The sequence below is a fragment of the Pinus tabuliformis genome, chromosome 7, assembly GCF_031772625.1.
Source record: "Pinus tabuliformis cultivar Carrire ecotype Pingquan chromosome 7, CPIR1, whole genome shotgun sequence".
In the NCBI taxonomy this organism is placed as follows: Eukaryota; Viridiplantae; Streptophyta; class Pinopsida; order Pinales; family Pinaceae; genus Pinus; species Pinus tabuliformis.
Genome location: NC_142293.1, coordinates 134,319,668 through 134,391,756, shown reverse-complemented (window position 1 = coordinate 134,391,756; position 72,089 = coordinate 134,319,668).

Sequence of the window (72,089 nt, the reverse complement as noted above, 5' to 3'; positions counted from 1 at the left end):
CTACATAGAGATGTCTAATATTGTATCACTGGAATCTGAAAAAGAAAGGAATTAAATATTGGTTGGACAGAAAGATTCACGAGTTCGCGGTGCAGGAAAACAGGAATCCGTGACTATAAAAGGAAGAGTTTCTAGATTGCTACTTATGTATGGAGAGCCACGAAATTTTCTTTGCATCCTTCCCCACTGAGTTGTATGAGTGGATCACGAAGCTAACAAATAGCCAAGGAAGGTGTAAACTTGACAAACCTTTTGTGTCGACTCCAGAATTGGTGCGCAGACTGGAAGCATCTGAAGATAAGATCGTGCGTGTTGTCGATAACTGGCTTGATCGAATCATAGGAGGATTCATCATCGAATTCGCGGTAGATACTTTAGTCAGCTATAGCGAGGTAGAACAATGCTTCCTCAAGGGACCGCGAGGTAAGTACGTTAAATCTTTGAACACTTGGATTAAAATGCTACTGTGTGAAAAGCGGGTTATATGAATAAATTGATGTTTTGGGCTACGTGGAGTGGGAGAATCTACAGAAACGAAGGTAGCACAGAACTAGAAACTAGCCTCTTGATTTCACCTCCACGAGGGGGAAAAGAAGAGCTCGTGAAGGTCTCACCAAGAAGTGCAATCAATCTGATAAGACAGAGAATTCCGTGCATACCACCCCCACCCACACCATCACCAGTTTCACCGTCTTCACCCTTGTCTTTGCCCATACCACCTTCGCCACCACCACGAAGCAGTATATCAAGTGCGATAAAGCTACCAATGTTCAAGGGAGTAGGGAATGAAGATCCAGACCAGTTTTGTTTCATGATAAAATTTGTATGGGAAGCACAGGGTGTCATGGACGACAATATAAAGAAGGAAACATTGGTCATCACTCTGCAGGATAGCGCACTGACTTGGTACATTAAGCATTCCAATGAAAATCCTAATGTGGGGATCACGGATATCTAAGCTACACTAAACAAATAATTTAGCAGACCAAAGTCTGAGGCAGAGCCGATCATTGGATTCAAGGAGATCATAATGCTACCAAGAAAAACCTCGTGGGAGTTGGATCAAAGACTGAAGTGCACAATTTGCGAAGCGAACATTACATTAATAGATGGGAAACACCGCGAATGGTTTGTGGCATCATTAACGCCGCATCTACAAAACACGTTGTCGCAAAAAAGGCTAACCACTCAGGTCGAGGCTTTGGAGGTCGCGATGAGATTGCATGAGACTCCAATACAAGATCCTAACTTGGGAGTTCAGCAGATTCATGCGCTATTGAAAAATTTGTGCCTAGAGATGCAAATTTTGAAACAAGACAAGACAACCCACCCAGAGATGCACGATGAGGTGTGGTGTGTAAAATGCAAGGGTCGGGGGCACGACAAGGATCACTTCCCGGTTTTCGCGAATTACCTTGTGGGAGGAGGGCCAATGCCACTAAGACCAGAGGCACAAGTAGGACCAAGCGTGGCACTTGCACTATGGTGCGTGATTTGTCAGATAAGAGGAAAGCATGCTACAGATAACTGCCATCTATTACAGAAGTATATGCATAATTCACAGCAATTGTTCTGTAATTTCTGCAGGTCAGTAGGACACGATGAGCGCACCTGTAGAAGTTATGAGCTGATGATGGATCAAACTCCTACCTACAGAGTTTAGGCCAAAACATGGCCCCTTGATCAAAACGAAGGAATGGTGCGCACCAGATTTCAGGGGCCCGGACAAGGCTGAGGTGGAGGGGGACCAGGAAGAGGTCGCAGACAGCCGATATGTTACAATTGCGGAGGGCTAGGGCATTATGCCTGCAATTTTATGAATCCAATGCGACCATCATGCTTGTATTGTATGTTGTTTGACCATGAGACAGAGGATTTTCCCACACTGATAGTGAGGTTGCATGATAAAGGAGCACTCCAACCTCCCCTGACTCAGAACCTACAAATGATGAGGTCTGAGCCGCGCGAGGAAGACCCTAATGTAAATATCATGCTCCAGAGTGGTATTATGATAGGGGATCACAAAGGCAAGCAACTTGAAGAAAGTACTTGAGTTCGCAAGGCTCCAACGAAGGAACCAAAATTCAATTTGGAGCACACTAAGGAGATCTTCATGGAAGCTAAGAGGAACTTCACTGATGCCTCCACTTCAGGAAGTAAAGACAGACTAGAGTCAGAAATGGACCCATTGATGCTCACTACGTTCTTGGAGACATGTATGAAGCTGTTGCGTGACAGCAAGGCTGTAAAGGGGATACAATAACTCATAACTAGATGTGCTAGGACCGCACTAGGAGAGCCACGTGTGGTCCGGAAGCTCGGGAAGCAGACGACGTGAACAAGAAGGGAAATGAGATTGACCACACAGATCGACGAATATGATATGGACCAAGAGATTCTAGATCTAGGATCGAACGCGAACGTCCTGCCAAAGTAGACATGGGAGCACATGGGTAGGCCTGCACTGCAATCGTCTCCTATCCAACTGTGGGTGGCGAACCAACAAAAGATCCTACCTATGGGGAGATTGCAGGGAATCACAGTAGATATTGAAGGAGCAAGAACACTAGCAGATTTCGAAGTGATAGAGATTGTTGATGACAAAAATCCCTACCCCGCGCTATTGGTAATAGATTGGGCCACTGACATGAATGGAGTGATAAATCTAAAGAAGTGCAAGATGATCTTTGAGAAAAAATCACTGCGCGTAGTGGTACCTTTAGAACCTGCAGAAGAATCATGCTACACGGAGCCAGTGCGCGACTACGACAATGATGACGATCTAGACTCCATCTACAAGGTAACCACGCAGGAACATGATTGGGTAAATCCAAACGCAGATGGCCGAATCTCATGGGAGCGCGAAATCTCCTCCACATCAGATTCCGCCGAGGAGATAGAATGGTGGCAGAACGGATTACACGAGGTAACCATGCTCAACTGTAACATGATGATGAGATCGTTGCAATGTGTGGTGATAGAGGTAAGAGATCTGCCTACGTATGACGGGTTAAGCAAGGTGGATGACTTCTTGAACAAATTTGAAAGCGAAGTACCAGAACAGTAGCGTTTTGATGCTCTGAAATGGGTACTACGCGCTACGCCCACAAGGTGGTGGGGTACGCACCAAAGAAGTTTTAAGAATTGGTGTGAATGTAGAAGGATGATGCGCATGCGGTTTGGGAAGCCTTAGATGCAATTGAAAGACAAGTATGACGAAGGAACTGACCCGCACACCCACCTATCCAGGTGGATACAGGCATATGGTGCAAAACCTGTACGAGTGCACACTGTCCTCGTGGTAGGGGGCATGATCAGTAAGCAGGTGTGGGCAAAGCAATGGCGTGAACAACCCCTTTGGTTGGGACCACGAAGTATGGAAAGACCAAGTGCGCAGAATATATCCACGTAGAAGATTTTAACAAAGTACGTGAAGCATTGAACAAGGTCCAGAATGTGAAGCAGACTGACTAGGACCTGCATGTACCAGCGGTTCTTTGGGCTTATAGGACCGCGTGCAAAAACCTGACCACGCAGGCACTGCCAAGGCTGGAGTATGAAGCAACCGCAGTAAGCCCTATAGTACTTGGAGAGCTTAGACTGCACATGATAGCACTAGTAGATACGACGGTTCGTGGAACCTTGGAAGCAGAAATCCAATAGGGAAATTTTAGACTCCAAGAACTTGAAGAAGAAAGGGTACGATTAAGGAAGAAAAGCACTCTAGTGGACGTGGAAGTCAAGAAGCTGGAGGATGAGATAAAAGAATATTTTCTTGGCAAAAAGATCATGGTGATAAGGCAGGATGCATACAATTGCAATGACGGGTTTAAGGCCTATCGCCACGAATTTATTAGTCTGATGCCCTGGCTTGGATTGCATATTACTAAGCGTATTGACCAGGGTAGCGCGTTGCAGATGTTAAAGTGCACGATGTTGACCATAACAATAAAAGGTGGGTACTCTCTAGGAAACATGATGAATGACAGGATGAAACTTTACACGGGTGGTGCGACCACCTGACTAGATGAGGGAAGAATAGTCTTAGTGCCCCAGGTAGTTGAAAGGGAGCACATGACTATAAACTATTATGCCTGGGAGTTGTGCAATGTTAGGGCTGCACACAAAAGCAAAGAGTCACAAGGTCCACGACTGCGCACGGGGGGCTACGTTGTCGTGCGGGTTGGCCAGAAAGTGACCATTCTAGTCACTATTCATGATGGGATGCTCGACTTGAGACCAAATGGAGCAGGCAGCAGGAATTTAAGACGCGATTTATGGGCAAGATTTGGGAAAATATGCCACCAAGGAAGCATTAATGAACCGGATTTGGGGGGAACGGTCGAATTCAAATTCAAAAAGCGTTATAAATTACAAAGGGCTGCCCAACAAACAACACTTGGTCATTTGCGAATTGAACTATTGAGCAGAGCCCTGATTGTTGTGTGTCGAGCATTGATTGAGCCCCTGAGTTCACAAGTGCTAGATTTCTGGATGGACACGATGGCAACAACTGAGGATGTTATGGAGATAACAAAACTGACTGTTGAAGAGGCCGTGCAGGCGCTGATTGTGGGGGATGCTCGAGAAGGTGTTGGGATTGTGGCAGAAATCTCGAAGTCACTGCGCACGCCAAGACCCAAGAAGGACAAACAAGCGATGGTTCCTGTACGTGTGTCCCGGCGAAACCTGCTGCCTACCAAGCTATCAATGGAGGAGAAGGGGAAAGCCGTCACCATAGAGACTGATGAAGAAGAGGAAGACCTGGACGACCTAATCATCACAGAATATGAGGACGAAGGCATGGAGGAGGAAACTGAGCCTGTGCAGCCCCTAACAAAACTGCCCACCTATGTCCCCCCACAGAATGGAAAGGCTAGAGTGCCCAAGGACCTTGATGAGACCAAGAGCTCGTTCCAGACCCTACTCCTCCCATACAATATTATTTTTGAGGGTACACACCTGGGATGGGTGCCGAGCGTAAAATTCGAATATTGGGACCTCACTGACCATGAGAAGTTCCCTCACCTTGAGACCTCGCACCTCATGAAGCCCAAGAAAAACACCACGGCGGGGGTTGCATAATTAGAGCCACAAAAGTGGTTGCACGAAGTGGAAAAGGATGGGCTATTGAACCTACTCTGGGTGCCGCATTTCCACCACACCCCAATGACCATTTTTGTCATCAGGTAGCTACTCTGCCTGGTGCATGATGGGTGTTCATGGCTGGAAGAGCCCATCCCCATCACGACAGAATTGATTCACTGCATTTCCTGGCTTCCATGCAAAGGAGAGGACCCCGTGGACATCTCGGAGGGGAAGAGAAGTGACTTGGCCATTGTGGAGGGAATGAAGAAAAAATACAAGCTGGTGAAGAAGAAAAGGGGCTACGCATATCCAGCATCAGTGACAAAGCAATGAAAGTGGCAACCCAAATACTGGCCGGTAAGGTTATGCGCAAGTGCCGTGCAGATGAGGTACCCATGCCAGTGGTAGCACTGGCTAAGTAGTGCACGGAGGGGGTCCAGTTTAACTGGTCCGAGATCCTCTACAAGGAGTTTTTAGAGAATTTCGGCAAAGCTCAGGAATAGGGCAAAACGTTCCACTATGCATGGCTTCTGCTGTCCATAGTGCTCATGGCAAGGGAATTACCGAAGGATAGTCAATTCCCCACGATTGACAGAGATCTACCAGAGACCGCGAAGTACGCTTCGCTCTGGGCCACAAAGGATGCCACTAGAATCCACGACAGTAAAATATTCTGGGTGTTCATGGAGATGAACCTCAGAATGGGGATCAACCACAAGCCGCGGTTGTCGCCCACTGTCTACAATAGCCTTCATAGTTTTGTGGAATTTAAAGCGGACATCCATAGTATTTACATTAGAGCGCGCAAGGACTTGACCAAACAATGGAGGAATCTACCCTTTGTAGCCACAGACGATGTCATCTTTAACGTCCTCGTGACATGGCCACTGGAGTGGTGCACTCTAGACATCACGGAGATAAAGAAGTCGGCAGTACAAAGGATGAGGCAAGGCCAAGATGCACATTGCATAGTTGGTAGAAAAGAGAAGGAAGGAGGCAGTGGCAACAGAAGTGCAAGCGGCGCAGGATGCTGCGCAGATGGCAACTAAGCAGGAAAAGGCTGCAGTAGCAGCAACAGGACAGGAGGCAGTCACGAAGGTGTGCGAGGGCCAAATGTTTCCTTCGCATGGGCAGGAAGCAAAGGAAGAAGAGGGAGGTGCGGACCCACAAACCGCATCAACATAGTTGAAGCACCAACACCCAACCGAGCGGACAAGGTTGCGCAAGAAGGTCAAGGCATCGAAGTTGTCTATTGACCTGATCACCCTAACCGAGGGTGATCTGCACGACATCAGCAAGAAAGTGCATGATGTCACCTCTGAGGCCCTCCAAACTTTCATGCAGGGGAACTAGATTGTGTTAGGGGCCCTCAGAGCGCAGTTGCAGGAATTATAGGTGCGCCCTTCTCAGGCTGGTACCATTTTGACTAGCCTTACAGTTAGAACAACGAAAACAGAACACATGTTGCGCGTGTGGATGATGAATACCATAGTGCTACCGTAAGGGGTGCTAGTGAGAAAAAATGAGGCTGACAGGCCTACAGTTAGCACACTGAAGGGTCTCGGTATCAATATGGCTACACTCCCACTAGAAACCTTATATGTTTTGCAGGATGAGATAACTACAGAGCTGCGAGCTAGGGAGAGCCGTGCACTGCAAGTCCTAGCGAGCAGAAAATCAATATGGAACAATTGAGCTTGTAACGTGACAAAGTGGTGTAGCAGAATAAAAAGCTGGTACATGTAATAGATGAAGCTTCCCAAAGCGTCCCGGAGTTGGCCATCCTAGTAGACATACCAATAGAGGCCCGCATCCACAGGTTAGCAGCAGGGGTGTGTGAGGCATGGGAGGAAATGACAAAGGTTCAGCTTGAGTTGAACCTTCAGATCACCGAGCTACGGTTAAAGGCGTATCCGTCCACCCCTCCGAAAGTTAGAGAATAGCGTGCTAGCACTATCACATCGGGAGTGGATGAAATTGGCAGTGTAGTGCCAGACTGCACTAGCATGTTGGAAGAATCATTTGAGGTCCTCACAAATATGCAGGAGGACCCTAACATCCAGTACTTAGAGATAAAGGCGTGAGAACTACAACAACAATATGACAACGTTAAAGGAACTGCGTAGATGGTGGCCCTCACTTAGAGGCTCGCACGGATGCAATAGGCTAAAGCGCTGAAAGAGTAGGTGGATGCGGCACGACACAAGGAAGTAGTCCTAAAGGTGCGCATTTGGCCTTGGATTGACGAGGCCTTCACCATCACAACAGATATTGAAGGTAAGCTCGCACACAGGCAGGGGATGCACGCACTGATGTAGATAAGCACTTCCAACACAGAGGTCTCAGAACAACATATGTAGCAGATTCAGTAGGCAGCAGCTCAGTGCGCTGCTGACCTGGCAGCAGTTCGAGCAGAGTTGGAGGGACTCCGCGTAAAGATTCCCGCACCGATAGAGTGACTCGTGGATGAGTCACGATGTTTGTGTTGGGGGCCTGTTGGTAATGGAATCCCCCCAAAGGCATGTTTTGGGGCTTAAAGCCCAAGTTTTGACTGAATCTTTTTGTAAAAGCTCCGCAAATTGTGGGCGTGGGGCGCGAAAGTATAATAGAGTCATAGGGTTGTCCACCCTAGTTTTTGTAATGTAATGTCGGCTGGATAGACCTACCCATGGTCCACAGACCATGGGATTGTATAAATAGAGTGAGGCTCTAAGTGTAGAAAATAAAAAATAGAAGGGAAGCATAAGAAGTCTAAGCAATTTAGATGAAGTGTAAAGTGTGTTTGTGGGTCGTAGAGTAGGATAAGACTCTGCAGCTAAGTGCGCAGAGGCCTAGTAGTCCGTAGCTGAGTGCGCGGACCCTGCAGCTGAGTGCGTAGGGCAGGTTGAGTCTGTAACCGTTGGGAGAATCAATAAAGAGATGTTTTGCTATAATTCTTTGTATATTTTCTTGGTTTAATGCATAATTGAATATAATTTGCAAGTATACTGTTTATTTACTGCGCGATCGTGTATGAATGTTTTGTATTGCTAATTATAACTTAAGACATTCAAGTAGGCGAAGGCAACTAATTAACACTGGAAGATAAGTAAGATCTTGGGTAATAGTGCAGAGTGCAGCACAGACCTTGGTTAGGTCTGTGCAAAGGCAGCGTATCATGCCGTGAGCAACCGGAAGTGTGTGAAGCAAAAACAAACAAAGGACCAGTCATACCTCTTAGACATCTCAAGGGTGCAGAAACCTGGTTCTAGCACCCTCCCATACTACTTCGGGTGAGACCTCAGTCCGCGCTCCGCGGACTGTTGCCAAAAGTGCTAGTAGTACAGGGATTTGTTTGGCTAATTAACTCCGAACCTGGGTCAGGCCCCAACAAGTGAACACAACCCCACCTTCTGCCCCTTGGTATACATATTTTAAACCATGAAAAGAAGGACACTTATCTGTAGCATGGTTTTCCTCATACACTGAGAAAACCTCTATGACATTTAATGGGTATTCATTTTTGTGGTGCCTTCTAGCGAATTTAGGGAAGAAAATAGCTAGGGCTCTCTCTTCTTCCTCTTGTCTTCTCTTGATCTGCATGGTATCCATTTGCAACGAAAAGGTATGCAGAATTTCAGTCTTAAATTCCTCCAACATGTTCCCAATATCATTCTTGATGGATGTTGTGGAAGGAGATGAACTGACCAAGCCTTGACTATCCATACCCTTCTTCCTAGCATCCCTATAGTAATTTTTGAACATTGTTTTGATGTCATCGTAGGATAACTGATAGATGTATTCCCCATAAAACATGTTGAGGGCTTCAAGCATGTCCTCCCTTAGCCCTCGGGGAAGGACTAACTTGAGTGAGTTAGGATCAAGGGTGTATTTGGCCCTCCTATAACTGAGTTGAATTCTCTCCTAATAGTCCTCTAGGGATTAGTTAGGTCCAAGATTCATTCTAAATATTTCTTCCTTTGTTTCTTTGGATCTACAGTAGTCCATATAACTTGCTGTTGGAATTATGATGCATGTGTTGTCCTTGATGGAAACTCACTTGTAATAGAACAAGTATATGGTAAGTAGATGAATCCAGTGGTAAGTTGAAAGGTGACAAAGTGATGGAATAGAATAACCGAATGATGGGACAAAGGTTTACAGTTCATAATAAGAAGTTTGATAGAGGTGAATAGTTGAATATCTATATGCGAGTTAGTCAAGGCCAAGTCGTGTATACACATAGGTACAAAGAAGTAAAGTTGCGTACATGTTAGCACACTAATTTAAGAATACCAAGGGTCCTTACCATTGTATTAGCCAACAATATTGAGTGCAGTAACAGTTATTTGATCTCGTCCAAGATTACCACCAGCACTAGTGTAGTTTCGACTCATGTTATTGGCTAAGGCTCTAACTATATAAGGAGGTGAAGATCAAAGTGCTAAGTGTGCATGTGAAAGTGTTTTTGATGAATACTTCAATTTGAAGTATATTTGCATTGTAAGGGCCATAGTTGACACATAGATCTGAAATAAATATGCATCGATCAATACAGTGATGGATCAGGATCATGAGACCTGAAATGACTTTCCATTGTATGATATTCTCATGGATAGACTAGATCTAAGTATTATCGCATGTTTTTATCTCTGAATATCATGATTTGGGTCTTTCTGAAGTTTTGAAGAGCAATGTGATTTTAGGTCAAAATTTGCAGATCTGTATGCAGTTTCATCTCGATTTTGTCACGTATAAACGTGGGTTCATTTATTCAAAGGCGCGTACATAAAGGAAGGGTTTATGTTCATAAATGACTGATCAACCTGATCAGTGCTGTTGTATCTCTGTTGTTTGTCGACGATGTCCTCATGTTGATCTGGGTTGAGTGATAATGTCTGAAGTAGAACTGATTGAATGATGAAGTTGAATTTGGTTACATGTTGATTGGTTGAAAATATTATTGATGCTTCTAACTGTATGAGGGTTTTGTAAGCTAACAAAATATTTCAGAACCAATCTAGTCAAATTTGTGTCTGATTTAGAATTACAATTTTTTAGTATATTGAGATCTGTACATAGGTTTCTCTACAGAAAAGAATGTATACATGCAGGTTGCCTTAAGTGAAGTAGCATATACATGTTTGCATATGAATGATTAGGGTTGCGGTTGATTCTATGTGTTGATGCAGTATTTTAAGTTCAGTTATTTTTTCTAGTTACAATGATATTATTGTTCTGTTTGAATTAAGTTGGTGTTTGGTTTAGTTTATCTACAAGTTGTGATGTATTAAAGCATGTGGATCCAGTGTGAAAATTTATGAAATGTGGTCCGCGGATGTTGCTGAGGGTTGGAGCCTTCAGTGTGGAAGTCGAAGCTTCCTACCAGTAGTAGCTGGTAATTAGATCAGGGGGTTGAAGCTCCCTTCCAATAGGAGAATATCCATAAATAGAGCATGTTCCACCCAACCATGAGCAGCCTTTATCAGTTCCCTCCAAGATAAGATCTTCTTTCCATCAGAGTCAATAACCCCCATTGGTTCCTTGGTGGTTTATTTGATAAGTTTTCTTCCCAATTTTTTTTTACCAGCATCCTGCTTTTAGGCTTGGCAACCCTTTTTCCTAGGCAATTTCTTTTTTATTTTTTTTGAAAAAGGTTCCTTTGATTTTTTTTTAAATCGTGCATTTTTCTCCGGCAATGCTTTATTCCACCTTGACCTAGTATACTTCTCCAACTAAGTGATTTAGTATGATATTTCTCTCCCATCATATTAAATCCATTTATTCCTAATTACTTTCTCCTAGGGATTTTTAGGAGACTTTTTAGGGAAGGTCCATCATGTGGACTTCACCACCAACAACATTTTTAAGCTGCCAAAATGTATTTTAAACTCTAGTGCTCTTTCTTGAAAATTTTCGAGTAATTTATTTATTAACTCAATAAAAATAAAATAATTAAATCGTCACATAAGTATCACCATGGCTTCCATTTCCTTTAAATACAATAATAGTTCAATGTATAAACATAGTAAATGTTTAAAAGGCAGAGCCATAGGGGTGTTACACATCCCTTTCAAACTAGATATTTCCAAAATATAGACATTTACATTCCATTTTCACTATAATTTTATTATTATCTAGTTTGATTTCTTATTTTTCTTGGAGAAAAACTTTTTCCTTTCTTTCCAACTTGAATGCAACCCGAACTTTCGACAAAAATGCGTTGGAGTGTTCTTTTGCAATTGCACAATATTATTATTGAAATCTTCCTCATCTGCATAATCTACGAAAGAATATTCCTTTCTGATGAGATTCCTTATGGTTTCCAAAGGGAATCTATTTTTCATTAGGGTTTTATGCTTTTCCACAACGCTGCCTCCAGGGAATCCTTACTAGTGACCATAGGTTCCACATTGGCAAGTTATTTTTCCTGCTTTGATTATATTTCTGTAACTGCAGTTTATTTGACTAAATCTACTTCCTTTTTTTTTCTTCTGGTTCATTCTTGTCCTGAAGCTCTTATTTGAGTACCATATAGTGATCACCTTATGAAACTTCCCACCATTTGGGCCTTCAGGGATTTTCTGGTCTTTGTTATTCTGAGGAAGCTTAGGGTAGTTTTTAATTAAATTATCCATTTCATAGTGTTAGCACTCCTCAGTGTCCCAAAGATGAGAAAGGAAGCCAAGGAGGTAACCTCAAACCAATCTTTAGACTTGGTGGCTAGCCCTACCAAATCAAAGAGGGCTCTCTCAAGAATCTCATAGCCAGTGAAGTGACTAGGGAGGGATTTCAAATGTTAGGCTAGATATTAAGCTCAATGGTGTTTCATTTTATGGTTTTTTCGATGAAGCTCATAGATATAGGACTAGGCTAAGGTTTCTAATGATCAATTGTAGAGATATAATGGGACAAGGTAGGCATGATGAGTGAAAGAAATAGTTTGTCGTGGTGGTGCAGAGATGAAAAGGTAGATGATCAGAATGAGCATGTAACTATGAATTCATTCATCAAGAAGAAAGAACACTTGCATGGAGATCTCATCAAAATAGAGCATATAACTTATGAATTTTGTTTAAAACTCATGAGATGATCACAAGAAATCATAGAGATGGTAGGAAAAAGAAGTATCAAAGAAAAACACTGTCACAGAAACATACCACAAGAATCCCATGATATTAACTGCAATTGCCTGTTATATTACTGCAAAATGTACATTAGCTCGAAGCTATGATTATCGAACATCCAACCTACAATACTTCGAAATTTGAAGTATTTATACAATTATTTACAAAATAAATATCTTGAAACAAAATTCAAGATTTATTACAAAAAAATATAAAAAATAGATCAAACTACTAATAATATTAGTCGGCCGAGTTCTGGTAGTAATTGAGACCTCAAATAGACATTGTTGTTAGTCCTGCTAGTTGATGAAACACATTGTTGTTCCACTTTTCACCGCATTATGTTCTGAAAATTGTTGTGATAAATGCACAATGTTGTCATCTATCCTTTTACTGCTTAAAACGTGTTGGAAATGTCCTCGCTACCCTCTAAGTGGAGGTGAAATGGATGATTTGGTGCTATGTGAATAGAGGTTGTGGTCTTTCAGTTGGGAAATTACATGAAAATCAGTGAGAAATTGCGGTCAGGAGCGTAGAAAATGAACTAATTTTGACCATTCGGGAGTATTTATTAACCGTTGATTTGGGAATGTTGATTCGGGTCGTTGTATATCACAATTGCAATAAAGAGAGGGGCATTTTACCATGTTTTATTAGTGTTTTTCTGATTGACCAGACGTGAAACTTCAAAAGCCGCAATATATAAAATGTCGTGTCCGCTGGCTTTATCACATCACAATCGGAGAGGGGCTGGAGGAGGAGGGACTTAAGACTTGTGTGATCCCTGAAATCGGAGGGAAAGGACTTATCACAATTGGCGAGGTGACGGAACTTGCAATATCGCATTAGGTGCGCGGGACTTTATCACAATTGGCGGGGAGTGTTAACCATAGACCCAGACCCAAAATGTATTAAAAATTAGCATATAGTATTTTAGATATGGTAGGGCTCCACGCATATCACAATCACAATGGTCAGGGGAATGGGCCTTGGTTATTGCGGGATGTGATTGCGATTTCACAATTGCAACAAGAAAGGAGACATGGGATTTGATTTCTGTATACGTGGTACTGTGGAGCCCAAATCTCTTGCAGTGAGGAAGAAGTAGAAGTGTAAAGGCTTTTGGGCAATGTAACAGTGTATTAACAAAAGGAACAAAGGTATGGATGAGGCATGAGAGTTAACAACAATAGCATAAGGCTAGAGTTAAAATGGATACAACTAGAGTTTAAATGGTTTTTGGTTTAAAGTTTAAATGGGTTATAATAAATGAAATAATATGGTATATGGCTAAAGTTAAATGGAAAAGAATGGGAAAATAGAAAATGGCTAGAGTTTGGAAATATGAAGGAGAATGAAATTAAGGTTGGGAAAAGGAAAAAAACATAGTCATGGATCCACGAGACAATTCAAATTTAGTCTAAAAGTACTATAATTTGAAAAAAAAAATTGTCATCAATATGAAAGAGTGCATTTGATCACAGATACTATTCAACACTAACGCATATCATGCTCTACACTGAAATGAGATAATCTCATAATCAAGATTTTGGACCCAAACATCGTTTAGAGCCATCAAATAAGTGTTCACAGAAAAACCCCTATTTAGTTTCATCTCCACACAAATGCGGGTTATACCCTTGAATTCTCTTGTGTCCTTAGCCTCAATAGACTACTTGGGAAAGATCAAAAGGAAAAGAGTTAAAAAAAAATCAGAAATATAAAACCTTGATCAAGACTTTGTATGAAACAATTGAAGTATACTTAATGTGGACATGATTGGGTCCACTTGAACAAAGGAAAAATATAATATTTACCGTGGAAATGGCAAGTTGAAGAAAGTTTCCTAAAAACTTGGGTGATGTTTTCTGGTTGCATATTTGTGAACCATTATGGGGAGAAGGTAAGGAAATTTCTCTTTTACTTATATATATATATATATATATATATATCTATATATATATATATATATATATATATATATATATATATATATATATATATAGATATATATATATATATATATATATATATTTATATATATATATATATATATATATATAAGATGATAACAAGTATGATTATTGTGTGAGTGGTTGGTCTGAAATGATCATATGTTAAAACTGATGTAGAATTGATTATGCCAACAATCAGATGAATGTTAACTTAAAGTGTTGAAACTGTGAGAACTGCTTGAGAAGAAGAATTTACAACAGATGATAAAACATAAGTAAGATGCAAAACAAAAGTGAAAACAGCAAAAACATAGTGATACCAAACAACAAGATTGATTACAGAGTTCATCCCTAATGGACTACGTCTCCGGGTCCGCTTTCAAGATGGGCGACTGCTTTATTAGGATTGAACCGAAGAGGTTGATTACACAGAAATTTGACCAAATTGAATATGCACGTAGGCACTTTTGGTCACTATTATACGATAGCTCTCTCAACCATCTTTCCAACGCCTGTCACGGTTCCTAATTCTAACTCCGGATGCTCCTGTTACACTGAAAACAAAACAACCTATATCCCTCCAGAACTTGCACATGAAACTCAAAACCACTCTAATGTCCTCTTCATGAACAAAACATCCTTTTAAAACCCTCCAAGTACACTCAAACTCCTTCTTCCTAGTTTAGGAATGAATTGGCTGATTTTATGGTTTTATTGGTCTTAGTCTTACCATGTTTTGACACCTAGGGACACTATACATGGGATTTGAATTAATTTTAAAACAAAACTGTAACAGAACCCAAATATAAAGTTTATATTAACTCGAAAACCATTACTTGTTTGCTAACTACGTGTAGGAGGAGATAGTTCATGTGACATCTGTTTTCCGGCAGTCTCGGCTGATGGTGCTCCGGTGATTAATGTATTATAGTTTCCTTTGGTGGTTCCGGTTGACATAACCTTTGACTGTAACCTGTTCACATATCAAAGTCCCCATCCGATTAGTGCTGCGGTCAGGTGAACTCCGCCCTGTTATCATCTGCCTGCTCACATGATAACAGTTCCAACGCGGCTAGCAGATGGTGGTTTACTGTGAACTGCTGGCAATTGACTGCCACCACGATTATTCACATGGCCTCATTGCAGTTTATTCCCTACGCGGTTAGGCCCGTGGTTATGATTGATATTTAATTTGTATTGTTTTATAATTTGATTTCAATGTAATACAAATAGCTTGAGGGTTTATAACATAGGTTTGTTTGTAATACAATAGGCCGAGGGTTGAACACAAGGTTTTATGTATTATTTTTTTTGAAATTGTTTTAATACATATATTTGTAATGTAACATGTCTGATAGGTTTGGGACTTAGGGTAATTGTCTAGAACTTAGGTTTAGGTATTTAATGTATGGATTTAGGTGTTTTAGGTGTAGATTTAGTGTTTTAGGTCTTAACATAATTTTTGTTCTAAAGACAACCCTTTTTACATCAATTGTCACAAAGTGACATTCAAACCCACATGACGACAAAACATATCCTGGTGGACTGACAACAACCAAATCCTGCAAGGCGAATGAAAATCACATGTCGACAACCAGGTTCCAAACCATATCACCATGACAACCATATACATTACCAAATAACCTGAACCATAAAAATCACTGTTGAAGCTGATGACACCGGACACTGAATGTTGAGGATGAAACTGAAACTGTGTAACTGATTTGACGAGATACTCCTCGATCAATCCTCTCCACTTGAAAGCTTTTGGACCACAAAAGTTTGACTAAACCGATAGTCGATGAGGGCAAAGCTCCCTCACTCTCCACCTTGCCATGATGATGTACCAATACATTCGATCAACCACCTGAAAGTGATGACCTTGATGATGCTGACCATGGCACATTTTGAATCGGTGACCTGTTCCATCCATTTGCAGTATGAACAACTTGTGAAGATGGTCAAAAAACCTGTTATGAACATGGCAATTGATTTCTTTCCACGAAATACCATGAGTTAGTGATTCATAATCATCTTTGAAAACAGACTCTACAGGATATTTTTCAATACCATTGACATGTATTAACAATCTATATTGTGGAATGAAAAAGACAATAAAAGATATTTTTGACATCAAACTAGCTTCTCGACTTGATATACTTTCCTGATTCCTGATTACTAAGTGAATTTGCTGTAATAAACCCATCAAACTGTAAGGTGACAACTGCTGCAACTTAGTTTGATTTTGAAAGTATTGAATTAGTTGTTGATTTGTTTGAATCACTGTTTCTTCATTTATTAAATGATGTTTCCATTGATTAGCACTTTCCCCTGATGCATAAGTTTCCCTTAGATGTATTGGATACTTTGACACTGCTTTAGAAAAGGCTTTGATATGAAAACAAATAGGCTTCCTCTCCACTTGAAAAGAGGCTTCCAAACTGTTTGAAACATGAAATGGTGACACAATACAAGAGAAATTTAACACTAACTTTCCCCAATACTGACCTACATCCTTGTAACTTATAACTTCCAAACTTGGACTGAATTGATTCATTCTGACATTAGGAAGAGGAGCTTTAGGCACAAACTATAATTGATGTTGTATTCCTTGCTTATGAGTAAGATGCTTGATTTATTTAAATAGAACTGGAAAAGTTTCTACCTCCTTGATCACACTATCTTTAAGCTGAGACTCATAACTTGAAGAAACATCCTATTGATTCTTATGTTGTTCCTTTACACACACGATTACAAATATTTTATATGAACTTATTAATCGCTTCATCTGATTAGCAACAATATTCAAGTGATTTTTGTTTTGATGTGCCCTGACAATAAATTCAACCCCATCTTTCTTAAGGTGATATTTATGTGCTCTCCTATAAAATACTGCATCACGATCATAACTATAAGGACTTCCTATGACAACTCCACATATGTCTACTGGAACCACATCTAATTCCACTTCATCAATGTAATTAGTTGTAATGGAAAATATTAATCGACACTATTTTGTGACTTTTATCTGAGTTGATTTCTTTAGCCATCCTAATGGGTAAGGTCTTGGATGATTCTGTGTCTCCAAACCTAAATTCTTAACTTATATTCAGATATTAAATTTGCCTGTGATCCACTGTCAAACATTGTATCTATCTTTGTGTGCTTATAAGTTATCCTTATGTTAAATAATTCAACTCTTTTATCCTCATTTGAAGGATTTATGTTTGATGAAGATGCAATAGTGTTCAAACTTGAACTAGTGTCAGAAGTTTTACTTGTCGAAACAATGGCAGTTATCCTCCTTTCATCACATGAATCTGAACCTAGATCTTGCTGGACTGCTGCAATTGCTTTCTTTTCATCCTTCTCCTTAAGGAACTTTTTGGGCTTAAGTTTTGGATAAAGTTTCCAACACTTAGATTCATCATGACTGATTCTCTGGAAATGAGAACAAGTAGGTCTTTCCTTTTGAGCTATCTCTGATTTCTTTCTCTTCGAATTGTTCTTCCCCTTACTATCATTAGAATCTTTGATTTCCAACTCTTTGGATGATTGAAATGAAAATTTGAATGGTCTGCCACCTGATTCAATATGTATGGCTTGAACACACACTTCATCAAAATCATCAGGATTAAACATCAATAAACTATGCTACAAATATGAATGTAAAATACCGATGTATTTTAATAAAGTTTCACGTGTATCTAATGAAATACCAAGCATCAATGCTCTCTTTCTGAACTCCTAAGCAAACTCCTAAACACTCTTCCCTTTACCTTGCTTCAAATGCTGCCAATCAATAAAAACTTGCTGCATGTATCCTAAAGGATAGAATTGTTTCCTAAGAGCTTTTAAAAGCTTAGACCATGAAGAGATGAATTTATCTTTTCACTTTACATGTATCTGAGTTTTACTTCCCCACCAGATTAAATTTGTTCCCCCCATTCTAAGTGTAGCTAACTGAATTTTCATTTTATCGTCAGAGATGTTCTGAATACGATAGTACACTTCTAACTACTTAATCTAGTTATCTAACTTTTCAGGATTCATTTCGCCATCATAAATAGGTAACTCAAATTTCACATCAAGTTTCACAAGAGATGTTTCTTAGGTTTCTTTTTTGTTTCAGATTTTGCACTGGAAGAAGAAGAAGAAGAAGAAGATGATGATGGAGATGATGGAGGTGAAGGTGGTTTATCAGCGTTGCCTTTACCTTTTTCCATCTTCAATGTCTTTGAAGAAGAAGTTGCATCTCTCGTCTTATTGTCTTCGTAGAGTTATCCCAACATCTGCTGCATAGTAAAAAATGCTTGTTGAAACTGTTCATCACTCATCTTAGTTTCTAGATTTTCACTTGCATTAGATCCTGTCATGGTCAACTTATGAATGACTCTTCACTTTCCAATCTTTGGATCAATCTGCTCAAGGATTCCTTTTCCACGTTGCGAATTTGACCTGGTTAACATTCAATGGCAAATTCTACAAACACAACCTGCTATGATACCAAATTATATGATTTGAAATGATCATATGTTAAAACTGATGTAGAATTGATTATGCCAACAGTGAAATGAATGTTAACTTAAAGTGCTGAAACTGTGAGAACTGCTTGAGAAGAAGACTTTATGAAATATGATAAAACATAATCAAGATGCAAAATAGAAGTGAAAATAACAAAAAAAACAGTGATACCAGACAACAAGATTGATTATGGAGTTCGCCCTTGATGGACTACGTCTTTGGGTCCGCTTTCAAGATGGGCTACCGCTTTATTAGGATTGAACCGAAGAGGTCTATTACATAGAAATTTGACCAAAATAAATGTGCACATAGGCACTTCTGGTCACTATCATAAGATATCTCTTTGAACTGACTTTCCAACTCCTGTCACAATTTCCAATTTTGACTCCAATGCTCCTGTTACACTAAAAACAAAATAGCCTATATCCCTCCAGAACCCGCACATGAAACTCAAAACTGCTATAATGTCCTCTTCATGAACAAAACATCTTTTTAAAACCCTCCAAGTACATTTGAACTCCTTCTTCCCAGTTTAGGAATGAATTGGCTGATTTTAGGGTTTGTTTGGTCTCGTTCTTACCATGTTTTGACACCTAGGGACACTATACATGGGCTTTGAATTAATTTTAAAGAAAAACTATAAAAACACCCAAATATAAACTTTATATTAACTCAAAGACTGTTAGTTGTTTTCTAACCACGTGGAGGAGGAGACAACACATGTGACAGTTGCTTTCCGGTGGTCTCAACTGACGGTGCTCCAGTGGTTAACATATTACAGTTTCCTTTGGCGGTTCTAGTTGACATAACCTTCGACTGTAACCTGTTCACATATCAAAGTCCTTGCATGGTTAGTGCTGCAGTTAGGTGAAATCCACCCGGTTATCACCTGCCTACTCACATGATAATAGTTTCGACGCGGCTAGCAGATGGCAGTTTACGGTGAACTGCCGGCGGTTGATTTGCCACCACGATTGTTCACATGGCCCCACTGTAGTTTATTCCCCACGTGGTTAGGCCTACAGTTATGACTGATATTTAATTTATATTGTTTTATAATGTGATTTCAATGTAATAAAAATATCCCTTGGGTTTATAACATAGGTTTGTTTGTAATACAATAGGTCGAGGGTTGAACGCAGGTTTTATGTACTTTTTTTTTGGAATTGTTTTAATACATAGATTTGTAATGTAATGTGTCTGATAGGTTTAGGACTTAGGGTAATGGTCTAGAACTTATGTTTAGTTATTTAATGTATGGATTTAGGTGTTTTAGGTGTAGATTTAGGGTTTTAGGTCTTAACATCATTTTTTTTCTAAAGACAACCTGTTTTACATCAATTGTCACAAAGTGACATTCAAACCCACATGACGACAAACCATATCTTGGTGGACTGATGACAACCAACATGTCGACAACCAAATCGTACAAGGTGAATGTCAATCACATGTCAACAACCAGGTTCCAAACCATATCACCATGAAAACCATATACATTACCGGATAACCTGAACCATAAACATCACTGTTGAAGTTGACTACACTGGACACTAAATGCTGACGACGAAATTGAAACTGTGTAACTGATCTAACGAGATCCTCCTGGATCAATGGCGTCATAGGGTAGTTAGTTATTCTTATATTGGGATAAAAATAGTTGTCTATTAAGTTTCCATAGGAACTTATAGGTCCAGTGTATTGAAATAGCCCATTGTTGAATGAAGTGAATAATATGTTGTGAATCGATATATAAGAAAATAACTAAACTATATTAACATAGCAAGCGTGAGACAGTTAATACACATACAAACACAAAAGGGAGGTATCCCATGATTATACATGGAAGCAAAAATAAATAAATAAATAATTTTTTTGTGTATAACTTCCATCAACAACCTGTAATGCAAGATGAAGAAAGGTAAAAATTGAATTAATGATCCAAAACAGACTCTTGGTTTTGCGATAAAAGAAAATAACAAAGCAACTCAAGATGGGTATAAGTTACTTGGAAAAAATAGAGAATAATATAGCTCCCTTGAACATGACAAGAAAATGAGGTTATCTTAAACTTTATTTATGCATGACTAATGCATTTGTAACATTTCAAATTGAGACAAAAGCATAGTAATTCTACCTCGTACGACAATATACTAGTTACAATCTATCGTAAACGAAAAAAATAGTAAATGGTGTTGAAAATAGCAACAAGAAATGCTAGAAATAGAAGTGCTAAAAATAGCACTGCTATAAATAGAATTTCGGGATACCTTCCTATTTTAGTCAGTCCCTAAACTAAAATAGAGAAGTAAACTTCGAATTTGATCTTAGTAGCTGTTTGTAAAATAATTAATTAATTCATCTTGAGTTAATTAGTTGTAGGAAATCAAACATGAAGTCTATGTGAAGACATGCAACAATTTCTCCATTGATTGAGGAAGTTATCCCTTGATTAAGGAGATGAGGATGAGTTGTACTTTGAGTTGTAATTAGTTAGTTGAGTTAAGTCCAATTAGATTAGTTCAAATAGTTTGTTGAATTAATTGTGAGTTCAGTTAGTTAATGCATGCATGCATGTAACTGCTACACTTCAGATAACTGAATATTCTCTCATAAATAACTCATGCATGTCAGTTTAGTGAGAGACCCAGTTGAGATCAGGTGATGGGACAGTGTACTATTAGTTGCAAGAATATTCCTTGCAGGATATCTCTTGCATGCAGAGGGAATTCATTCCTTAGAGATTGTGCAGTTACGTCTTCAGTTTAGTGAGTGTGTTATGAGGCCAATTCACACAGGTGGCATCACTGGACCCCAAGGAAAACTGAGAAAGGAAATAGGAGGCTTGGAGGGCTGATGATAGTCATATGTTGTGTCTATTTAGTCTATGGGCTGTATTGTTCGATTGTAGAGAGAGCAGGATAGCTTGTGAGCTAATTCTTTTTGTAATCTGAACATATTTCCACTTGTATGATATTACAGAGATCAGGGTTTTAGGCTGAGGATTTCCCCAGAGTATTCTTCTGTGTTCATGTGTGATTGCTTTCTCATTCTCAGTTCTATGTGTTCTATTTGATCTTGCTCATATTCGATTAAGCTTCCACAACGTTTGTTGTAGAAGTAGATCTTGTATTTTTCTTTAGTATATTTCATAATATGTTGATCTACAGTGGGAAATTCTACATGGTATCAGAGCAAAGGTGATCAAAGGAGAGAAAAATATACAAGAATTTCGAAGTTCGAAGTTTGAGGTTCCTGAATATAGAAATCGAGTTCTTATCGCATCTCAATTTCACCAATGGCGTTCAACAGTTTAAGACTCGAATATGCTCTTGATGGTAGTTCGAATTATATAGCCTGGAAGGATCGAATGAAAGCAGTATTAGAGGATAATGGTCTAAAGGACTTCATTGATCAAGAATTCCCCAAGCTCGCAGCAGCTAATGCTACTAAATTGGCGGAATGGAAGAAATGTGTGGCTAGAGTAAGGAGAATCCTTCTGGAGGGAGTTCGAGACCACATAGTCTTGAGTCTCCATGGGAAGGAGACACTGTTTTCAATGTGGAAAACATTGAAAGATCTATATCAGAATAGCAGCGACCAGAGGAAGCTGGCATTGAAAGACAAGCTTCGAAAAATCAAGTGTGAAAAGGGCGACATGATCTCTACATATCTGAACAAGCTCACCACTTGCAGGGATGAGCTTGGAAGTGTAGGGACCACGACAATCGATGATGACATGGTGAGTCTTGCACTCCTCGATCTTCCTAAGAGCTAGAATAGCTACAAAGGCTCAGTTAATGGAAGAGAAAAACTACCAGATTGGAAACAATTTTGGTCATATCTGATGTAGGAGGAGATAAGAAGAAGCACCAGAGATGGATCCTCATGTAAGCAAGATGATGAGGAAAATCTAGCCTTAGTGGGTAAGGTGAGGAAGGGGAAAGGGAAGGCATCCCAATCCAAATCTAGTTCTTCCCATGGTGGGAATAAGTTTGAAAAATAAAAAGTGTGATGATTTCATTGTCATGAAGTGGGCCATTATGCTATGAATTGTCCACAGAAGAAATCCAAGAACGGATCCTCGAAGGGATCTAATAGTGAGGCACTAGACTCATAGTTTGAGTTGGATTTCTCTCTTATCACATGCATGGTTTCATCCATGGTGGGATGTGTTTGGTACCTGGAAAGTGGAGCTTCATTCCACATGTTAGGTGACAAGAATCTTTTTAGTACCTTGGAGGAGAAGGATCTCCAGATGTGGATCGAGATGGGCAATGATGGAAGGTATCGTGTTTCAGGTGAAGGTATGGTTGTGTTTCAGAGGGAGCATGGAGCTCCTCTCACCCTGACTGATGTAAAGTATGTACTAGGTCTGAAGAAGAATATTATGTCCGTTGCTATGCTAGAAGATAAAGGCTATGATGTAGTCTTTAGTAAAGGAAAAGTATTCCTGAGGCATATCGGCACTGGACAGACCAAGCGAATCGAGATTCGAGTAAAGAATCTCTACAAGCGGGAGGTAGACGACTGTGTTGCATTGAGTTCGAAAGCTGAGATCGTGCAGACCCAAGATGTTGGCGAGCTATGACATAGCAGATTGGGCCACTTGCACCATGGAGCCCTGAAGATCATGCAACAGATTTCTACTGGACTTCCCAAGGGAAAATTGGAGCAGACGAATACATGCAAAGGTTGTACCTTGGGTAAGTATGCGAAATCTTCCTTTCCAGATCAAGACAGTAGAGCTGGAGCAATCTTGGAGCAAGTTCACTTAGATGTTTGTGGACCATTCTCTACAACCTCCACCACTAAAAAAAGGTACTATGTTATTTTTATTGATGATTTTTCTCGTAGATGTTTGATCCACTTTATGCAAAATAAGGATTAGACTTTCTTGAGGCTTTGTGAGTTTAAAAACTTGGCAGAGAAAGAATCTGGAAAGAAAATAAAATCCTTGCGTAGTGACAATGGTGGAGAGTATGTCTACCAGTAGTTTAAGGACTTCTGCGCTACATAAGGAATTAAACGGGAGTTGACAACACCTCATAACCCACAGCAAAATGGGGTGGCCGAAAGGAAGAACAGATCGATTGTGGGAGCAGCTTGAGCGATGTTGCATGACCAAAGCCTACCACTGCATTTGTGGGCTGAGGCATGCAATACATTAGTATACTTGCAAAACAGAAGCCCGCACTATATACTAGGAATGAAGACACCTATGGAGACCTTTTCCGGGAAGAAACCAGTTGTGAGTCACTTCCGAATCTTTGGATCATCGGTTTACTTCCATGTGACCAAAGATGCTCGGAAGAAGCTAGATCCAACAACCGAGTTGGGAATACTTGTGGGGTACACAGATAAACCCCACAACTATCAGGTTTACCTGCCTACCAGTCAGAGGACAGTGGTACGCAGGGATCTAAAGTTCGATGAGTAGAAATCCATGCGAGTATCACTTGAGAGGGAGCTCAAGTTGCATGCAGAAGAGGAACTTTAAGTACCTAAGGAGGAGGAGTATCAGATTGATGCAGAGCAGTAGCATGCAGAGGATCCGGGAGTGGGGACATCCACTCATGCCGAGTCTTCCAGAGATGGGTGGAAACACTCAAGGGAAGCTGACAGGTTGATGTTGGATGCACAGGAGAATGTGGGACAACCATCTTCTTAGCACAGACAGAGGTCGCTCGAGCAGTACACTGGTTAGATGGCCCTAGTTAGGGAGTGTGTAGAGTCCGAGCCAAGGAAAATTTTAAGGATGGAAAATTTTCTTGAAGTTTAAAACATTGGCGAATCTCACTAATCCCTAATATGCAAATTATAAATGTTTATTGATATATTTGTAAAATTAATCAAATTTATAATTATTTTATATATAGTCTCTATATAATGTTGGCGATTTTTAAGCTAAAATAATTTTATATTCTAAAATTTGGGCGAATCGACTTTTATAAAATTGGAAATTGGCGAATATTTTTTGTGGAAAAATCATGGAAAATTAGCCCACTGGGCGAACATTAGCCCCTAAAATTTTCCATCGGCGAGCCTTCTTCATTCAAGGAGGTAGTGCAGCAACTAGTCTGGGTTGATGCAATGGTGGAGGAGTATGACTCCATCATTCAGAACTATGTTTGGGATGTTGTCTCAAGACCCCAAGACAAGTCAGTGGTGAGTTCCAGATGGATTTACAATGTAAAGCAGGAAACTGATGGCAGTGTTGAGAAAAATAAGGAAATGTTTGTTTCCCATGGTTTCTCACAGGTCGAGGGGATCGACTATGATGAGATCTTTGCTCTTGTAGCAAGGTATTCATCTATTAGATCGATGTTGGCACTATCAGCTCAGATGGGCTGGAAGATCCATCAGATGGATGAGAAGACAACATTCCTTAATGGGAAGATTGAAGAGGAGGTGTACATTGAGCAGCCAGAAGGTTTCAAGACCTTCGATCGTGAGTCGCATGTGTGCTGATTCAAGAGGGCTCTGTATGGGCTGAAGCAAGCACCCCGTGCTTGGTACACCAGGATCGACAGCTATTTCACCGAGTTGGGATTCACCAAGAGTGAAGCAAATGTGAACCTTTACCACATCATGGTAGAAGGTAAGCCATTGATCATTGTTCTTTATGTTGATGATCTGATTTTGACAGGTGATGATCAGCTGATCCAGTCTTGCAAGGAGGACCTTGCAAGAGAGTTCGAAATGAAAGACATGGGTCTTATGCACTACTTTCTAGGCATGGAAGTGTGGTAGAGAGATGGAGAAGTTTTTGTGTCTCAAGGAAAGTATGCTAATGAGATCCTCAGGCGGTTCCATATGGAGAAGTGAAAACCCATGTAGACTCCTCTAGTTGGGAACTGGAGGAAGGAGGATGCTACTTCAGGTGAGGTAGTAGCTGTTACTATTTATCGATAGCTGGTGGGTTCACTTATGTATCTAGTGAACACATGAACCGACTTATGCTTTGTGGTGAACCAGCTGAGTCAAGCTATGGTTCAGCCTACCAAGTTGTTCTGGAAGGCAGCGAAGCATGTACTGAGATACCTCAGAGGCACATCTCAGTTTGGATTATGGTACATATGGACAGAGGGAGTGAAGCTTCAGGGCTTCATAGATGTGCATTGGGCAAGGAGTCCATCAAACCAGAAGAGCACTTGTGGAGGAATCTTCAACCTTGGTTCAACTGTAGTTTCCTGGTACAACAAGAAATAGAGATCAATTTCACTTAGCTCAGTAGAGGCTGAATACATGGCTGCTAGTTAGGTTACATGTGAGGCCATTTGATGTGGAAGATTCTAGTGGGATTGTTTGGTCATAGGATGGATCCTACAGTGATCTACTGCAATCATCAGAGTTGTATAAAACTCTCTGAGAATTTAGTTTTTCATGACAGGTCCAAGCACATAGATATCCGGTATCAACATCTTTGAGACTGTGTGGTCAGGAGGATCATGTTGTTGCTGTATGTTTCGACCAAGGAATAGGATGTAGATATTTTGATGAAGGAATTGTCAAAATGCAAGTTCGAGTTCCACAAATACAGGATTGGGGTTACTGATAATCCCTTTCTTGTTGAGAGGGAGTGTTGAAAATAGCACCAAGAAATGCTAAAAATAGAAGTGATAAAAATAACACTGCTATAAATATCATTTCGGGATACCTTCCTATTTTAGCCAGTCCCTAAACTAAAATAGAGAAGTAAAATTCGAATTTGATCTTAGCAGCCATTTGTAAAATAATTAATTAATTCATCTTGAGTTAATTAGTTGTAGGAAATCAAACATGAAGTCTATGTGAAGACATGCAACAGTTTCTCCATTGATTGAGGAAGTTATCCCTTGATTAAGGAGATGAGGATGAGTTTTACTTTAAGCTGTAACTAGTTAGCTCAGCTATTTGAGTTAGGTCCAGTTAGATTAGTTCAAATAGTTTGTTGAACTAATTGTGAGTTCAGTTAGTTAATGCATGCATGCATGTAACTGCTGCACTTCAGATAACTGAATATTCTCTCATAAATAACTCATGCATGTCAGTTCAGTCAGAGACCCAGTTGAGATCAGGTGATGGGATAATGTACTATCAGTTGTAGGAATATTCCTTGGAGGATATATCTTGCATGCAAAAGGAATTCATTCCTTAGAGATTGCACAATTACTTCTTCAATTTAGTGAGTGTGTGATGAGGCCAATTCACACAGGTGGCATCACTGGACCCCAAGGAAAACTGTGCAAGGAAATAGGAGGCTTGGAGGGCTGAGGATAGTCATATGTTGTGTATATTCAGTCTATGACCTGTATTGTTCGATTGCAGAGAGAGAAAGATAGCCTGTGAGCTGATTCTTTTTATAATATGAACATATTTTCACTTGTATGATATTACAGAGATTTAGGTTTTAGGTTGAGGCTTTCCATAGAGTGTTCATCTGTGTTCATGTGTGATTGCTTTCTCATTCTCAGTTATATTTGTTCTATTTGATCTTTCTCATATTCGATTAAGCTTCCGCAAAGTTTTTTGTAGAAGTAGATCTCATATTTTGCTTTAGTATATTGCATAATTTGTTGATCTACAATGGGAAATTCTACAAATGGTTCCTGAAATATTATTACCTCTAGATAAATAATTCCAATAGATTTGGTACTTTCATGGTCTAAAATATACAGCCGAACTGCAGGGTGGGGTTCTTTTCAATTGGCATAGCCATTGGGTAAATGAAAAGGATTTATTTCTATTATTGTGTTGATGGTGCTTGACCCGCGAACATGTCAAGGGGATCTCCTCGGTAAGAAGTCCCAATTAGACTTTAGACTATTTGGTGTAGGAGTCCCATCAGTGGGTCATAAGGTAATGCCTTGATCACGATGTCGCACAGAGGCATGTAAGATAACTCTGTCCATAGCAAGGGTGTGATTGATGCAGTGAGTCAAGGAAGGTGTATGAAGGGTTCTAACACTTCGAAGGGAGGAGAAGGTGAATGTGAGTTCCAGGTTGAAAGGGATCAGTCCCAACTCGGCTAGGAACACACAACACAAAGGACATGCACAACTTCCGGTAGAGCAGTCCACTAGGATGCGACAATCACATCATACAAGGTAAGATAACACGAACACCACTCACAGATCAGTCTGAGACGAGTGTGACAGTTGTTACAGCAAGGTTCATGTGAAAGGTCCATCTGATGTCTGGCAGAGTAGCCGACACGGACGGTGACAACATTAACAACATATGAAACACATTAAAAACAAGATTCATATAATTTCATACAAATTCATTCATACACAAATACGTAAGTTAAAAAACTTATCAAATTAAGGAAACCTGGGCAATCCAACTACAATAACAACATATGCTTGAAAATGTGTTGGCTCTTATTATATAAAGAAGTGTAAGTCACAATCATACAATACATCCATGTAAACTTGCTGGCCCCAACAGTGGAACATTACAGCCACATTGGCCTGCTCCTCCAAAGAGATGAACTAGCTTTGTGCAGTGGAGAAGCTAAGGCATTTTACAATATTGTCCAAGCTTTATCCAAGATAGTCTTATCAGAAGCTTGGCTGACCAAAAGCCCCTATAATGTGTTATGAGGGACTATTTATAGCAAACGATGGGGTGACCCTTGACATTTCCCTTTATGACAGTTCAACTACCCTCATGACTCTTCACCTACTTTATGGTTGTTACATCCAACTATTGACACTTGACTTACACTTGACATGACTCAACAATACAATGCAGATGTACTCATATGAGACAACATGGCTTGAGCAAGCCTTGCAAGACATCACTGACACTTGGTCTGTTGTGATGAGATCAACTCTTTGACATGCTTGTGATGGTGAAGGTGGTGAGATGATTCCAAGCTTGGTCATCCATGATGGTGTGCATGCACCTCATGGTGACATCTTGTTGAAGCGAACTCTTGTCTCCATTGCACATGGTCTTCTTAGGTGCAGCTGAAATGACAACACACTGATGCATAGTGTCTGTGCTGATCTTTGAGTGTGTGTTGGTGGTCATGTGCATCAAATTTCCAAAGTACATGTTCAGCCCCAGTTGGACTTGCTTCTTGCCTTCGCCTTGGTGAGTGTGTTGAATGGGTTGGATTGAATGCATGCGCTCAATGACATGCATGCTGCTAAACCCTTTGCATGTGATCAACAACACTGCTCACCATGTCTGCTCCATGTTAGCTACTAGGATGGATCTTTAACTTGTACGGGTGCAGTTTCATCGGTGAGTGCATGTTGCACCCACTATTGTTCTTGATCCTACTACAACTCATTCGTCTGTTTGTGCAGCTTCATGTTCTTCCTTGAGTTCCTGCTTCGGCACATGAAACTCCTTTTTTATTCACGTGACCTTCATGTTGCACTGTCACTTCATAGCCTGAGTCTCCAAAGTTTCTTTCATTATCAGTGGATCTGCTTGATCATGCAACTTTGTTCCATCTCTGTGTTGTCAACAACCTTCCTCTTGCATTCACTGCATTTGCTACATTCGCTACATTCGGTATGTTTCCCTAAGATTTTATTCATGATGCTTCTCACTGTGATGCTGCTACTTGATGTCCTTGTCTATGAACAAGTTGATGTCTTTGTGAGTAGGCAAGCTCATAGACACTTGATCGACTGCATCCCCAAGCGTGCTCTGAACAGTGTCATCATCTCTGCTCTCCTGGAAACCATTGCACCTGTCCTGATGAGAGGTATATGAACACCTACGATACATAGAGACATGGAAACACTCATAGCAAGAAATTTGTCAGTCAAAAACCAAAATGAACATGAGAACTGACTTGCAACATACATGGGGGAATGATCATGAAGGTTGTGCAATTTCGGTCAGGAGGTCAGGAGACTGCCTTCCAAGACTTCTCAAGGTATATTCTGGGCTGCTGGGAGTTTGGATGATTGTTAGAACTACGCAATGCACAGTCCAGTCTGGCTACTGACTATTGGGATTGCATAATGCGCAATACCAACTAGGAAGGATTGTTGGCATAGGGACAAATTTGCGTAATTTCTTGGGCCAAGCAGCCACTGTCCTCCAGAAATACGCAAAATTGTCCTAGAGGCCAGTGCTGGGTAGGAATGAACAAATTTGGAGAGGAAGGTGAGACTTCCCTCCCCATATTGCGCAATGCAGCCTTGGTGAAGGCAGAGTTTGGGCTAAGGTTGGCCTGACTCGCCGACGGGAAACTGAAAGCAACTAGGATAGTAAATGCATGACGACACTAAGCGATAGTAGAAGTGATTTACAGTTCATACAAAACATGAATGAAAGATTCATCACATACATCAACATGCATGTGGGTGACGCAGTTCACAAGTTGGGCGAACGTCTGTGCAAAACAGTTTCATGCATGCGACAACAATGAGATAGAAATGAAAACTAAAATAGAGCTAGGAAAAACTAGTATACATGTAAATGATAACAAGCATTCAAAGAAATCAAGCAAACAATACTCCCATAAGCGAAAACACAAAAAGTGATAGAAATGGAGCATAAGGCATGGGAAGCGAGCTTACCCCACAGTTGAGTTGAATGTGCCGACTACTCTTAGATGTGATGTGGGATGTCAGAGCTGCAAGGTTGATGTGAGGAAAGAGCTCTGTAACATCTGGTTGATGAGTTTTGATAACATCGAGGTTGTGACATGCATGCCACAAATCTAGGGGAAGCAACAATTGGTGGGAGGTTTCTGAATTTCTCCTTGCACGTAACCTCCAACTGTTAAACATAGACCCCTGAGACAAGGGATGCCTTTGCATTTTTCCTTAGGAGAAGCAACCTATCCATGCAAGTCTATTTTTCTCAGTCCCGGAGGGAACTGGTCAAATCAGTTGCACATGCAAGAGACTTCTCGACTGCTGGAGAAAAATGCACATTTTTGGCTGGGAGCTAGGCTGGCTGCCCAGGAGGTTTGCTTAATTTCTAGGCAGAGCACTGACTGCTACCCAGATTTGCACAAATTCTGGGCTAAGCAGCCTTGCTGGGGAAATTTGCGTAAATCCTGCTGGGAGTGTTGGCAAGTAGGATTGCGCAATCCTGGAGCCCAACAGGTTGCCAGAGAGGATTGCGCAATTTCTAGAGGGAAGGTTGGTTGCCCTCCAGAAATGCATCATTTTCAAGGGGGATCTGCTCAACGTGTAGTTGGACCAAGTCCGGGTGAACAACCTGTGAGGGGAATGGATCAAACTATGACCGACAGGCTACCTTTGTGCAAGAAAGACATTGAAGCTTGTGAACTTGACGAAGAAAGGCAAGCTGCTGTGAAGGTTGGAAGGGAGGCTCCAAAACGAGGTTGAGGAAAAATTTTAGAGGGTGGTTGTAGCTGCTAGAACACTTGGCAACACACTAGTATAACTCCATCTCTCTGAATGGACCTTGTTCGTGGAAAGCATGTCTAACACCTCCGGAAGTATTTTTCAAATCTCAACTCATCTTGGTTTCACAATAACTTGATTGTAAAATGTAGCGTCTGCCAATCTCTTGGTCGATTGACACACATTCCAAGCCAAGGCAACGTAGTTGTTTCAATTAGGGTTGAGGGGTATATTGATGCACAAGAAGTATAGTCGTCAGAGTCTTAGTTTCATATCTGGTGTTGCTCCATTTCCAGCAGGCCTGAACAGTACCTCGTGGAGTCACATAGGAACACAAGCATGGCTCCGCTGCAAGTGAGCTTGGTCAGTACCTCAACAGAGTTACTTACATCAACCTCCCTGCACAGGAAGCCTTTATATTCTTTTGCCTTATTCATTTTTCACTTAGAATTTTTTACTTTTCATTTTTTTCATTTTTCACTGTGCATAACACTTATTCATTTCAAAGGTGGAAGAGGGATCCTGAATTATTGTTAAAATAAGAGGTTGTTCCAGCAGAGAAGTAATTTATTGTATCTCTGACGTGCCTATTGAGGTTTCCACCCTCACCTTACTCTACTTGACTGAGCTGACAAGGGTTGACCCAAAAACAACTGACTAGAGAAGGTGACACTAGTTAGCGTGCAAGCATTGTGTTTTCACCAAGGTTCACTTCAAATAGTACATATTTTCCTTTGACGTATCATGGAATAAAAGTAACAAGCTCATCATACAGAGGCAAGATGATAGATAACCAAGTAGTGATAGATGTACAAGCCCTCTTGTACTTTACCCAGCTCATTTCATGAGTCACACATGGTTTCATGCAAACTAACCTACGAATGAAACAAGCGAACTAACAAACAATAAAGCAAGAGCAGAAGCAAAAGTGAAAGCATAGCAAGTAAGCAAAAAAGCAAACAAACAAACCAAAAAACAAAGCATGTAAGCAAACAAGCATGTAAGAAAACAACTGAAAGCAAACACTACTCCTACTCCTACACTAACAGTGCATGGGCCTGATCACGTGAAGTGACACTTCCAAGGCAGCCATCGGCGCATTGGTAGACCCATGTTGGTGAAGGCTTGGTCAGTGAGTAACCCAATTGTGTGGACCAACAAAAAAGAAAGATATAACAGTGAAGACAACTACACTTTGTTTTTTCAAGTACCCACATGACATAAGTGAGTGCATGTGCATGACAGGAAGTCTGTGGAATTATCTGGTGTTGTGTGAAACTACGTGAAACTTTGAAGCATAAGCACACTCTTGACTGTGACATGCAAGCAAACGAAAGAAACGAAGATAACTTGTGTTGCGCATGAGTGCTTGCAATGTAAGACTCCTCCAATGCATGAGAAATGGGGTCGTGCAGTTAGAGTGGAGGAAGTGTGATCTGTGTGTGAGATGGATCTTTAATGCATACAGGTGAGTGATGAGGAGCCTTGGGTGATTTAACGGTTTCATGATCGGAAGTGAGACTAACCCCAAGAGAGCGAGAGCCTGACATAACCTTCAGCTCGGGCTAAAGTACCTTGATAGTCTTGGGTATCTCAACTTCATCATCAGGTAGATCATCATAAACTAGTGGCTTTGAAAGATCAACTGTGATAGATTCGTGATTATGATCAATAATGGAAGCAAATGGATCATGACCATCATGATTTGAAAAGTCAACGAATTCTTCAGCATCCTCATGATCAGATGAATCAAATAGAGGGGTAGACAAAAAGCGAACAAACTCATCCTCTGTGTCTCCGGATAAGATAGATGAAGGATCAAGTGGATTTTCAATGAGTAACTTATCCTCTCTGTTGTCGAATGATGAACCAACATTCGGTGAGTCTTGCGAGTGATCAACAATGGGTGCATCTGTGGATGAAGACAAACATGCAAAATCATGGATGGCAGGTTCACCGAAGAGGTTAGGAATGAACAGAGGGGGCTCGGATGGAAGGGAGTCATCCTTCACCGGGTGTTGATGTTCAAGCTCCCACTCATACTCTTCATGAATAACACCGCATGTTGGTTGTGCAACACCACTTCGTCAATGGGTTGTTCCTCATTCACAATGAGTGAAGAGTTCAGAATGCACCAACACAAGACAACATCATCCAGAGGAACACCTAAATGTGAAGACAGAGGTTGAAGAAATGAATGCATACGAGAACTCGAAGGACTCACAACCAAATCTGCATGAAAATTGAGTGGAGTGATGTTAGGAGACTGTGAAGGGTGAATAGGTGTGTGAATATGATCCAAAACATCACTGGGCAATGGTGGAGCTATTGAATGAGAGGGAGGCAGATAGTCAGTTGAGACAGTGTCTTCTCCCACATGATATTGCACAGTTCCATCAATGAGTAAGTTTGAGCAAGGCTTGATCTCAATTTTTCTCTTGGGATGAGTAGATTTCTTAAGGTAGTACTCAAACTGGTCCCAGAGATAAGAAAATTTCATCTGGCTCCTCGGATCTTGAAATTGCAAGTCACAGAAGCGCTGCCAAAAATCAATAATGGATTCATGCGGAGCCCTCTGTTGCTATAATAGTTTCCAGTCAAGATGGTCTGGATCAAAATGATAGAACATGTCTTCAATAAAATCATAGAAGTGCTCAAATGAGTGCACAACATTAGCCGGTAGGCTGAGCACCCAACGAAATGGAGATTCATGAAGTGTGTATGCAAGGAAAAAACTGGCCGATTTGTCAAAAAACTCATCTTCCTCATGAATCATGGAAATAAATTTATGTAAGTGCTTAGGCCAGGCCACTTCGCCTTCACCATCATACATGTGAGTGGAAAAGAGATTGAAAAGCTTCCCCGAGATGGAGACATCTTCATGATTCAAAAAACACCTCGGGGGAAGAATAATGCAAGACTCCATGAAAGATATGCAAAGGTTCAAAACTGGATGAGAGGAAACAGCTTGTCATCAGGTCCTCCTTCTAGCACCAGAAATGTTGACAGTGTTGGACCCCCAAACATGTCAAGGGGATCTCCCCAGTAAGAAGTCCCAATTAGATGACTTCAAACCGTTTGGTGTAGGAGTCCCAGTAGTGGGTCGTAAGGTAATTCCTTGACCGCGATGTCGCACAGAGGCAAGTAAGATAACTCTGTCAGTAGCAAGGGTGTGACTAATGTAGTCAAGGAAGGTGTATGAGAGGTTCTAACACTTTGAAGGGAGGAGAAGGTGAAGGTGAGTTCTAGGTTGAAAGGTATTAGTCACAACTCGGCTAGGAACACACAACACAAAGGACATGCACAACTTCCGGTGGAGCAGTCCACTCAGATGCGGTAGTCACATCATACAAGTTAAGATAACATGAACAACACTCACGGATCAGTCTGAGATGAGTGTGACAGTTGTTATAGCAAGGTTCATGTGAAAGGTCTGTTTGATGTTCGACAGAGCAGTCGACATGGACGGTGACAACATTAACAACATATGCAACACATTAACAACAAGATTCATATAATTGCATACAAATTAGTTCATACATAAATACGTAAGTTAAACAACATATATCATTAAGGCAACCAGAGCAGTCCAACTATAATAACAACATATGCATGAAAATGTGATGGCTCTTATTATATAAAGAAGTGTAAGTCACAATAATACAATGCACATGTACTCATGTGAGAGAACATGGCTTGAGCAAGCTTTGCAAGACATCATTGACAGTCAGTCTGCTGTGATGAGACCAACTCTTTGACATGCTTGTGACGGTGAAGGTGGTGAGTTGATGCTAAGCTTGGTCATCTGTGATGGTGTGCGTGCACCTCATGGTGACATCTTGTTGAAGATAACTCTTGTCTCCATTGCAACCGGTGCATTAGTTTGGCTCCTTCATCTAACTTGTCTGCTAACATGCACATCATCTTCTCGGGTGCGGATGAAAAAACAACACATTGATGCATAGTGTATGTGTTGATCTTCGAGTGTGTGCTGGTGGTCATGTGCATCAACTTGACGAAGTACATGTTCAACCCCAGTTGGACTTGCTTCTTGTCTTCGCCTTGGTGAGTGTGTTGAATGGGTTGGATTGCATGCATGCGCTTAACGACATGCATGCTAGATATCATTTTTGGGATTCAACTGCGTTAAGTAAGTCATTCAAAGTATGACCATTTCCATGAGAGGTAGTCGTAAAGTGACTAATTTCTCATGATTTTTGAATAGTTCACTTAGCACTCATTGCATCGGGTGATGCTCACAGGGGTGAAGAAGTGGGATTGAAACTAGTGAAATGTGGAGAACGAATCACATAGCATCAATCATCACTTCCGGGGCTTGCACCCGGTAACCAGGACATGCATGCTGTTGAATCCCTTGCATGTGATCCACAACACTGCTCACCATGTCTGCTTCGTGTGATCTATTGGGATGGATCTTTAACTTGTATAGGCACAGTTTCGTCTGTGAGTGCATGTTGCGCCCACTGCTATTCCCGATCATGCTGTAACTCATTCGTCTGTCTATGCAGCTTCATGTTCTTCCTTGAGTTGCTTCTTCGGCACATGAAAATCCTTCTTTGTTCCATTCTCTGTATTCACGCAACCTTCATGTTGCATCATCACCTCATAGCCCGAGTTGCCAAAGTTGCTTTCATTATCAATGGATATGCTTGATCTTGCAACTTTGTTATGCCTCTGTGTTGTCAAAAACCTTCCTCTTGCATTCACTGTGTTCGCTACATTCGATGATTTCACTGCATTCGGTATGCTACCCTCAGTTGCTGTTCATGATGCTGCTCGCTATGTTGTTTTTGCTTGATGTCCTTGTCTACGAACAACTTGATGTATTTGTGAGTAGGCAAGCTCATAGATACTTGATCAATTGCATCCCCAAGCATGCTCTGAATGGTATCTTCGTCTCTGCTCTCTTGGAAACCATTGTACCTATACTGTTGAGAGGCAGATGAACACCTGCAATACCTGAAGACATGGAAACACTCATAGCAAGCAATTTGTCAGTCGAAAACCAAAATGAACATGAGAACTTGCTTGCAACATACATGGGTGAATGATCATGAAGGTTGCACAATTTCGACTAGGAGGTTAGGAGACCAAATTGCCAAGACTGTTCAAGGCACAACCTGGGCTACTAGGAGATTGGTTGACTGTTGGAATTGCACAATGCATAGTCTAGTATAGTTGCTGATTGTTTGGATTGCGCAATGCGCAATTCCAGCTGGGAACAACTATTGGCCAAGGGACAGATTTGCACAATTTCTTGGGCCAAGCAGCAACTGTCCTCCAGAAATGTGCAAAACAGTATTGGAGGTCAGTGTTGGGTAGGAATGTAAAAATCTGGAGAGGATGGTGAGCCTTCCTTCCCTAGATTGTGCAATACAACCTTGGTGAAGGCAGAGTCTGGGCCAAGGTTGGCCTGACTCATCAATGGGCAACTGAAAGCAACTAAGATAGTAAATGCATGGTGACACTAAGTGATAGTAGAAGTGATTTACATTGCATGCAAAACATGAATGAAAGATTTAGCAAACAGATCAACATGCTCATGTGGGCGAGGCAGTTCGCTGGTTGGGAAAACATATATGCAAAATAGTTTCATGCATGCGATAGCAGTGAGATAGCAACAAAAAATGAAACAAAGCTACGACAAGCTAGTATACATGTCAATGAAAGCAAGTGTTCAAAGAAATCAAGCAAACAATACTCCCAGAAGTGAAAAATCAAAAAGAGACAGAAATGCATCACAAGGCATGGGAAGCAGGCTTACCCTAAAACAACTGAGTTGAATGTGCCGACTGCTCCTAGATGTGATTTGGGATGTCAGAGCTACAAGGTTGATGTGAGGAAAGATCTTTGCAACATCCGGTTGATGAGTTTTGATAACATCGAGGTTGTGACATGCATGACACATATCTATGGGAAGTGACACTTGGTGGGAGGTTTCTGAATTTCTCCTTGCATGTAACCTCCAACTGCTAAACATAGATCCCTGAGACAAGGGATGCCTTTGCATGCTGCCTTAGGAGAAGCAGTCTATGCATGCAATTCTATTTTTCTCAGTCCCAGAGGGAAATGGTCAACTCAGCTGCACATGCAAGAGAATCCTTGACTGCTGGAGAAAAATGCACATTTCTGGCTAGGATCTGGGCTAGCGGCCCATGAGGTTTGCGCAATTTCTAGGTAGAGCAACTGACTGCTACCTAGATTTGCGCAAATTCTATGATGAGTAGCCTTGCTGGGGAAATTTGCGCAAACCCTGCTGCCATGAGACGATTGCGCAATTTCTGGAGGGAAGGCTGGTTGCCCTTTAGAAATGCGCAATTTTCAAGGGGAAGTTGCTCAGCTTGCAGCTAGAGGAAGTCCAGGTGAACAACTGGTGAGGGGAATGGTTCAAGCTATGATCGACATGCTACCTTTGTGCAAGAAAGACACTAAAGCTTGTGAACTTGACGAAGCAAGGCAAGTTGCTGTGAAGGTTGGAAGGGAGGCTCCAAAACGAGGCTAAGGAAAAATTTTGGAGGGTGGTTGTAGCCACTACAACATATTTATGAGCTTACAATGATGTTGCTAACTCTTATTGAATGCAGGTTGTTAACCCTTGATCGGGTTAACCTTTGTTGGGTACATAAACAATAATTGAGGGTGCTTGTAATAAAGTTTTAAATGATTAGACACATGCACACGCACACACACACACACACACACACACACACACACACACACACATATATCTATATATATGTGTGTGTGTGTGTTTCTTAAATAATGATTGATGGGAACTAATGATAGTTTTGATGACTATGAATGCAGGTCAAACTGGATAGAAAGGTCATGGTTGAACCTATGTGTATTCTCAATAAGAGAGAAATCATGCTATGGAAGCGAGCTATCACCCATGTTAAAGTGTAGTGGAGGCACTTTAGCCTAGAAGAGGCAACCTAATAAGATAAAAGTTTCTTGCATGAAGCATATCCCAACATGTTTTGAAGGGCTAGAAGCAAACACCAAGGGAAGTGTTTCACTTGATGGGGAGAAGATGTAATACCCCTTAGTAAGTTATAAATATTTTAATTACTTTTACTAATAATGACTTGGCAGACTATGCGCCATATGGAAGGCTTGGCATGAATAGGTAATAAACATAAGTGTTTTTTTATTTTTCATATAAATAATATCAAATATGGTTAGTCATAAAATCATGAAATAAGTGCTAATGAGGGTTTCTCTTACCAGAAAATTAGAAGAAAATTATTCCTCCCTAGAGATAATAGTATCACATGGGACAATGGAGCCAAGAGCATGAGAGAGAAGAAAACCTGAGGCAACCTTGTGACCTTAGTATCTGGTTGGAGGAGGACCAAGATAGGATAATAAATTTTTAAGCTTGCGCACCTCAGACAAAATATTGTTGAGGTAGGTAGGACACTTCCTAGTAAAGGGATTCTTGAGTTGGTCATCTAATGGAATCCTAGATTGTAGCCTAGTGCTCAGTGGAATTCTTAGACTATGATCTAGGTGGATATTAGTGGCCAACCTCCTATTCCACCTAGACCTCTAGTCAGTTTCATCTGTTTCCTTGTTTATTTCAGCATTTACTATTTTCAGCAGTTTTCGGGTCCTAAACTTACGAAGCACTTTGACCCCCTAAACAACATTTTTTTGAGGTCCGCAACAGACCCATAGCCATAGGCAAGGGCTTGTCACAAATCATGTAGTATTTAGAGAGACCTTTACAACAAGGTATTGTACGCGCCAAATGGAGATAATATAACCAATTTATGACCCTGGAAAGTTGGCTGCCCAACTAACCCCAACGGGGCCCACAAACTCTTCGAATTACATCTCTTGGGGTTAGGGTTTTACCTTATTGTTTAATAATAAATAGGTCCTTGAGCCTCATTGTAACATGGTCATAGGGATGTAGCTGCCACATCTCTTCTTAGAGATAAGCTACCATCACCTAAGTGAGGTTTTTTCCATTATGTTTGTAAGCACATTTCAGTATTTTGTTATTAAAGAAATGAAGTGTTATTTCTGCTGCATATGTATATTTATGGTTATATATGTAGTTTGTTGCATTCATGTTGAAGTTCAGATCAATGGTATCAGAGCGGTCTGCTCTTTCTCTGTTTTTATTTGCATGACCCCAATGAGGTCAAGGTATAAGGAGTTAGAGCTCGAACTGGTTGAACCTTTGCAAGACCAGCCTCGCAAACCCCGACAACCTCCCATGGAAGAATAAAATAAAGATGAGGGGTTACGAGATCCTTTCAAAATATTTCTAAAGGAAATACTCGAGCGACAGAGGAATGCGATGATGGATAAATTTTCCCAGATCATTCAACATCTATCCATAGGTGACACATCTTCATCTAAAAACCACTCTCGAGGCGCCACTCCTTTTAAGGTACAACTTAACTTTGATATTCCCATATTTAAGGGCCAGATAGATGAAAACACTGTACATAAATGGTTGAATCTATTGGAAGGATATTTTCTAGTTCATGACTTTTCCAATCTGTAAAAGATCACATTTTCACTTCTCAAAGCCACCCCACACGTCAAGGATTGGTAGGAAACCTACTATGAACAAAAGGATGAGAGCGAATCCTCACTGTTTTCAGTTGCAACCAATTGGGATTCTTTTCGAGACACCATCAAGGAACAATATTACCTTGTCAGGAGCTATGAAGATAAATACACAAAGTGGACCATGCCACGACAGGGAAGGGAACAATAGTGTCAAAGTTCACAAATGTTTTCCATGCCCTCTGCACGAAGTTGGGTATCAAGGATTCTGAGTGGTATTTGTTACTCAAGTACGGCAGTTGTCTACACAAGTACATCCAAGATGATATTGATCTGAATGGAAAATGGCATCAACCCATGGTATTCATCCACCCATGGAATTTACCCATGGTATTGTAAGTGGCATCCACCCATGGTATTGTAAGTGACATCCACCCATGGTATTCATTCACCCATGGTATTGTGACATCCACCCATGGAATTCATTCACCCATGGAATTGACCCATGGTATTGTGACATCCACCCATGGTATTCATTCACCCATGGAATTGACTGTGGTATTGTAACTAAAAAATACTATAAGTAACAAGTCGCATTTTGTAAAAGGACAGATGGTCCACCACAATGTAGTTCTTACAGTTATTATCTGTTTTAATAAAAAAATTCTTTGTGGTTTTGTTTATTGGGCATTCTACTCTTTTTCTTCTGGTAATTCAATTTTTCAGATCTTGGGGACCTCTCCCCCAAGATCCATTTCAATTTTTTAGATCTTGGGGGCCTCCCCCCAAGATCCGGATCAATGGTATTAGAGCAGGTTACGACTCCATGAGAATGAGGGTTTGATGCATATTTTATTTTCAAAAATTTTCAAAAATATTCAACAATATTCATGCATGTGCTATGACCTCCACAAAGAACTTTCTTGGGCAAAGTGGGAAGAAATTTTCTTTTACAGGAATTTTGTTTTTGGGGCGGTGAGGTTTCAGATCCAATTTAACACATTTGGTGCAAAATTTACAAAAACAAATAAAAGATCTGGATTCCTTGCAAAAAAATACCAAAATTCAAAAAAACAATCGGCTGAATTGGAGTTTGGATGAGGGAGATATCGCTAATTTAAAATCAACTATGTTTTAGATTTTTTTCTGGCTACAACTGGTGGACGACGACTCTCCTATCATTTTTTGTTGTTTTTGTGCAGATTTTCAGAACAATGATTGCAAATTCGAGCTCCTACTAAAAAATCACCCAATTTCAAAAATAGCATGGGTCCAATCGGAGTTCGGATGTGGGAGATATCATTGATTTCATAACTTTTGTGACGACGAAAAAATTGCAATGCAAATCTGAGATTCTAGGGTGTCTAGATAAGGATTTCCAACACATGGGAAGATGCAAAATGGTCCTTATATTTCCAAAAATAGGTTATAATAAATATTCTAAGTTATATTGACTGAGTTATGTCCATTTTAATTCTGGAGCAGCATTCGGAGCGGGTTCCCTTTGGAGACATGCCCCCCACCTCGCTTTAGTAGGCACCTGCTTCACATTCATCAGTTTCAGCATAGAAGCATTCAACTTGGGTTCTTTGGAGATGTTCCCTCCCACCCGAGGCTATGTAGGCACCTTCTACTTCATCAACAACAAACATCAAGATTATGGGTCAACCGCACAAAATCCTTGTCATCAAAGTCCATTTGCTACGCTGCACACTCTTAGTATCACATTTGGTCACAAGAATTATAGGGTATCTCTATCCTCGGATCTTCATTTGTCATGGTTATTGGTCATCCACAAACCCAAACTTCATTGAATTCCATTTGCTAGGTCGTACACTGTCAGTATCATAATTGGTCACAAGCATTACAGGGTATCTCTATCCTCGGATCTTTGTTCATCATGGTTATGGGTCATCCACGAACCCACACTTCATCGAAGCCCATTTGCTAGGCCGCACACTATTAGTATCACAGTTGTTCACAAGCATTACATGGTATCTCTATCCTTGGATCTTCGTTCATCATGGTTATGGGTTAACCACATAAAACCCTTCTCTTTAGTGGTGCTTCATGTTCAAAAAAGGCTTCGCAGGAGGGAACTTGACGCAATGGGGACCATTGCTTCTTAAGGAGGGAGGAATGATCCAAATGGAAATGGCATCAACCCATGGTATTCATCCACCCATAGAATTTACCCATGGTATTGTAAGTGGCATCCACTAATGGTATTTATCCACCCATGGTATTGTAAGTGACATCCACCCATGGTATTCATTCACCCATGGAATTGACCTGTGGTATTGTGACATCCACCGATGGTATTCATTCACCTATGGAATTGACCTGTGGTATTGTGACATCCACCCATGGTATTCATTCACCCATGGAATTAACCTGTGGTATTGTAACTGGAAAATACTATAAGTAAAAAGTTGCATTTTGTAAAAGGACAAATGGTCCATCGCAATGTAGTCCTTACAGTTATTATCTGTTTTAATACAAAAAATCTTTGTGGTTTTGTTTATTGGGATATTAGTGGCCAACCTCCTATTCCACCTAGACCTCTAGTCAGTTTCATCTGTTTCCTTGTTTATTTCAGCATTTACTATTTTTAGTAGTTTTCGGGTCCTAAACTTACGTAGCACTTTGACCCCCTAAACAACATTTTTTTGAGGTCTGCAACAGACCCATAGCCATAGGTAAGGGCTTGTCACAAATCATGTATTATTTAGAGAGACCTTTTCAACAAGGTATTGTACACACCAAATGGAGATAACATAACCAAGTTACGACCCTGGAAAGTTGGCTGCCCAACTAACCCCAATGGGGCCCACAAACTCTTGGAATTACATCTCTTGGGGTTAGAGTTTTACCTTATTGTTTAATAATAAATAGGTCCTTGAGCCTCATTGTAACATGGTTCATAGGGATGTAGCTGCCACATCTCTTCTTAGAGATAAGCTACCATCACTTGAGTGAGGTTTTTTCCATTATGTTTGTAAGCACATTTCAGTATTTGTTATTAAAGAAATGAAGCGTTATTTCTGCTGCATATGTATATTTATGGTTATATATGTAGTTTGTTGCATTCATGTTTAAGTTTAGATCAACGGTATCAGAGCGGTCTGCTCTTTCTCTGTTTTTATTTGCATGTCCCCAATGAGGTCAAGTAATAAGGAGTTAGAGCTCGAACTGGTTGAACCTTTGCAAGAGCAGCCTCCCAAACCCCGAAAACCACCCATGGAAGAAAAAATAAAGATGAGGGGGTAGGAGATCCTTTCAAAATATTTCTCAAGGAAATACTCGAGCGACAGAGGAATGTGATGATGGATAAATTTTCCTAGATCATTCGAGACCTATCCACAGGCGACACATCTTCATCTAAAAACCACTCTTGAGGTGCCACTCCTTTTAAGGTACAACTTAACTTTGATATTCCCATATTTAAGGGCCAGATAGATGAAAACACCCTACATAAATGGTTGAATCTACTGGAAGGATATTTTCTAGTTCATGACTTTTCCAATCGGTAAAAGATCACATTTTCACTTCTCAAAGCCACCGCACACGTCAAGGACTGGTGGGAAACCTACTATGAACAAAAGGACGAGAGCGAATCCTCATTGTTTTCAGTTGCAACCAATTGGGATTCTTTTCGAGACACCATCAAGGAACAATATTACCCTGTCAGGAGCTATGAAGATAAATACACAAAGTGGGCCATGCTACGACAGGGAAGGGACCAGTAGTGTCAAAGTTCACAAATGTTTTACATGCCCTCTGTAAGAAGTTGGGTATCAAGGATTCTAAGTGGTATTTGTTACTCAAGCACCATAGTTTTCTACACAAGTACATCTAGGATGATATTGATCTGAATGGAAAATGGCATCAACCCATGGTATTCATCCACCCATGTTATTCATCCACCCATGGAATTTACCCATGGTATTGTAAGTGGCATCCACCCATGGTATTGTAAGTGACATCCGCTCATGGTATTCATTCACCCATAGTATTTTCCCATGGTATTGTGACATCCACCCATGGTATTCATTCACCCATGGAATTGACCCATGGTATTGTGACATCCACCCATGGTATTCATTCACCCATGGGATTGACCGTGGTATTGTAACTAAAATATACTATAAGTAACAAGTCGCATTTTGTAAAAGGACAGATGGTCCACCACAATGTAGTCCTTACAGTTATTATCTGTTTTAATAAAAAAATTCTTTGTGGTTTTGTTTATTGGGAATTCTACTCTTTTTGTTCTGGAAATTCAATTTTTCAGATCTTGGGGGCCTCTCCCCCTAGATCCATTTCAATTTTTTAGATCTTTGGGGCCTCCCCCAAGATTTGGATCAATGGTATCAGAGCAGGTTACAACTCCATGAGAAAGAGGGTTTTATGCATATTTTAGTTTCAAAATTTTTCAAAAATATTCAACAATATTCATGCATGTGCTATGACCTCCACAAAGAACTTTCTTGGGCAAGGCAGGAAGAAATTTTCTTTTACAGGAATTTTGTTTTTGGGGCGGCGAGGTTTCAGATCCAATCTGACACATTTGGTGCAAACTTTACAAAAACAAATAACAGATCTGGATTCCTTGCGAAAAAATACCAAAATTCAAAAAACAATTGGCCGAATTGGAGTCCAGATGAGGGAGATATCGCTAATTTAAAATCAAATATGTTTTAGATTTTTTTCTGGCGACAACTGGTGGACGACTACTCTCCTATCATTTCTTGCAGTTTTTGGGCAGATTTTTAGAACAATTATTGCAGATCCAAGCTCCTACCAAAACATCACCCAATTTCAAAAACAACATGGGTCCAATCGGATTCCGGATGTGGGAGATATCACTGATTTCAGAACTTTTGTGACGACGAAAAAGTTGCGGTACGAATCTGAGATTCTAGGGTGTCTAGATAAGGATTTCCAACACATGGGAAGATTCAAAATGGTCCTTATATTTCCAAAAATAGGTTATAATAAATATTCTGAGTTATATTGATTGAGTTATGTCCATTTCAATTCCGAAGCAGCATTTGGAGCGGGTTCCCTTTGGAGACGTGCCCCCCACCCCACTTTAGTAGGCACCTACTTCACATTCATCAGTTTCAGCATAGCAGCATTCAGCTTGGGTTCTTTGGAGACGTTCCCTCCCACCCAAGGCTATGTAGGCACCTTCTACTTCATCAACAACAAACATCAAGATTATGGGTCAACCGCACAAAATCCTTGTCATCGAAGTCCATTTTCTAGGCTGCACACTGTTAGTATCACAGTTGGTCACAAGAATTATAGGGTATCTCTATCCTTGGATCTTCGTTTGTCATGGTTATGGGTCATCCACAAACCCACACTTCATCGAATTCCATTTTCTAGGTCGTACACTGTCAGTATCACAATTGGTCATAAGCATTACAGGGTATCTCTATCCTCGGATCTTCGTTCATCATGGTTATGGGTCATCCACGAACCCACACTTCATCGAAGCCCATTTGCTAGGCCGCACACTGTTAGTATCACAGTTGTTCACAAGAATTACATGGTATCTCTATCCTTGGATCTTCGTTCATCATGGTTATGGGCTAACCACATAAAACCCTTCTCTTTAGTGGCACTTCATGTTCAACAAAGGCTTCACAGGAGGGAACTTGACACAATGGGGACCATTGCTTCTTAAGTAGGGAGGAATGATCTGAATGGAAATGGCATCAACCCATGGTATTCATCCACCCATGTTATTCATCCACCCATAGAATTTACCCATGGTATTGTAAGTGGCATTTGCCAATGGTATTTATCCACCCATGGTATTGTAAGTGACATCCACCCATGGTATTGTGACTTCCACCCATGGTATTCATTCACCCATGGAATTGACCTGTGGTATTGTGACATCCACCGATGGTATTCATTCACCTATGGAATTGACCTGTGGTATTGTGACATCCACCCATGGTATTCATTCACCTATGGAATTAACCCGTTGTATTATAACTGGAAAATACTATAAGTAAAAAGTCGCATTTTGTAAAAGGACAAATGGTCCACCGCAATGTAGTCCTTACAGTTATTATCTGTTTTAATAAAAAAAATCTTTGTGGTTTTGTTTATTGGGCATTCTACTCTTTTTCTTCTGGAAATTCAATTTTTCAGATCTTGGGGGCCTATCCCCCAAGATCCATTTCAATTTTTTAGATCTTGGGGGCCTCCCCCTAAGATCCAGATTAGATATGGAGTTCTTGGACATATCCTTAATTGACACCAACACGACATACCAATACACTGTTAAGATTGAGAAGAAGTTTAAATAGAAGAAGAGAGACTTTAATTCGAAGCAAGGAAAAGGTGCCCCCAAACCAGAGAGCAAAGGCCAAAGCCAAGGCAGGGGGACCGAGGACAACCCGTGGAAGCTCCAAGAAAATAAAAACACCATGAAGACAAATAAGGACACATGAAAATGTTGTGAGTTCCATAAGATCTACACTCACAACACAAGTGAGTGTCGGTCCAAGTAGTGATCAATGGTTGAGTTTAAGGCTTCTGAATTAGATGCGTGTTTCGACTCTGAGTCAGAACCCGAAAAGGGGAATGACAAAGGAAGGTAGATCATTGACATGGAGCCTAGTACCACCATGTACACCACCAAGATGAAGAAGAATGAGCCTACATATTCAGAAGAGGGGGAACACCTCTTCCACTCACAGATGTGGGTGAAGGGTTCTCCACTACAGTTCATTTTCGACATCAAGAGCCGAAAGAACCTCATTTCAGGAGAGGTCGTGAAGTGTTTGGGCCTATCGACAACAACACATCCATAGTCGTACACCATCGGGTGGCTTTACCAAAGATCAGATCTTCATGTCAGCCAGTAATGTCGCCTTCCCTACATCATCAAGCTCTTCACGGATGTAACAGCCATGGCAAAAATCCCATGTAATAAAAGTTAAAAACAATAACCACATTCGATGGGACAATTATTCCAAGCTAAATGTTGGTTAAGACATCCTAGCGGGAGTTAATTTGGTTGTTTATGGCTAAGGAAATTGGCAAAGGCTATGGCTAGGGCTTTGGAAAGGAAAATTAGCATTTTTGGCAGAATTATTTATGAAAATAATGGAAATTAGGAGAAAAAGGAGGTGAAAGGTCATAGGTTGCATGTGAGGAGGAAAATGAAGGAAAATAATGGAAAATGAAGAAAATAGAGGCCTCATCCATAAAAAGGCTTATGAGGATTAGTTGGTAACCTTTTGTCAGTTCAATGTTGGAGCTCTTTCATTATTCTCTCTCTCTCCCATACTCTTCGACACTTAGATTTTCTTGGAGCACTTTCGCATTGGAAAGGAAAAGAAGGAAAGAGGAAGCAAAGATCAAGGAGGGAAAGGTGGGATCAAGCAACTATAACATGATTCATTGTAGGTATTGACTTTCTTGTGTATTTTCCTTGCTAGATTTGACATGCATGAGATTGCATGTAGTTATTTTCTACCATGGCATGACAGTATTTTCAGCCTAGCCTTGCCATTTCGTGATAGATTTGATAAGATGGGTTTTCTCATTCGGTTTATGTGGGATGGCCGGATTTTATTCGAAGATGAGTGGGGTGGATCTCCGAATTAACAAACACATGGTATGAGTGGTCCATGAACCAAGCTATGGATCATGAATCCACTAGCCTAGTAACCCCTGAACTAGATTGTGGGTTGCGGTAAAGCTAGATTGTGTGCCTCCGTGGGCCTACCAATCCTTGACATTGAATGAATGGATATATGCTAAAGAAAAGAGGGGTATTTTATCTTCACTGGGCCTAGTGGTCCCAAGATGGGATGCAAGGTAAATCCTAGAGAGTATGTGTCAATTTAGGGCCTAGTGATCACTGGATCAAACTTTGGATTGTGGTAAAGCTTGAGAGACTATGAGGCACTCAAAATCCTCATAGTGTAGGCAGAGAACTTCGGTGGCATCCATGTTGATTGGTGTTTTTGATGTGTTATATGAGTCCCATATTCATGCCTGGAATATGGCACGGGGGTGATTGGCTGAAGAGAGACTTGGCTCAGTCAATCTATGGTTGGGTGGAATGTGGTAGTCCCATCTTCAGTTGGTTCATTGCATTCATTAATGAGAAATTCATTCCCTTGATTTCCACGTGTAAATGTACTGATGTATATGTGGATTTTGATGGCTGATATTTTTATGGTATTTTTGTTCTTATTATGTTGGTTATATGTATATTTTATGATAGCAAATATGTATGGCTCTCATCATGTTTTTACTTGTATATGAATGGATAACATGTCTATGACCTAATATATGATAATGCAGCAAATGATATGAGGGAAAAATGGTTCATAGTGATTCTCAGATAAGTATGAAATATCTACACTTAATTATGTTGTTTACACATGTAGGTTACATGTTGATGATATGTTTGACGAAATGTCTGTCATGGCTAGTAGGGGTCTGGTTAAGGTCTCATTCAGCTTATTTCTTTTGCATCATTAGTTCCCTATAATTTTACCGATTTCTAGCTATCACTCCATTCTGGGCAGTGACTTGGGCTCTGGGCCTGAAAAAGTGGTTTAAATCCCGAGGTCACTGGCATAAATCTAGCAACTTAGGTCTCTGGTCACTGGCAAGAAATTCTATGAGAGTGACTTTGGGTTTCTGGTTGCTCCCTTTCCCAGAGCATGAGATCAACTGTGGCCTAAGAGATCTAGAACAACAGTGGGACCCAGGGACATGTTGTTTGAGTGGTTGACATGTCTCTTGAGGGTTCTGAAGCTGATTTTGGATGATTGTGTGTGATGTTTCCATCGATTCCACTTCCTTAAGGTCACATAGGAGGTTGAATTTGATCATATTATCCTCTCATCTCATGTTTACCCTAGTTGGCATGGGTACTTGGGTAGATGTGGGAGGAGGGTGTTACGGAGTGGTATCATAGCACAGTTCAACTCTTGGACTGAATGGGCAGTGTGTGTTGGTAATGCATGCATGTCAGTTGCATGTGTGTCTCTTATACTTTCATTTCATGTGTTTTTTTTATTGGCTTGATGATTGATTGTGGTTGTGGTATGGTTATCATGGAGAATTTGATATTGATTTTGTGGAATGAATTTTTCATGTGTACATGACTAGTTTCATATGGTTATATGTCTCATACATGTTGATTTTATGTCGCCTACTTACATCCTTGTATGTTGAGTTACATTCTTGGATATTTTCATTACATGTATCAACCTTGTAGGTTGATTAAAAGAATTGATTTCTTATGCTCGACTACATGCGTTTATGCATCTGTGTAGTTGGTTATGAATTTGTTATGCATATTGTTAGCTGCATATGGCAATGTGTACAATGGAGTAATGGTTGTTGTCATGCATGAGGTCATAGCATGCATTGTTGATATGGTATTGCATTGATGATTGAACCCTATATAGAGTGATATTTATATGTTGATACATTTATTTGTGTATGTCTATATGTTGTTATGATTATGTTATACATGTATCACATTGATTTGGTGATCTTGCAGACAAGGTATCCTCCCCAAGCTATACTAAGGTAAGTTGATTTATTGTGATTTGGTTTATCTGATATATTATGCATTGTAGGAAGAAATATCAAATGGCTAGCAAGATGGTTGACTACAAAGACTCTCCCTATGAATCTGAAGAGCAGTATGGTGTTGGGAATCCTTCTGATTTGGCAATTACACTAAGAAGCTTAAAGGAAGAGATAAGGAGTTGTAAGGCAGATAATGACCGGATCATATAGGGACATGAGAAGCAGGTAGAGGTTAATGCTATGCTTATTCAGAGTTTGTGAGACTTGCAGCGACAAGGGTTGCTTCGGATCATCCATGGACATGAGGATGGAACTAATGGGGCATATGGTAGTAGGTCCCCTGGTAGACACAAGTCAGATAGATTTGATACAGTGAGAGATGGCAGGTTGTTGGACACTTTGGATAGGAGGGGCGATGAGTATAGGTACTATTCTAGTTCTGGTTCTGATATACATCATGATCGTCATCGCTATCATCCTTATAGTAGGAATGATAGGGGATACTTGATGGATGAATTCAACAAAGAAAAACCACCTACTTTTGATGGATATTTGAATAAATCGGAAGAGGCAGAGGCTTGGATAATTTGGATGAGTAAATTATTTGAGTTGCATGAGTACACAGATAACATGAAGGCCAAAATATCTATCTTCAGCTTGAAAGGTAAAGCAGATATCTGGGGGGAAGATGTTAAGCAGGTAAGAGACACCAGGACAAATGATTTGAGTTGGTGGGAGTTCAAGAGGCTTTTCAGGAAGAAATACTTGTTAGATAAGTACTATGATAGTAAGACTAAAGAGTTATATGAGATAAGGTTGGGATCAATGAAAGATGAAGAGTACACGACCAAGTTCCTGGAGCTATTGAGGTATGTACCGTATCTTACTGATGAGAAGGCTAAAGTTCAGAGATTTGTCAATGGTTTGTCATTAACGTTTAGAGATTGAATTGAGTATGATGAGCCTTTGTCACTTAAGGAAGTCATTAGGAAATTGAAGCATTGATATGAAGAGTCAAACCACAAGAATGAATCTTAGTGTGGATGGAAGGGAAGGATGAAGGTAGAGGTAAATGGAATCCTAAGAGAACAAGGCCTTAGAATGCATATGGAAAAGAAAATGTGGCACCACAAAAGAGATTTAATGTAGCTAGACAGGGACATGGGTCACAACAACAGAAACACCATAGAGGTGAGGGCACTGGTCAGTTGGAGTGTTAGACATGTAGTGAGGAGCACCTTAGGAGAGATTGTCCACAACATCAAGGTGATAGGCCTAAGATATATCATGCATAGGAGGCGCAGACTGTTGGGGATGTTTGTCAGAGTATTCCATGTATCTATGCAACAATGGACAATAGGCAAGCAGAACACCAAACATCTATCATTGAGATCTACGGTAATCTTTGTGATCAATTTATTCATATTTTGATTGACCCTGGATCTAATTATAGCTATGTTAGTCCTGACTTTGTGGATAAGTGTAGTTTGAATAAGGAATTGCATGTAGAGTCTTGGTTAGTGCAGTTGGCTATAGGTACAAAGAAGTGAGTTCATCATTAGGTAAGAGCTTGTGCATTTGACTTAAATGGTATGCCTACTGCAACACATTTGAATGTATTACCGTTGGGTTCATACAATATGTTGTTGGGCATGGATTGGTTGTATCTTCATAGAACCAATGTAGATTGTTATGACAAAGCTATCGAGTGTGTTGATGACAATGGGGAACCAAGAGTCTTAGAGGGTAAGAAGAAAGCCACATCAGTTAGGATGGTGATAGTTATGAAAGCAAAGCGTAGCTGCAGGAAAGGGTGCAATCTATTTGCAGTACACATTTCTAGTTATAAGGGTAAGGAGGTTGAGGATGTAGATGTGTTGAACACATACCCAGTTTTGCAACAGTTTAAAGATGTATTTCTTGAGGACATTACAGAGTTTCCAACTGGAAGTGAGGTAGAATTTTCTATTGAGTTAGTGCCATGGGAAGCTCCAGCATCGAAAGCACCTTATAGGATGAGAACACCTAATTTGGTTGAGTTAAAGTTGCAGTTGAAGGAAATGTTGGACAAGGGATACATTAGGCCAAGTGTATTACCATGGGGTGCACCAGTCTTGTTTGTGAGGAAGAAAGATTGTACTCTCAGATTATGCATCAATTACAAATAGTTGAACAAAGTGACTATTAAGAATAGGTACCCTTTGTCAAGGATTGAAGACTTGTTCGATCAGTTGAAGGGAGCAGCAGTGTTCTTGAAGATTGAGTTGAGATCCGGATATCATCAGGTATGCATCAAAGAGGACATTTACAAGATTGCATTCAAGACTGGGTATGGGCATTATGAGTTTGTTGTTGTTCCATTTAGCTTGACTAATGCTCCAGCTACATTCATGTTCTTCATGAATAGTGTGTTGCGTCCATATTTGGATAAGTTTGTTATTGTGTTAATTGATGATATACTGGTATATTCTAAAAATGAGGAAGAGCATGTCGGGCATTTAGTAGTAGTTTTGAGGTTGTTGAGGGAGCATCAGTTGTATGCTAAGCTCATCAAGTGTAGTTTCTTTCAGAGTGAGGTACACTACTTGGGACATATTTTCTCCAAGGAGTGCATTGTAGTAGATCCATAGAAGATATGAGTATTAATGGAGTGGGTAGCCCCTAAGAGTGTTGATGAGGTGAGATCTTCGATGGGTTTGGCAAGCTACTATAGGAGGTTCATCATGAACTTCTCACAGATTTATTATCCAATCACATCTTTGCAGAGGAAAGGTAAGAAGTTCGAATGGATAGCGGAGTGTGGGGCTAGCTTTGAGCAACTTAATCAAATGTTGACACATGCACCAGTGCTACAGATTGCAGAACTGGAAAAAGAGTTTGTGGTATGAACAGATTCTTGCAAGAGAGGGCTTGGTGGAGTACTTATCTAGGAGGGACAGGCGGTATGTTATGAGTCCTAGAAATTAAATGAGTGCAAGAAGAACTACCCGACACATGATCTTGAGTTGGAAGTGATTATACATGCATTGAAGATGTGGAGGCACTATCTTCTTGGCAAGATATTTGTACTAATGAGTGATCATATTGGGTTGAGGTATTTGTTTGACCAGTCGAATCTGAACACCAGGTAGGCTAGATGGTTGGTGAAGATCAACGAGTTTGATTTCGAGATCATGTACATCAAGGGTTAAGAGAACAGGGTGACAGATGCTCTCAGTAGATGGATATAGGTACATCACTTGGTAGCTATTAGCTCCTATGGGATAGACTTACAGGATAGGATCTTGCAGGTAGGTCAATGGGATGTCAGGTATATGGACATTGTGCACAAGTTGCAATAGGGTGATAGTACAGGCATATGTGATACCATAGCTATAGGTACAGGTACAGGTGCAGGTACATGTACATGTGTAGGTACAGGTATAGGTAATGGTATAGTTATAGGTAGCAGTATAGGTACAGGTATAGGTGCAGGTGCACAGGGTATGGATTATTGTCTTACAACAGATGGATTGGTTAGGTTCCAAGATAGGATATATGTATCCGATAATAATGAGGTGAAGAAGATGATCTTGAGGAATTTTCACATGAAACCTTATTTAGGTCATCCAGGTTATTAGAAGACACTAACAACGATGAAGAAATTATACTATTAGCTGAATTTGAAGAGGGATGTAGCAGAGTTCGAGGTGAGTTATTTTGACTGGCAGCAAGTGAAAGCAGAGTGTAAACATCCAAGTGGAATGCTAGAGCTGATTGTGATTCTAGAGTGGAAATGGGAGGTTATTTACATGGATTACATCTGAGGGTTGCCGAAGACAATGAAGCAGCATGATTCCATCATGGTCATTATGGACAGGTTAACAAAGGTTGCACACTTCATTATGGTGAAGTCGACATTCTCAGCTAGTGATGTGGCATAAGTATTCATCAGAGATGTGGTTAGACTACATGGTGTTCTGAAGAAGATTGTGTCATACAGGGATGCGAAGTTCACTTCCAAGTTTTGGAAGGAGTTATTTGCAGGTTTGGGCACAAAGTTGGCCTTCAACACAACTTATCATTCGCAGACAGATGGATAGATAGAGAGGGTCAACAAGATATTGGAGGACATGTTGAGGATGTATGTGATGCATCAGTAACAGAAGTGGGAAGAGTATCTCTCTTTCATAGAGTTTGATACAACAACGGTTATCATGAGTCATTGAGGATGAGTCCTTTTGAGGCATTGTATGGGCAGAGTTGTAACACTCCCATCAGTTGGAGTGATCCGGTTAGCAGGGTATTGATTGGACCAGATATGTTGGAAGACATGGAATAGGAAATGCAGGTGATTAAGAAGAATCTAAAGGCAACACATGATAGGCAGAAGAGTTATTCAGATAGGAACAGGTTGTTCAAGGAGTTCCAGGTTGGGGAATGGGTGTACTTGCACATCAAACCGAATAAGAGCTCCTTGCAGATTGGATAATGTGCCAAGTTGGTACCATCATTTTGTGGACCCTTCAATATCATTGGGAGGATTGAGCTAGCAGCCTATCGACCTGCACTGCCTCCGACAGTGAAAGTCCATGATGTTTTCCATGTATCTTTTCATAAGAAGTATGTTAAGGATGTTAATCATGTGATTGATCGGTCTATATTGTAGGTGGAACTAGATGGAGAATTCCAACAGGAGCCTCAATGTATATTGCTGAAAAATGTGCTCATGCTATGGAACCGAGAAATCGAGCAATTTAAAGTGCAATTGAAGCACTTTAGGACCGATGAAGCTACATGGGAGATGGCGGATTAGATGCGGTCTATGTATCCTTCCTTGTTTGTCGGTTGAGGCAATGCAGCTTCGATATGGTGGTTTGGTATATGCTTTGATATATGGTGTTTTGGTATATGATATGATATGATGTTTTGATAAATGCTTAGATAAGGTGTTTATTATATGTTTTGATATATTTTTTGTTATACATTTTTTATATATATTTATGGTGATATTGCTATATGCACATACGTGTATAGATGTAAATACCGTAATGAGCTATGTTATAAATATCCACTATGAAGTGTGGGTGTCATGTCCTTATGGTTATGTTGTCATGTCAATATGATATCATGTGGTTATGTTGATGTTATGATGTAATGTGGGTTGGTACTCAGCAGGATGATCATTGTAAATATCATAATGAGTTGTGTTATAAAGCTCCACTATGCGGTATGTTGTCATGTTGTCATGATGTTTTACTTTTGATCAAATCTTTCATTCTAAATACTGCATCGAGATGTGTTATAAAGCTCCATCAGCAATATGTCTTCTTTCAGCAGGTTGCTGAGGTATATGTGTGATTGAAAACCGAGGATGGTGTTCCCCAAGGGGGAGGTTTCTCTAATAGCCTTGGTGAAAATTCCATGCAATAAAATCTAAAAACAATAACCATAGTTGATACGACACTGATTCCAAGATAGATGTTGGGCAAGACATCCTAGGGGGTGTTAATTTGGTTGTTTATGGCTAAGGAAATTGAAAAAGGCTATGGCTAAGGATTTGGAAAAGAAAAATGGGATTTTTGGCACTATTATTTATGAAAATAATGGAAATTAGGAGAAAAAGGAGGTGAAAGGTCACAACTTGCATGTGAGGAGGAAAATGAAGAAAATAGAGGCCTCATCCATAAAAAGGCTTCTCATGATCAGTTGGTAACCTTTTGTCAGTTCAGTGTTGGAGCTCTTTCATTATTCTCTCACTCATACTCTTGGACAATTAGAGTTTCTTGGAGTACAACAATGTAAACTTTGAAACGGGAACTATAAACTCAAAATGGGAACTCTAGCAAAAAAACCTCAAAAAACATCAAAAACAGTGTTAAAAACGAAAAGTGTTGATGTTGGAATAACACCTTTTTTTTTTCTTGGGTAAATTTTCAACATGTTTTAAAAATGGTGGTGAAAACCAAATTTTTGTGCAAAAATTGTCCAAAAAACACCCTCAAAACGAAAAGTGTTAACATTGGGAAAACAATTTTTTTTTTTCAAAAGTAAAATTTCAACATTTCGAAATAATGGCGTAAAATATTTTATCATGACCCCGAAAAACAATAAAATTTAAAAGAAATAATGAAAACATAAAATAAAATAAAATAAAAATTAAAACAATGAAAAAACACAAAACAAAAAAAAAGTTAAAAAAAATAACAAAACATAAATTATAATATATACTAAAAGCAAAACATAAAATAAAAATAAAAAACAAAAAAACGAAAAAAAAAAATCAAATATAAAAAAAAAAATCAATCATAAAAATATTAAAAAAAAACAAAATTAATGATAAGAATTAAAAAACAAAAAAAAAAAACATTATAAACAAATAAATAGTAAAAAAAATATTTAAAAAAAATGGAAATATATATATATATATATATATATATATATATATATATATATATATATATATATATATATATATATCTTCTAAACCATAAAAAATTGGCAAAATGAAAAAAAAAAAAAAATATGGAAAAGAAAAAATAGTATTTAAAATAAACATAAAATTAAGTAGGTAAAAATAGAAAAATTTAAAAAATTAAGAAAAAACTAAAAAATTAAAAACAAACAAGATTTAAAAAAAAATTGAAAATTAACCCAAAAAAAAAAATTAAAAACTTCTAAAATTAAGACTCAAATGTTGATTACTTAAAAAAACAAATATAAAAATATATATAAAAAAGACAAAAATAAAAAATGTTAAAAAAAAATTACCTCATAAACCATTAAAAAATTTGGAAAAAATAAATAAATTAATATATATATAAGTAAGTAAAAATAGAGAAATTAGAAAAAACATTTGCAAAAACTAGGGAAAAAAAAAAAAAAATTTAAAACAAACTAGTTTAAAAAAAAAATTAAAAAACTAGTAAAATTAATATTAAAAAAAGAAAAATAATAATAATAACTCAAATTATAAAAAAAAAAAACCCAAGAAAATATGAAAATTATTTAAAAAAAAACCAAAAAAAATTTAAAATTTAATTTATTTTTTTCAAACAATTTTTCTTTATTAAAAGAAAAATTATTATTATTAACTTTTATTTTAAAACAATTTTTTTTCTTATTTAAAAATTTTAAATTTAGAAAAAAATAAAAAAATAAAAAATTATGCATATTTTTAAAAACTATATATATATATAGAGAGAGAGAGATATGATGATGATGATGATGATGATGGTTAACGTCCGCTGAGACCAAATAATGGTCTATCGGACCTAAAGAAACAAATTATCTATTTTGATTTAAGATTTTATTCCTATGCTCAAAAAGCTTGGAGAGAAGCCTCCCGAGCTCACTATAATTTTGACATTGTAAAAGGCTAGGAAGGTCAGTATTGTAACAAAGATTGTGAAACTGAGATCTAATGTGGTTATACGCGGGGCACTCTAAGAGGAAGTGATTTTCATCCTCGATGTTCCTATTCTTACATATATGGCAGATCCTTTCCGTCCATGGCATTTTAGGAACTGCCCAACGACCTAAAATAATTATTATATTAATTTTTTTTTAAATATTTTTATTTTTCTTATTTAAAAAAAAATCATTAAAAATATTTTAAAAATTTTTAATTTAAAAATTAAAAAGTTTATAACAATTATTTATAAAAAAAAAAAATTAAAAAAAATTGATTTTTTAATGCCCCCGTCCACGCCACCATGGGCGGCCGAGGGCATTAAAAAATCAATTTTATTTTATTTTTTATTTTTTATATAAATAATTGTTATAAAATTTTTATTTTTAAATTAATTTTTTTTTTAATTTTTTAAATATTTTTAATGAATTTTTTTAAATAAGAAAAATAAAAATGTTTAAAAAAAATTTAATATAATAATTATTTTAGAAATAAATAAAAAATAATTGTTTTTAAACAAATGCATAATTTTTTTTTTAAATTTTATTTTATTTTTTTTTAATAATTTTAAAAAAAATTTAAATTAAAAATAAAAAATTTTAATTCATTTAAAAAAAATTTAAAAAAATTTTAATGATTTTTTTTTAAATAAGAAAAAAAAATTGTTTTAAAATAAAGGTTAATAATAATAATTTTTTTTTTTAATAAAGAAAAATTGTTTGAAAAAAAAATTAATTTTAAAATGTTTTTGGTTTTTTTAATATTTTAATTTTTTTTTGGTTTTTTTCTAAATAATTTTCATATATATATATATATATATATATATAAATTTGAGTTTATTTATTTATTTTTTTAATATTAATTTTACTAGTTTTTTAATTTTTTTCGTTATTTTTTATTTTTTTAACTAGTTTGTGTTTTTTTTTTTTTTCCTAGTTTTTGCTAATGTTTTTTTTAATTTCTTTATTTTTACTTATATATATTTTTCCCCAAATTCTTTTATGGTTTAAGAGATATTTTTTTTTAACATTTTTTATTTTTTATTTTTCTCTTTTTTATATATATTTTTATATATGTTTTTTAGAGACAATTATTTCATGTGGATTGAAAATTTAATTAACGATGTATAAATATGTAGAATATCAAAAATGCAAAATATCGACCTTCTTCTTTAAATATGCAAAACAATAAAAACCTCACTACAAAAAAAAAAAAAGAAAAAAAAAAAAAACAAGAAAATATGAAGAAGAAGACCACTTCCAAAGTTATTAAATTTACAAAATAATTATTTACATTTCATATATTATAAAATTAAAAGTAAAAAAAAAAGCCTTTTAAAAAAAGGGCATGGTGTAGAATTACCACTTTTTTAAATCAACATCAAAATCACTACCATTCTAAAATGCAATGTACATAAAAAAATTTATAGTGCCAAAAACTATGCTCTAAAAAAAACATGTGTGTTCTGCATCACCCCTTTTCAAAATCGGGTCACTTTTTTGTTATCTCTACAAAACGGGTAACAGTATCAGTTCTCGTTTCAAAGTTTACATTGTTGTACATTGGCGTTGGAGCAAGAAATGCAAAGAAGGCAAGAGGAAGAAAAGATCAAACAAGGAAAGGCAGGATCAAGCAGCTACAATAGAATTCATTATAGGTATCGACTTGCATGTGTATTTTCCTTGCTAGATTTGGCATGCATGGGATTGCTTGTGGTTCTTTTCTACCATGGCATGGGTGTTTCCAAGTGTGACAGTACTTTCAGCCTAGTCTTTCCATTTCCTGATAGCTTTGATGAGATGGGGTCTCTCATTCGCTTTATCTGGGATGGCCAGATTAGATTCAAAGCTGAGTGGGGTGGATCTTTGAATTGATAAACACATGGTATGAGTGGTCCCTAAAATAGAATATGGATCACGAAGCCACTGGCCTAGTAACCCATGAACCAGACTTTGGTTGCGGTAAATCCAACTTTTGTGCCTTGGTGGGTCAAGAAATTCTTTTTGGTGAATGGCGGGATATACAGTAAATCCAAGAGGTTGATTTTCTCTCCATTGGGCCTAGTGGTCCGAGGATGGGATGGACGGTAAATCCTAGAGAGTATGTCCTGGTGTAGGGCCTAGTGATCCCTGGATCGGACTATGGATTGTGGTAAAGCCTGAGAGACTAGGAGGTACTCAAATTCCTCACAGTGTAGGCAAAGAACTCCGGTGGAATCCATGTTGATTGGTGTTTGTTGTTGATATGTTCTATGAGTCCGACATTCATGCTTGGCTGAAGAAAGACTTGGCTTAGCCAATATATGGTTGGGTGGAACATGGTAGTCCCATCTCCGATTGGTTCATTACATTCATTAATGAGAAATTCATTCCCTTGCTTTTCATGTGTAAATGTACTGATGTATACGTGGATTTTGATGGCTGATATTTTTATGCTATTTATGTTCCTATTATGTTGGTTATATGTATATTTTATGAAAGCATCTATGTACGTCTCTCAGCATGATTTTACTTGTATATGAATGGATAATGTGTCTATGACCTAATAGATGATAATGCAGTGAATGACATGAGGGAACAATGGTTCATAACGATTCTCAAATAAGTATGAGATCCCTACATTTAATTCTATTGTTTACATTTGTAGGTTACATGCTGATGATATGTTTGACGAAATCCATGTCATGGCTAGTAGGGGTCTCGTTAAGGTCTCATTCAACCTATTACTTTTGCATCATTGTTTCCCTGTAATTTTATTGGTTTCAAGCTATCACTCCATTCTTGGCAATGACCTATGCTCTGGGCCTAAAATAGTAGCTTAAATCTCGGGGTCGCTGGCACAAAACTGTTAACTTAGGTCTCTGGTTGCTTGCATGCAAGCTTGTGAGAGTGATTATGGGTTTTTGGTCGCTCCCTTCCCCATAACATGAGAGAAAATGTGGCCTAAGAGACCCAAAACAATAGTGGGACCTAGGGACAGGCTGTCTGAGTGGCTGACATGTCTCTTGAGGATTCTAAAGCCGATGTTGGATGACTGCGTGTGATGTTTTTGTTGATTCCACTTCCTTAAGGTCACATAGGAGGTCGAATTTGATCATAGTAGCCTCTTGTCTCATGTTTTCCCTAGTTGGCATGGTTACTTAGGTAGATGTGGGAGGAGGGTGTTGCAATGGATGGCGTACTGTGTGATGTTGCTCCTCTTGAACTTTGTGATGTATTATTAGGACACCATACTAGTGGAAGCGAGATCTATATTAGTCTATACCTAGATCTTTGATTATTACTTTGTGAAATAAATTGTACAGGATACCCAAGGTGGCCTCGCATACCACCATCTCTTTGATCACTACAAAGGAATGCAGTAAGATCATTTACTAGACCAAGAATTTTTTTTTTCTTATGATTCACCATCAGGGAAAGAAGAAGGTTGTGGCCATAACTTCTAAACAAGGCTCCTCCACACAACAGCGGTATATGAACAAGGTCGTGGAGTAGTATAGGGACATTTTCGCCTCACCTACATGGGTACCTCTGTACTATCAGGTTAAGAACTCCATCTCTATGACCCTGGGTGTACCGCTACCTAATGGACCAATCTATCGATGCTCTATTCTAGAGAATGATTAGATCAAGAGGTAGATTTAGGAGTTGTTGCAGAAAGGGCAAATCCGACCAAGCTCATCACGCTATGGGAGCTTGATTGTATTGGTATAGAAGAAGGACAAGACCTGGAGACTCTCTATTGACTATCAGGTGCTGAACAAGATCACTGTCTGGAATAGGTACCCAATCCCACAGATTTATGATCTTCCGGATTAGCTCAAGGGGAACAAATATTTCAACAAGATTGACTTGAATCCCAGTTATCACTAAGTGCCTATTGAACCCTGCGATGTGTGGAAGACTGCCTTCAAATCCAAGGAGGGCCTTTTCGAATGGTTGGTCATGTCTTTGGGTTGATGAATTCCCCCACAACCTTCATGAGATTGATGGATGACATATTGTAGCCCTTCACCAGTGCATTCGTGGTGTTGTTTCTAGACGAGATCTTGATCTTAAACTAAATTTGGAAAGAGCACCTCCACCATATTCGATAGGTCCTTCAAACCCTATGACAACACAAGCTATGTGCCAATTTGGAGAAATGAACTTTTGGCATGACCCAGGTTCAATATCTGGGGTAAATAATTGATGACCAGGGTGTGCATGTGGACCCAACCAAGATAGAATTCATTCGGGATTGGACATCCCCAACCACTCTAACAGAGCTCCACATATTTTTGGGTCTTACCAATTTCTACCGCAGGTTCGTGTTGGGGTTCTCTCATATTACTTGACCTTTAAGTCAATTCACCAAGGGCGAAGCAAGAGAAATGTGGTTTTGGTCTAAAACTCAACAGAAGGAGTTCACCAAGTTGAAGCATCACCTCTGCTATGCACCAATGCTCACATTACCAGACTTGAAACAACCATTTGAGATTGAGACAAACACTTTTGACTGTGTTATTGACGCAGTTCTTACTCAACAGGGGCATCGAGTGGCCTACCACAGTGAGACACTTTCAGACAGTCTGAAATTATCCCACTTATGATAAAGAAATGGATTCAATTGTGTAGAACTTCTTGTAAAGGTATTTAATTACTTAAATTACTTAACATAAATTGTCAACCCAGTGTCCATGGACTTGCAAGGCACATGTGAACCATATGTTCTAGAGATTGGTTTTCAATTTCGAAACAAAAATCTTAATATATTAAATGAAAAAGATGGAAATTGACATAAAAATAAATCTATTCTAGAAATAAATAAATCACACCACACACTTCCAAAAGTAAAAGTCATTCGCAAGAATTGAAAGCACACATTTTCATAAATGAAATAACTAATCTAAGCACTCTTGCATGAAATTGAAATTACTAATCTAAGCACACTTTGCGAAAATCAAAGGTACATCATGTACTCTATAAACTCACAAATTACATTAAAAAGAATATGCAATTATCAACTCAAACTCTACTTTTAACTTATCTCATTACATCTTCAATTTACGTCTCCTTCTATGATTCCAAACCTCACATTACAAATTCTAGCTTTCAAGATTACACATTAAGTAACTCTTTATCCTCTACTACCCTTATTCTATGAAGGGAGAATTCTATATTATTTATACAAAAATTAAAGCAACTACCTCATTAATGGAGATCCACCATTCTCTCCTTAGATCCCTAAAAATCTCAACCAATTATACACATATCCTTTTATCCATGATTTTCTCCTATGAGATATGTTTGACTCCTATCCCAAATCTCCTTCCAATCTTGAAGAGAATTCGAAATTGATCCTTGGAGGCCACATAAGAGTGTCTTGGAAGCTTCCAAATCACCTACACATGTCACCAAACTCATTCCTCCTTTAGGTATAAGTAAATACATGTTATTTTTCTAACTTTTAATCATAAATTCACTCTAAATACTTGAAACTAATAACTTTGGAAAATACAAAATATGAACCCATATGGTAATGAAAGTGTAGGGTTATGTAATGACAAGGTGATGAAATGAGGCAATAAAAGTGAGAATGAAGGTGAAAGTGTATGACATTTTGAAGACATCTTGGAGACCCAACATACCCCCCAACTGAAGTTATTGCATGTCCTCATGCAATCTATTGCATTGATCATGATTTGATCTTTTGAATTGTTTTGCTTCTATATGAACTTTGGCTGATGTTGATTCTTCTTTCTACTTTGCACAATCATTTGATAACTTTGTTCCTTTTTGCAAAGTGTTCTTTTGAGAAACATTTGATTGCAACATATTACTTTGGTTGGTTCTTGTGTGGCAACCAAATTTCATTAGTATTGGTTCTTGTGTAACAATACTTTTCTTATTTTTGTGTTGCATAAAAGACTTTTGAAATCATTTAATCAGCCATCTAATGTGCTCATTCTTCTATCATTATTTGCAAAACATATAACTTTTTGAATCATAATGCAATAGTAGTTGTTTGGAAAAGTATGTTGGTTAGGATGATGTGTGACATAAAAGGTGATAAAATATGAATGTGATATGAGGTATGAACATGAATTGGTATCCCCCCATCCCAACTAAAGGTATTTTAAGTTTTTATGAAATGAGAAAGGGAATATGGTGAAGCATTTTCCAAAAAATATAATTTTAGTATTGAAGGAATTATATGATAAAAAGCTAGAAAAGAACATACCTTTACTTACCTATGAAGTGGACAAGCTGTGCATATGTAGAAAAGTTGTGGCTGCTGCTGGATCATGGAATAGAATGTAGAATCATCTGCTTCTTGGTTGCATAAATAGTGGATGAGGTCATGAAAGTGGATTCTTTATTTCTGCTGCCAAATCTGTTGTATCCGCTACAAAATGTTGAAGTGATATAGTCTTCACCTACTACAAAACCCGATGGTACAATTCTAGTCATGCGAATAAATGAGTTTTTGTTGAGCATGAAGAGAAGTCATTGGATTACCTGCCATTAATGGTTGTCGTTAACCAATGCGATGAAAACTCGCCATTAATGTCAATGAGTGCCAAGGTACCTAAGTACATCTTGTGAAGTGCGAATAGATGAGTTGACATCGAGCCACTTGCAAGATCCAATGATTAAGGGACATTGATGTATTCCCATGATTGTCAGTGAGAGAACTTGTCATTAAGGCATACAGGCCTCAAGATACTGATAAGGACTCTATCCTTGAGCCTAGATAATGTGCTAATGTTTATAGGCCAAGACTTGTTAGAAGGGGGGCCTTAGTGAATCCTCTATTATTTAACGCGAGAATAAAACAATAATTTTGAAGGACTATGGATGAAATTTTTTGTAGTGGATCAAGGTTTATTTGACAAAATGAAAAGGGAAATGGAATGAATCAACTTTGTAGGGGAGCTGAATGGTTTTATTGCTGGGTTACAGGTTAATGAAAACGAGGTAGGAAAGTATAATGACTATGAAGGAAAATGAGATGAAGATTTTATTGACTGAATGAGTAGGAATGTGATGGTAAAACTAGTATCTGAGAGGCTTTCAAATGGTGTGATGGATCTGATTTGACATTCTTTATCCAAAATCATGTGCTCATGCTTGGATATCTCATCTTTGATGTTACTTTGATCATGTTCTTTTTGAAAGAAATGTGGTCTTTGAGAGACATTGTTTTGCTTATGGTCATTTGTTTTATATTCCTGGAACTTGCAAAAGCTTAGTAATTTTTCTACAATGAAATGTAAGATTATCAAAAGATATAGGTGATCAATCTCTCTATTTATGAAATTTACACAAAAAATTGAGAATTGGTACTAATAAAACAAATTCATGAAAGATAATCAAATGAATTTTTACCTGTTTCGAAACTAGTGCCTTTGTTTACCTGTCATGTATTGTTAGCAATTTCTTCATTATTTTACTGTTTCAAATTCTTATGAAATATTTCTCATTGTGTATATCTCATCGAGATCTTTCTGTCAATGTTTGAATCGTTGAAAACCGATGTCGTATGAGAAAGTTACACTTATTTGAAATTTTTGTGAAACAATGAAGATAATCATGTGTGAGTGTGTCATGGCAACATGATGCTGGTGTGAAAGATGAAGTAAATAGATGATATGGCATGTTGATCATGAATTTCTGATTAGAATGCATTGTTGATAGATAGATCATTGAATTGAATACAAAGCTGCAGAATTATTTTTCAGCTGCAGAATGTGCACATTTTCTGTAGCTAAAATCTTGAATCGGACAGTTAAGTACACACAACTATGCATTTTGTTATGAACAAATAATCAGTCCAATCTTCAAATTAAATAGTACCTCTTCGAGAAAACTAGCAAATACCCTACTGGTTTTATTTATTACTGGAAAATGATTTTTTTTTTTTTTAAATGCAAGGAATTTTCGATCTGCTTATTTACTTGTAAAACCTTCAATGGTTGAAAGATGGTAGAGAGATTTGTTTGTTATTCCATTGCTTTATGTATAGTTTCTCTATCAGGTCCTCTTGACTCTTTGTTCCAGAAGCATCATTTTGTTGCACACCTCCAATCAAAGTTAATGCAACTGCAAGCTTTGCTGTGAATGGCTTGAACTCCATGGCTTCGCTTCTTTGATTAATTCCACAATGAAAGACAACAGTTGGTGAGTTAGATCCCGGGATTTTTCCTCAGCGCAGGTGAAGCTTATTGTATTTCCATAATAACCCTTTGGAAGAGGTGGTTGGAATCGGGAACGAGCGTTTAAAGCAAACAACAATCTCAAATCTTGGTCGGCAGGGAGATTCAGAGCCTTTGTTCTTGATTTCCACAGGCATGCCGATAATGCTTTGAATGTGGTGCACTGGCTACCTTCCACGTGTCGTAGAGTGGTCATAGGCTCGTAGATCTCACTATGAACCAACTCAAGAGCGCAAGAGGCTTCCCTGCTATACTTTTGGGAAAGGACTCATGAAGGCGAGCATGAATGCAAAGGTTCCTTCTCAATAGAAATTGAACACATGGGATATGAGGCCACATAATTTACCCATGGCGGGGTAGTGTCCACCCAAATACTAGGAACATATAAAGGGATCACATGGTCTAAAGTCAAACGAGGATGGGAATCACCGAATATGAGCTGACCAATACTAAAAATGCTTTTGTTCTAAAGAAAATGCATCACACGAAAGGGTGTAGACATCACAATATTCACGGCATAGCCTCAATGTCTCTTGTTTGAATAAAAGTCTCTCAATTAAAATGTCCCAGGATATTAGCGCACTCTTTAAAAAAAAAAAAAAAATAAATAAAAAAAAAAAAACAAAACAAAACAAAACAAAAAACTAGGGATCATAATAATACTTTACTTTGCCCTGGGGACCCTTCGCCTTTTCATTCCCATGCTCACAATCACACTCACACCTATGTAAGCGGAATAATGGTAGGGTAGAAATACCTAGGGATTCAGGCAACTCGGTTCAGTGGGAAGATCCTTGTGGGAGGGGGGTGTCCCAGACCCAAAAAGTTTTATTTTTTATTTTTTATTTATATCTAAAGAGTGCACTAATAGCCTGGGGTAGAAACCAATACCTTATAGAGCGATCGCATAAGTAATTTGTCATCAAATGATCAAGAATTTGCACGTTTTAATGAAGCTTGATTTGTGGTGTTCATCACAGATGACCCATATCTGGAGAAATCAGGTTCTGATGTCGAGTTACTCCTACAACTTTGAAGGTTACTTATTCCTTCAGAGGACATCAACTTTGGTTCAATGCCAAAGACTTCCTGCTAATTTGCAATTTCTTTGATCTGCACCTATAGGCAGAATGGAGGATTCAAACAGGCTACCAATGCGCTCTAATGCAGTTTTAGAAAAGGACTTTAAATCTTGAGAATCAGTGCCTCCTCCATGTTTTCTTTGCAACTTCAAGCAAAAGTTAGTAGCATCAAGCAAAAGAAATTTAGCCTCAAAGTAATGTGCCAATGCCTTGGCAAGCATTTGGTCTCGATGTTTGCATTCAATTCTCTTTCTCCTTAATTTTCCACGGCTCTCAACCCCAATGTTATGGAATAATCCAATCTCATTCCATAGGGGAGAAGCATTGATAACGATCTCCATCACCACACCCTTGTTGGTGCTCATGCTCGATGCTGGTGGTGAACTTCAAGAGGAGGCAGGCAACGATGGAGCCGAGGAGCTGGGCGATCCAATAGAAAACATCGTGGAAGAGCATGATGTGGCCACCTAGGGCGAGTCTAAAAGTGAAAGCTGAATTGACATGACCACTAGAAATGATAGCCACAAAGAGCGCAAAGGGCGTGAGCCAATCCTACCCTTACCAGGCCCACAAAATTCAGAGATGCATCCGAGATTAGCTTATAATGAGTGAAGGAACTTGAAGTCTAAAATTACATAATGAATAAAGGAAGCCAAATTCTGTAGTTCCATAGTGATATAAGGAGGACGAAGTCTGCATTCTATAGTGATATGCAAGTACCTAAGAAGAGAGTCAATAATTTTCTGAAGCAGAAACGAGATCCACATCATGAAGACTTTGATGCCACTGAGTGAATGGGTGTCGTCAAACTGCTGATTCCGAGCCCCACGCTGAGGGCCGACATTAATACATTTTTTTTCTCCATCTGATATGTTTTGGGGTTTTTGATTCACACCACCTTCGATCTCGGATCGAATCCCAGAGCCTCCACACCTAATTATCTTCCAAGGCTACAGTTTCAGCACAACCAAGGCTGCCTGTTTCTTCTGCTCTCCTTCCTCCTCTAAGCATCAGATCGAATCATAAATCAGATTCTGAGCCCTTGCACCTCTGCGTAGATCCCCACTCAATTCAGAACCGTTCAGGGAGATCGAATGAGGGCATGATCCAACAGTCAATGGTTCCAACCCTGTCCGCTAAGAAGATGTAAGTCGGGGGTTTCCCACACGAAAATTGACATAGGTGATTTATTGAAAACCCATAAGAGTTATGATAAATACATACTTGATCTTATTATACTCAGCACTTATTGATAGATTTTTGGTTTCGATAAAATCTCAGAGTTTATCTCCGTTCTTCTGTGCTTCCTCAATGCTTAATTCAGGAAGGGAAGTGTTCTACATATTACTAATATAAGCAAATATGAGATAGGATCCATATTGACTATTCAATGGTTATGTCTTTCTCTATGTTCCATAAGCAATCCTTTCAGTGATGTTCAATTATTGTGTTATCCCCCTTCGCTCTAGTTATCTAAACAATAGAACCCAACCTCCTAATGGTAATGAAAGCTAATAAACTCCAAATGTAAGTAGTCCGAGTTGGGTTTGCTGGTGTAAAGTGGAGAAGATAAATCGTACATCCAAAATACGGGGTGTAGCCCACCCCTATGTGTTCGTGTCTCAGGTATATTGACTGACCTTGTGTATGGAAATAAAAATGATGGTTAGAACGATCCCTACTTTTTTATCCTTATCTGTATTGCTATCTCTATGTGTTGGAGTACCTCAGGCGAATATAGAGTGATCTAAGTAGGAAAGAAATCGCCTCTTTAGTCTTCGTATAAAGATCGATGAAACACAAATGTGTTTAAAAAATTAGAGAAGAGTGAGATGGGTAATGATGGGAGATAGGGATAATGTGAGAATGTGGGGTACGAGAGCTAGGGAGTCCTAGGGTCGTACGAGTTCTATTTCTAGATCGAGAATATATGGAAAGGGAACTGCATGTAAGGTTTTAGTGACATAAGTTGTGAACCTTGTCCTGAGAATAACTAGAGACAATTGAGATCTCATGGCTTGTGCCATTGCAAACAATCGAACGATGAGCGATAGATAAAGGAATGATTCACCATCGAAAACCAACAATCTCAGATCAGGTCCAAACAAAGGTGTAGCATCCGTAAATCTGATCCAGTAGTTGACAAGAATGCCAGAAACACAGATGCGCATAGCCACGATCAAAATGGAAATGCAGTTGAAACGTGAGGGGATTCCTGCACTGTGTATCCAAAACTCAGAAAATCAAGCAGAATCTTAGAAAATCAAAACTCCCAAGAAAAATATCAAAAAATTAAAACTGTAGAATTTTCTCTACAAATCAGCTATCTCACTGATATCATGTAGAAATTTCACCTACAGATCAAACTGATATATGCAATGTACTAAAGCATAATACTAGATCTACATCTACCATAAACTTTGCGGAAGCTAATCAACCATGAGCAACGTCAAGCATGAACACATATAACTGATAAGAAGGAATCAATCACACATAACACAAAAGAATTTATCTGGGAAAAGCACCAGCCTAAAACCCCATCTTTGTATTATCAATCAAGTGGAAATCCTCAACAACATATAAAAAGAATCAGCTCAAAAGCTATCTTTCTCTCTCTGTACTCTGATGATGTAGCTCATGGACTATCTAGGCCTGTACATATAGGCTCCACAAGTCCTCCAAGCCCCTATTTCCTTGCCCAATTTTGATTGGGGTCCAATTACACAACATGTGGGAATTGGCCCCAGTCATACCTGCTGTCAACCTCAGGTCCAACTATGCAATCCTTGAGGACTCAAGTTCCTCCTGCATGCAAGGAATATTCACTAGAAATATCATAGCATCTGATAGTACACTGTCCCTCATTTGATCTCAACTGGATCTATGTCTGAACTCCCATACATCAATTATCCATGAGAGAATACTCAGTTATCTGAAAATAATAGTTGTCACATGCATGCAAGCATCAACAAACTATATCTCATTAATTTAACAACTTGTTAAATTAATCTAACTGAACTTGACTAAGTTAAACTAAGTCAGTTGATCCTCTCAATATAGAACTAATCCTTAGTTCCTCAATCAGTAGAGAAAATCAAGGACACATTCCCCAATCAGTGGAGAAATAATTGCATGTTCTCACAAAGACTTCAAGTTTGCTTTTCCTTAACTAACTAACTCATGGAGAATTAATTAATTAATAATCAAACTGCTGGTAAGACGAAATTTGAATTTACTTCCTATAGATATACCAGGGACTGATATAAATAGGAAGGGACCCAGAAATGCTATTTTTATAAGATGTTATTTTTAGCAGTTTCACCTCTCACCCAAGGTGGCCAAAATTCCACACTGGCCAAACTGATATTTTTAGCAATTTCTATTTTTACATTTCTTGTTGCACACTTTTCAACACTCCCTCTCAACAAGAGGGGCTTCCTCTCAAACTCGATCCTATAACTCTGGAATGTTCTGCATGAAATACATCTACCAAGTGTGGTTGCTCCAACAACACTTGGAACAAAAAAACTCCCAACTGACCACTCTGTTGTGCTAGAAACATACTATGATGCTGAAGCTCTACCTACTGCTGACAAGTGCTCCCTCTCTAACCTCTGCGCTAATGCAACATCTTGTTAGGTCCCTATAATACTAGTGATTACCCCATTACTATTGTAGTTGTATCCCTTATTAATTATTTTGTGCCCCTATTGTCGCCATATTGTTATTACTGTGCCCCATACAATCCCTCTATTGTTATTTTTGTGGCTTTATATTATTATTGTTAGGTCGGCTGGGTTATATTGTGACTCCTTAGACTCCTATATATAGAAAGGAGGTTTTGTCATTTGAATCATCCAAGAATTTTTCTTTTATGTAATGTAAAGGAGGTTGCCCCCTCGAATAGGCTGAATTCTAAGGCGTTGATCTATCTTTTCTATCTTTTTTGAGTTGGTTTCATAACATTGGGTATCAGAGCTCTGGATTCTAGGGTTTTGCTGATCCAAATAGGTGATCGTGGAATTTTTGCTATAACTTTTTTTCTGCAATGTTTCAGAAGCTAAAACAAAATACCCATTTGAGAAGAAATCGCACTAAACCTTGGGTCCGAATTTCAGAGCTTTTCGTGCTATATTTGCGGAGATATGATTTTAGGAAGTTGGTCTTTTTGCAGACTCTTGAATTACATTCCAAATAGGGACCTGGGGAAAATCATCATAACTTTCTCTCTATGCATCGGATTGAAATTTTGTAAGAAAGTACAGAAAGATTACGGACTGTAGTTGCTTGCATATATTTTTTAGAGAAAAAGGTCGAAACAGTGACTCGTGGCATGTCATACAAGTTCGCTCTATTGAACTAGTCTATAATCAGGTCAGTGTGGGAGATTTGGCATAAATCTTCCTTGGAGAATCCAATTTGGATCAGACTGGTGGCATTGGAAAGAGGACACTGAGGGCTACTACAAGTCACAATTTCAGAACTGGGTGATCCGAAATTACAGAGATACATCAGAGGCAATATTGAGCTCCTACAAAGTGAAAAAAGGTGTGTAGATTTTTTAAAATTTCTTCTTAAGCTTGGTTTGAAAAATTATTTTGAAGAATTCAAAGGGCATAGTAGAGCATTATTATCAGTAACTGATGCCCCAAGGAAAGAAAATGCAAACACCTAGTAAGCAACCTGAAAGCACTAGCATGACTCATGAAGAAGAGGAAGAAATGCTACATGATATATCAAAATTACAAGACCAAGTGCAACAAATGTCACTCTCACAAAAGCTAATAGAAGCTAAGATAAATGGTGTGGAATCTAAGATAAATGGCGTGGAATCTAAGATAAAGGGCATGGAAGCTAAGATGAATGAAATGGAAGCTAATATGGATGATTTGAAGATAGATTTGAAGACAGGCATGGAAGATTTGAAGACAGATTTGACAAAGTTTCTACAAGAAATGCTTACTATTGGTGAAAAGGTAGTAAAGGAAACTCATGATGAGAACAAAAGAAATGTTAATCATGATTTCATAGACTCTAATGTTGGACCGAAGACCCACCATATTCCAAAAATCAATATGAGGAAGTTTGATGGCAAGGATTCCACAACATGGATATTACAAATGGAGCAATTTTTCAATCTCAATAATGTGCAAAACACACAAAAGGTACGTATTGCAACTTTATATTTGGAACCAAATCAGTTTGTATGGTATCAATGGCTTTGCTCTCATAAACAAATTATCACTTGGGCAATTTTTAAGGAAGAATTAACAGCACATTATGAGGATACAAAAAGCAACACTTTTTTTAGCCAATTGATAAGTCTCAAACAAAAGGGTTCAATAATGGAGCACATTGAGGAGTTCCAAAAATTGAACATAAGGGTAAAAAATATTCCAGAGGAGCATAGGATTGATGTGTTCATAGGGACTTTAAAGGATAATATCCAACATGATGTTCGCCTTTGGGAACTTGATTCATTAGAGAAGGCATTCAGGTTAGCAAGAAAAATGGAAAGCAAAATTATGGCAACTAGGAAGCATACCACTCACAACTATAAAGATGGAAGTGTTGTTGCCCCTAGTATTCCACAACCTATAAGGTTGACACCACAACAATTGGAAGAAAAAAGAGAAAAAGGGCTTTGTGTACAGTTGTGACAACAAATACACTAAAGGTCATAAGTATGCTGAGAATAAATTATTCTACATCGATAGTGAAGAGGAAGAAGAAAAGGATCAAGAAAGGTCAAAAGAAGAGGATATACTCTAGGAACAAAGCCTAGATAAAGAAGATGTTGGAAATAATACTGAGAGGGGGGGGTGAATCAGTATTATCAAAAAAACTTTTTCATTTTATGCTCAGAAACATATACGCTACTTCAGTTAAGTGAAACAGCATGTACACGCTACTGTGTCTAAAGAAACCAGTGTATAACAAGAAAACTTATGATTCAGTAGCTTATCTTCAGTAAATGCATCAGGACATTATTAACCATGATAGTAAAATAGGTGCAGTATAACAGAATAGATCATCACACAGAAAACACACACATGAACACCATGATATAAGGTGGAAACCCAATGTGGGTGAAAACCACCTGCTGCAAGTCGTCTCTATCTTTCTTTAATATGAAACTTCAGTTTACAATCTTTTGTACTGGTGCAGCCTTATACCAGTACGCAGGCTACAACCTGCTGAAGGCTTCAACCTTCTCTCTTTCTCCAAACTTCCTTGGAAGGGAGCTCCAACCCCCTTTGCTCTTGTACTAGCTAAGATACTAGTACGT